Below are 52,092 nucleotides of genomic sequence, written 5' to 3'. Positions count from 1 at the left end.
AAGCCTCCCTTCAATGCATGGCTTAGAGATTTACTCATCCCAGTGTTAAATGCTGTTTGGGGTCAAAAATCTGTTGGATTGGAGAGTGCCGTCATAATGACGTCCTTCACAAACCACTGAAAATCAGATCGAGCTAACGAACGTAAATAAAATTGCACACAGGCAAATCCGTGGGGTTTGTGGTGCCATGGGTCCATTGTAGTCATGTGTGCTGTTCTTGAGTGCTTGTGTAATTATGCCATTAACTAGCTGGCTGTTTTCAGAGGTTGGTGGCTGTCCATTTTAGCAGAAATAGTTACAGGTTTGGAACATACAGTCATACCAGAAAGTATCACCGCTGCAGTGAAAAATGAAATATATGAATTTTAATTATTATTAAAATGATTAATAGTTTGAATTAGTTTTTATTTTTTAGATTTTTAATTTTCATTTGAACTTTAGTTAAAGTTTTAGTAATAGTAATTTTGTGTTTTTGTCAAAGTGACTTTGCCATTTTTGTTGTTTCTTTTGTCTATATGTCTATATAGCTTTTATTAATTTTCACAGTATTTCACTGTTTTAGTCATTTTAGTTCATCAAGTGAAACTAAATGAAAATGAGAAATGTTTTCTATTCTACTTTATTTTAACTGATGTTTATTTAATTTTAATTCACAATAATAATAATAATAATAATAATAATAAAAAAATAATAATTCTTATTCTTAATTTTTAATGGTTTTAGTTAAACCCTGCTAGGCCCACACAGATTCTTCTAATGCATTTGCATATTTCACACTTGTATGTATATTCCCAATGAATATATATATATATATATATATATATATATAGTCATATAATTTTTTTAATTGCATATTTTTGTATGCATTCCAATATTTTTTCCCTGGAAAAAAGCAACAACAACATTAATTTAACATTACATTTAATTTCATCCATTTAGCAGACATTCTTTCGCACACTTCTGCTTTGTTTCTGCAAAATTAGTAAATGTAAATGCAAGCCTTTTGCATTTAAAAAAGTCCTCTTTCAGTTTCTGCAGAACATCTCCTCTTGGCTTCACAAAGCTTTGATTCATTCGCTTTTGAAAGACATGCTCCATGATATTTTGGCATATCCGCTTTAACTTGACCCTCTTTGTGAAAAAAAGTGTTTCACAAGTTCACATAATCTATAAGAGTAAACTCATTTGGCACAATGGAGAGGCTTTTTTCCCCCTCCAAATCTAACGAGGATTTGTAAAGGATAATGGATTGTGACTGTCACACATCAGTTGGCAGGATTAGATGAATGGCTTTGTCCAAACCTAAATTTGCAATGTCTTTCATGCTCTAAATGCAACTTAAATTTGCATTTAGAAGTAAAACTAAGGTAAAACCTATGTTTAGTCTCTTGAGCACTGTTTGGATGGGTTTTAATGTTCTAAATTACATTTGAAATACATATATTAACAGAAGAAGTGTTAAGTGGTCATTGTGAACAGTTTTTGGGACTGAAATCTTCATATTGATTTACTTGAACTTTTATTTTACCCCAAAATACCCCAAAGGTCTAAATTCATTAATAAAGATGTAACAGGCAGCCCAACAAGAAATTTAGCTTTAGTTATTTACACTTTGAAATAAATAATTACAAAGTAGCGGCAAGTGTCACATTGAATTAAACATGAAATGCTGAAGTAAAAAGAATGGAATGGTACTTTAGAGAAAAAGAAGTTGATTTGGATGTGAAAGACACATTTATTTAGCCTACCTTAACTAGTCTCATCCGAATTAGGCTTTGGTTTAACATCTAGGGTCACACTTGCTTATCCTCCCTCTGTACCCGCTTGCCTTATAAACCTATTTGGCCAATTAGTGACTCCATTGAATGGCGCTCATTCAGTGCTAGTGCAATCAGTGCTTTAGTAGCTCAATAAAAGCCCAGTTTAGCTTGATCAGGATTTGCTCCTACTGAGAGCAGAAGCTGAGGTCATCAAAAGCCCATTTCAACCATCATGCAGTGCCAGCATTCTCATCGCGCAAAATAAAGACAGCTGAGTCTTGCAATGCTCCGATGTTTCTTGTTAATGGCAACCTTTGTGCTCTATAGATGAATTACCCAGAGACAAATTGAGGATCAAGTGGATGGTCGGCGGAGTTGGTTAATGAATACTCGCTGGAAAACTATGGTGCTTTTCTAGTTTGTCGACATGCCAAAAATGTTGAAATGTCAGGTCAAGTCAAAATGTATTTGTAAGTTATTCATTCGTTGTGTGGTGATTTTGAGAATTTCAAACCTGTGAGGATTTGTTCAATTTGTGATAAATTGGTGTAGTGGCAAGCCTAATTATGATGTGTGATGTGTATTACTGACACAATTAAGTATGGGACAGAATCAAAGAGAGATATAATTTCACAATTGCAAGAAATAAAGTTAGAATTAGAAAGTCAAAATGTTTTTATATCACAATTCAGACTTTTTCTCACAATTGTGAGTTTGTATCTCACAGTTGGGACTTTTCTTCTCAGAATTGCAACTTTTTATATCACAATTAAGACTTTTTTTTCTCAGAATTGCTAGTTTATATCTCACAATTGCAAGTTAATAAGTCAGAATTGTGAGATAAAATGTTACACTTGTGAAAAGTCAGAACCTTTTTTATTTATATATTTTTTTCAATGTCTGGAACAAGCTTGGGATAATAATAATAATAATACTGGTATTATTATTAATTATAAATAATATTTTTTAAAAAACATAATTTGCGACTTTTTATCCCACAATTCTGATATTTTTGGACTTTTTCCTTGCAAATGGAAGTTAACATCCCACAATTAAGAAAATGTGCAATTTTGAATTGTGAGATAAAAGGCCACAAAGCAGTTTTTATTCTGTGGTGGGGGAAAAAATTCCACAGTTCAGTGAAGCATGTAAAGTTAAAAATCTTGACTATATTGCCCACCCCTAAGCAGTTTAACTGAAGAGTTAATTGAAAGTATAAACATAACACACTGTATATAGTACAAATGTCACACTTGCATATTGTAAGATGTGTATTGAGTGTCGTATCTCCATTAAAAAGGTTGCACCTTTCCTTGGTGGAGGTTGTTGTTTGTGGCTGACTGTGAGAGGAGGGTAGCTAATCACTTTCCCTTCTGCCTCTTCACCGGCCGGAGTGAAAGATCACAGCTCTAGTGGGCCGCCCGGCCCACTGGAGCCCGCAGCTCCTCCTCACCCTATTCTCTCGCTCCTGGGGAGGCTGGTTCAGGCCACTGAGCCATTGATCGGGTGAATGATGGCTTCATAAGGCAGCCTGTCGCGGGCGGGACGCTCGTGAAGGAATGTCATCCCACTCTCCCTTTAGGCAGGAGACAGATGCGGAGGCTTTTTCCCCTCTGAGCTGCTTTCCCATGATTCCCCGGGGAGAGCGATAGGACAGGTTCTGATGCTCCTATTGTGAGGCCTAGTGTTTGCTTCTGCGTGCTTATGATGCACAGGCGTGTGGAGCCATGTGTCGATTTCATCCTAGCTATAGATGATATTGGAGGGGAGGGGGGATGCCTTCTGTGATCAGGAATGACTATAATAACCAGTTTGCGGGATCCTTTTCTTTCTGCCCTCGGGGCTTTTGGGCTGACAGCACACACTGTTTTCCCTCTGGCTCTTCATTCAGGCCACGGCTCTCCAAGCACAGGCGTAGAAATCGGCTACATTTAATCAGACACGGTGTGGAGGATCAGGAGAGCTTTTCCTTCATTGATTTTCCACAGTTAAGGATCCACCACACTTGGTTACTGGGGTTGAAAGGATTCCTCAAATAATGGAGTAAATGAAACCACATGCTGTCTTTACAGGTTTTTTTACTTTTATTAATCCAAACAGCATAATTAAAGCAACTCAGACGTACATTTTATTGCTCAGCGGGATAGTGATCATAGCTCAAGAGACTTAATTGAGTTCTCAGTTATGTTACATTTTAAGAATTAAGATGTTCCTGCAAGAATTCCCAAAAAACTCCTGAGAATTCTAAAAAAGTTTCCAGATTCTAAAGATGAAAGCTTTGAGGAACATTTGATTTTAGGTTTGGTTGAAAGTTCATTTTAGTCTAGACAGTGAGGAAAAGTTGATACTTTAATATAACATAATATCAGATTAGTCTCAGATGTTTCTCCTAATTCCAAAAAAACACTCGATCTTAAAGATGAAACCATTTATGGCTAATTTGATTTCAGGTTTAGTTGTTGGCCATTTTAGTCTATTTAAAGAGGAAAAGTTTATTGCAATTGTTTGTTCATAGCTCATAGATTTAATGGAGTTCTCATTTATGTTAGATTTAAGTATCAACTTTGCCAGAGATGTTTCTCAAATATTGAATAAAAAATAGACACAAGTACAATGACAGTATTGAGCTATAAAATTAATGTGGATTTTAATTGTAATGGCAATCCTGAGCACAGTTGAGAAGTGTCTCTAGGGTTTCAGAAGACATCTCAACAATGTCTCAAACTGTGCTCAGATTCGCCAAAGTCTGCAATTAAAAGTCAAAGGTCTCTCAGATGATTTTGTTTACTTTTATTTCCCTTTTCAGGAGAAACATCTCAGGCAAAGCTGAAGTTTAAATCAGACAATTTCCAAAATAGTAGCTTTGGGAGTTCTCAGTTATCTTTCATTGATGTATCATCTTTTTCTCAGATGTTTCTCCAAAATTTCCTTTCAAAGCTCAGATGGCTTTGAAAGTCAGCCATTAAAATTCAAAGATCTCAGTGGGATCTCAAATATTTTTCATTAAAATCAAATAATCTGAGCTGCTGTCCACGTCATAATCTATACTTTTATTTTTATGTATTTATTTGTTTATTTACTTTTTCTCAGAAATCCATAATGTCTACTGTTTTTGAATTTATTTGTCTCCACAAAAGACTATAGTTTCAGAACTTTTCAGTTGTGTTTCATTTAGCCATCAGCTTTGAGATGTTTCTCTTAAAATTTCAGAAATACAGACCACTGTTGACATAATGTAACAACAAAAAGCTCTACCATTAATGTGGAACGTTGCTTTGAGAAGATTTTGCACATTTGAACACATTTTGAGGCATTGTTGAGATACATTTAATGTTACTGAAGCATTTTTCCCAAGTTAAAAAATGAGAAACAAGAGGTTTAATACATGCTTGTTTTGTCGTGTGTTAACTTTTCCTCCGATATTTCTCCTGAAATAAAAGAGGAAATAAAAATAGATGCAAATGAGACAATTTTTGAGCTACTGTAAGAGTATTAGAGGTAGATATGAACATAGAGATTGTATCTCAGATCATTTGGTCTTTGGTGAAGCTACACTCTCAGAAATAAATATACAAAAGCTGTCACTGGGGCGGTACCTTTTCAAAAGGTACAGGTTTGTACCTAAAGGGTCCATTTTGGTACCTTAAAGTATACATATTTGAACCTAATAGGTACAAAAGTGTACCTTTTGAAAAGGTACCGCCCCAGTGACAGCTTTTGTACCTTTATTTCTGAGACTGTAGAGAGATCATAATGACATTTGATTGTTCATTTGTAATCTAATCTGAAACTGTTTGAGATATATTCTCTAAAGGAAACACAAAAGTCTCCATTCTGAATCTTAATGCTGAGCAACTGAGATAAAAGAGATCCCATTTGACATTGTTCTTTCATACGTGTTTGTCTATTCGGCTGAATTTCAAGTAAAAGGGAAAAGTAACAAAGCAAGATAACCGCTTGACAAAGTGAGGCAGTATATCAAATGGCTCGACACTCACTCAACAGTCAGTTTGTTGTGGTGCGCATGAATGGAACTAAAGCTGTGCGCACACACTAGCAAGGCAAGAATTACTCAGAAGCAGTACAAGAAGCCTTTTCACTTAGGCTCAAACACTGATTACATTGTAATGGCGCAATCAAAGAGGAAAATGACAGAGGAGCTCCATAATACACCACTCATAATGGTCAGATGGTTCAGAAAGCAGTGTGCAAAGCTTTTAAGTTGCACTAGACTGTGGGCAGTTGAACAGGAGAGTGGGAATCGCACTTTTAAAACGCTCCCTTGATGTCACAGACTATTAGCCAGATATTATACGTAATTGTGTTCCGTGGATCACAGGAACAAGGGGTATACATGGGATAGTCATCCAGAAAGTGTGTGTGTGTGTGTGTGTGTGTGTGTGTGAGTGTGTGGGAGGCTTGCAAGAACAGGAGATTTCTTGTGTTGGAGAAAAAGAGCCTTGGACACTTCATCTTCTCTTCTGTGCGCTGCCAAAAAGGCCAGAGGTCAAATGTCAGGGTGAATGAAGAATTCCGAACTGCATGCCGACAGATCGGGTTTCAGGGCCGGGGGAGGGTAGGGAACAGCCCTAGAGCAATAGGTGCCAGTATATGTGTGAGCAACTTTTATTTAAAACATCTCCAAACTGCCCTTTAGCTCTGAGGCTTTATGAGGTTTCACTCAAAGTTGCACATATTTTCGCCAGACAAGAAAATTTTTGCCTCTGAACGCATGATTTCCCAATAACCACTGACCCCTGCGCTACGTGATGAACTCTGTTAAAACAACAGAAGTAATTAGTTTAAAAGTGTGTTTCAGTTTAGCATTTCATTGTGAGCTAAAATAAATTTTTGTTGTTGTATTTAGAAGTTCTTATGCACATTTTTGTGATATTTTATATTTTTCATTTTGAAAAAGAAAACCAAACTTTTTTATCATTCCATTCCATTCTGACATAATCAGTTACTCTGAGCAAACAATGTGATATTTCATTTCTTTTCTTTTTTTTTTTAATTAACAAAAAAGTTTGACACATGTAAATTAATTCTAGATTAATTGTTTTTTCTTTCTTTCTACTGTTTTAGTGGGTTAATTTTTACCTTTCTGCTTTTGAACATCAAACGGAGGCAAACAAAATCAATCTTGTAACTCACCCTGGCTTTTTGTTTGTTAGAAAGCTTAGTCTTGGGCTCTATAAAGGATAAACAGTTTCAGTCTTCTTTGCTAGTCTCTCTATTGTGAACTCTGTAAATGATCATCATCCAACATGTGCTCTGTGTCTCAGGAGTGACTCTCAAGTCAGAATACGAGATTTTAGAGTAAGAGATTTCAGCATTTCAAATCATACATATTTTGCTGCACATTTATTTGCCATTTATTTCATGTATGTTTTTCACCTGAAGTTGCTTTGAAAAAAAAAAAGCAGTTGCTAAAGTAATTACTAAACAATAAACTTAAGTTTGTGTGACTTATATTAATATATATGATCAAATTAATAAATATATTCCAGTTGAACTATGTATTGCTAAATGTCTATTTATTGGTTTTATTAATAATTATTGGTTTTATTATTTTAATAATTATATACCTATATTAAAAATAAATAAATTTTAGTCTATTTATTTATGGATTACTATATTAATAAATCTTGCCAGACCACCTATTTATGACTATTTACCTGTTAATAATTATTTATTAATATTAATATTTTTTAATTTAAAATAATTTAATATTAAGTAATATTCCCAGAATAATACATTCATCATTCAGCATTTCATCATCTTTGACTGTTCTTAACCCCACTGCTGTGAGTCATTGCCCTGTATAATGTGTTTCTCAGCCCCTCTAGACAGTGTTATGTTATCATAAAGTGACATCGGCTCTATTCCAAATCTTCAGTGAGCTGCCTTGCTGTCTACGGGCTGTATACCTTCTAAGGCAGCATCCTAACTCAAGTGGAACCTCATAAGTGACTGTTTTGGAGTGCTCTACATCGGCAGCAACCCATGTGTAACTTAAAAAAAGTTAGATTTAGAATGTTTTTGTTTTGATTTTTACTTTGTCACTAGTATGTTGCTTAGCTCCAAAACATACAAAATAAGGTAAAATAGCCTGTTTCAAATAGCTTTATGATGCCTTAAAATGCTGCCTACATAGGGAGCTAACTAGGTTTTGGAACAGAGCCTTCCTCTCCACCCCTCAGAGCATTGCATCCTCCACTACAGTACAGCCTGCCAGAATGAATCACCCATAATGGGGCATTTTACAGTATCACATCTTTAACCTCTTTCATGGACCACCTGTTCTGCAAATGGCCGTGGATCATGAAGGACCCAAACAAGTTGTTGATGATTCAAACCACAGAGACTTGGCTTGACACCCAGCCCTAGGGGGACTTTGAGTTCCATCCCATCCGAGTCCAGATCTTGGACTAATGGGGCAGTTTGTGGAGTGGAAAAGCTTTGATGCTGGCCTTTTTAACAACGTGTCCTTTCTATGATTGGGGTGAGAATTGGCCAGCAGGGTTCCAGGAGGAAAATGTAAACCACGGATTAGCTGGACTAATGACCCCTTGCCTGTCGTTGATGTTAATTAGCGTTAATTGGGGCCCCTGCACAGTTTTAGAGGGTTTCGGAAAGAGAAGAGGGGCCGACCTGCGCACGGTGGAGCTTTCAATGCTGCCCCTTTCGCTTCTAACACCAGAGCAGAAGCACTTGTGCACTGATGGCGTCTCTCTGTTTGCTCTTCACTCATTGTCAGAGCCGATTTGTTTTCGCCACAATGATTCCCATTCACTTGGCTTGATCTTCACAGTTATTCAAGGCATCAGCTTTTTTGGTGGTGGTCGTGAGCTTTGATGCCCCCACCTCTTTCTATCCCAAATCTGAGCTAAGGCTTTTGAATTTGCATACTCAATCCTCAACAGATTAGGCGGTACCAAACAGTTGTTTTGGCTTGGTCCGCCACGCTGCCATGCCTCACGCACCCGTACGGGGTTTCTTAGTGTGAAATGGGGCCCCCATTTGGTGGAGTTTTTGGGAAGGGGGCTAGCTAACACCTGGTATCACTTTATTTACCCTTGTCCGTCTCAGGTCTTGAAAGCTCAGGAACAGCGGGGCCATCGGGGCGGCCCCCGTGGACGTCAGGACTGCCTTTGAAGGGGGGAAATGATGCCCCACATTGGAGCCTCGCCGATGACTTTACCAGTACCGTGACCTTCGTGACCTCATATCCCCCTCCCCACAGCTGCTGGCCCCCATTGGCCTCCGCTGGACTGCAGTGGTGGAGTGAACAGAGAGCATTGGATGGGGGAAGAACGGCGAAAGGTCAACCGGTGGTCAGAAGGTTTTTATTGGGATTGGGAGGCAGAGGGAGAGGGAGAGAGAATGTGTTAAAGACCACCGTCTGAGATTTTAACTGCAGGGAATTTGGCCTCCCTTCTACGTGAAATCCAGGCCGCTTGGACACCGTGTCTGATGCAAGCGCAGATTCTTCATGCACCTTTTGCCTTTAGGAAGAATCTGGGCTTGCAGCTGTAAGTTTGTTGGGAATCGAACCCATGACCTTGGCACTGCTAGTACTGTGTTGAACTACAGTACATTTACATTTATGCATCAGGCAGACACATTTAAACAAATAAGGAACTTACATTGCATTCAAGGTATACATTTAATGCATTCCTTGGGAACAGAACCCATGACTTTGGCTTTGCTACCGCCATGCTTTGAGCTACAGGAATGCTAAATGTAAATGCAAAGTTCTTGAATGATCAGCTATACTGAAGATGAACCACACCTCTAAATATCTTCCATAATTTATATTTATGCATTTAGCAGATGGCTTTATCCAAACTGACTTACAACAGAGAAAGTATAAGCAGCTTGGGACAGAGCCAACAATATTTGCAGTGTACAGTGCCACATATATTAGACCGCTAGATTAGGAAACAAGAAGAAAAGCAAGGAACATTCAGTGTGAAGCAACATTAAGTGGTCATAGACATAATGGGCTGTTGTCATATCTTGAATATTTGTTTACCATGTTACAGAATTTTCTTTGTGTCAGGATGCAACCAGACGTTCAAGGTTTAAGAAACCTAATGAAAACTTCAAGAACTGTCAAATGAAAATCCATACTGATTGACCAAAAATGCAAATAATATGAAGACGTGTTCCAGTCGTAGTCCTATGAGACTATGACTATAATAAGCTTGACCATAACTTGACTCTTAATCTGCTCCAAAGATCAGCAGTATAATTTTTCACGATTCTGCACGTTCCCACTTATTTCCTGTTTTTGGCCTCTTTATCTGCTGCTGGACACAAAAATGACACGAACAAAAACGCTCCGCTGAAGATGTATTGATGGTACGTGTCAGCACTGTTCCACCCAGAGCAGATCCCAGCCCTCCATGGGTGGGTAATGTGTGCTTTCCAGGCAGCCGCCATGTCGGAGAAAAACAGTGAGAAAACACAAGGTTATCTGCAGATGTGACCCTCTATGTCACGCTCTCTCCGCTAGAGCTGCAGAACAGAGTCACAAGGACTTTCCCTCCAGCGGGCCTGCTTGAGTAATTTATTGCTCCATCGCATGACTGAAGTCCGGGGGTAAAAATGGCCATAAACATCACATTATGGCAGAAAGGCTGGTGGGGGTGTTTAGCAAATCTGTTACAGCCCAGTATTCTGCCTTGTTAAGCTCATTGGTCACAGTCTTCCAGTCTGATAATTTATAATCAAATATATTTCTCCGGTGACGTGTTATACTTGAACGCCACGTTTTGTGTTTCAGCAAGTGGCAAAGTCCATTTCCCTGTTTGAAAGATCAACACACAGTGCAATGAAGGTAGAAAACTACATTTGGCTGTATTTCCCACCATGCATATTGTCATTTCCCTCTGCAGGTGATGGATGCAATTAATACATTTCTCTAGACTTTACAGAGGAGACCGGATGTCACACTTTTACTCTGTCAGTATTTTTCATGCTTAAGTCTTAGCAGCCATTTAAAAAAATTCCACCATTACATTTCATTTAACACATAGCGGGGCATGTTGTCACAATATATAGTCAGAATGTGAACCTGCACTGTAAAAAGTGATAAGTTGACTTAACTTAAAAAAATTTAGGAAATCCGTTGCCTTAAAATGATTAAGTAAATAATAATTTAAAAAAAAAAAGTTGTGACCTTGACAATTCACTTAACTTATTTTTTTTTATTATTATTTACTTAATCATTTTAAGGCAACGGGTTTCCTGCTAATGGGCAGCAAAATTTAACCAGTAAAACTAAAATTCTGGAACACAAAACAATTCATAAAGCAGCAAAACTGGAAAATGTACACAAAAACAATGGTTACTATAAAAAAAAAACTGAATTATAAACGAAAAAAAATTATAGCATTTATTAATCTTGGTTAATGTTAATTTATAAATATATTTTTGTTCATTTTTAGTTCATGTTAGTTCATAATGTATCAACTAATATTAATGTTGCCACTTGTAATGTTAAAATGTTTTAGTAAATGTAAAATATTAAACAAGATAACAACAAAAGCATTCTTCATTCAAAGTTATTAGAAATAATATAAAAATTGCATAAAGTATAAAATTGCAACATATAAAACACTTGACAACTTGCCCCAGCTTATGAACACATTAAAAATACCCATTCCTTGAGAAGACTGTTTAACCTTTTGAGTTCAAATTTGTCTGTGTATTATTGTCTTGTCTTGTTTAGGCCAACAGCTATTACACAAGTTCGATGATCTATTTGAAATGTTATTTTGAAGGACAGAATTCACTAAAATGGTTGTATTTAAGATGGTTTTGAACTAGATGTTATATATCTACTATTGTTGATACATATAAAACTCCTGTTAAAGAAACCAACATAGTTACTGAAATGGAGCATTTATGACAATGTTCCTATATGACAACTAGCCCCGGTCTTCCCCACACCATCTACACACACATTCTTTTATATCTTCATTATCTCTCGGTTCTCTTTTGGCTGCTTTTTCCTTCTCTATAGGCATCTTTTTATGGAACTGACATTCCTGTCTAAAACAGAAGCTCTTGTTTAAGGAGTCACCCTCCTAACCAATCCCTTTTTTTCATCTTCCTAGGTTTGAAGCCCAGGAGCAAAGGTCAAGACCCCCTCCAGCTTCAGAGGCATGTCAGGTCATGCTAGCCACATACTCTTGCTCTCCCCGTTTAGCCCAGAAACTCCTAATAAGAAATGTGTGCGTAGACATGTGCCTGTTTTGGTGTTGCTTGAATGAATTTTGTGATAGTTGGAACCTGTTTTAGCTGACATAGAAATGAAGAACTGTAAGAATTTTGTTCTCAAGGCCTTCTCGAATGGAAATCTGATGTGGTATCTCAATGGAAAACTAACTCAAATTCTTCAGTTTAAAACCTGGAGGTTATTTTTCTCCGTGGTATGACTTACTAGAAGTTGGTTGCTGCAGTACAATGCAGAACGTTGTGGGCTGAGCTTCAGGCGGGTGTCCAGGTCATGAGGGTCATCAGTGCATTTACCCGTATTTTGACTGAATCAGCACATGGCAAGAGCTTCATATTGCTACCAATGTGAAAAATGAGACTTGGATGCATAAACAGGAAAAAAAAAATTAGGGAGAAATGCAAGACTCCTCAGAATAGATAAACAAATAACCAAATAAATCTAGAGGACATTGGGGTGAGGGCAGGCAACCCCATAGAGGTCAGTACAGGAACAGATAAATCTCAGTTAAAGACGCCATGCTTCAGAACGTCTAACCTCTTAATCAAGTCTAATCGGACAGAGGAAAGAGCACACTGTCCGAACAAACCACAATCTGAAGCACAAATGTAACGACACTCATCCAAAATGTAAATCTGTCCTAATATTATAAACAAGTGTTTTTATAGACAATACTGTCATTATATATATATATATATATATATATATATACAGTGCTGACTGAAAGTTTGTGAACCCCTTGCAGAATCTGTGAAAATGTGAGTAATTTTAACAAAATAAGAGAGATCATACAAAATGCATGTTATTTTTTATTTAGTACTATCCTGAGTAAGATGTTTTACATAAAAGATGATTACATTTAGTCCACAAGACAAAAAATAGCTGAAATTATTAAAATAACCCCATTCAAAAGTTTGGGAACCCTTGGTTTTTAATACTGTGTGTGGTAACCTGGATGATCCACGACTGTTTTTTGTTTTGTGATGATTGTTCATGAGTCCCTTGTTTGTTCTGAACAGTTAAACTGAGCACTGTTCTTCAGAAAAATCCTCCATGTCCTGCAGATTCTTCAGTTTTCCAGCATCTTTTGCATATTTGAACCCTTTCCAGCAGTGACTGTATGATTTTGAGATCCATCTTTTCATACTGAGCACAACTGAAGGACTCAAACACAACTATTAAAAAAAGGTTCAAACATTCACTGATGCTCCAGAAGGAAACACGATGAATTAAGAGCCAGGATAAAGATGTCCAAATTTTCCTTATTTTGTAGAAATATAATTTGTTTCCATTTAGTACTGCCCTTCAGAAGCAACAGAAGATACTTGCATGTTTCCCGGAAGACAAATTAAGTACAATTTACCTTGATCTTCAAATTCAAAAGGTTTTCAACCCCCGGTGACCCTGCCCAAAACACAATAGAAAATGTAATGGTTTTAATGGAAACTATAATGGTGTCTACTGTTATGTGATGGATTCTATTGGTGGGATGTTAAATCCTATTGGAAAAATGCCCAAAACACACTACAAAAAGGAATTTTGTAATGGTTTTACTGGACAAAGCTAATGGTTTATAATGGTATTTTAATGGAAACCATTAGACTTTCTGTTATGGTTTCTCTTGGGCTTCTATTGTTTTTTTTAGCAGGGGAGTCAATGTTTGAACCTTTTTTTAATAGTTGTGTTTGAGTCCCTCAGTTGTGCTCAGTGTGAAAAGATGGATCTCAAAATCATACAGTCACTGCTGGAAAGGGTTCAAATATGCAAAAGATGCTGGAAAACGGAAGAATCTGCAGGACATGGAGGATTTTTCTGAAGAACAGTGCTCAGTTTAACTGTTCAGAACAAACAAGGGACTCATGAACAATCATCAAAAAACAGTCGTGGATCATCCAGGTTACCACACACAGTATTAAAAACCAAGGGTTCCCAAACTTTTGAATGGGGTTATTTGAATAATTTCAGCTAATTTTTTTTTTGTGTGTGTTGTGGAAAAAAAAATAACTCTAATCGCTCTTATTTTGTTCAAATTACTCACATTTTCACAGATTCTGCAAGGGGTTCACAAACTTTCAAGCAGCACTGTATATATGATATATAAAAGCCATGTTATATATGGCTTTATTATATTTCTTCATGGTTGATCATTCCAAGTTTAAACAAGGTAGAAATCATTTAACGCTGTTCTGAGCTGATGCTTTTTGTACTTTTTTTAGAATATATGTGTGTATATCAGTGTTGAGCACTTTACTTTAAAAAAGTAATTAGTTATAGTTACTAGTTACTTCTCACAAATAGTAACTGAGTTAGTAACTGAGTTACATCATTATAAAAGTAACTAATTACCAGGGAAAGTAACTATTGCGTTACTTTAAAAAAAAAATGTCAAACGTCAAATAACTTTGGATGCCCCGAATATTAAATATGTTAAATTAATGAAATGGACACTAAAAATAATAAATTATTATTATAAAACATTGTACATTAATCTACACTATTTATCTACTGACACTTAGTATCAGTCAGTCAAGCATTATAATATAATATTATGATAATTTAATATTATATGATGATAGAACTTTAGTAATTAGAATAACCAAGTATGAATGGATATTTGTCATCAATATAAAACGCACTAAGGATTAATGAGCTGCTGGGTTCATGAATATTAATCACGTTGTCTGTGTTCGCTCGAATTGATTTGCTGAAATCAAAACAGTGATGATAATAGGTGAGCGCCGGCCAATGAGATTGTCGTTTGCGCATACGTTCCGCCCACTACCGGAGAAACCGGCAGTTCTTAAAAGCTGAAGAATTCCAAAGGAACTCCGTTATTTTGACAGGAAAATACAACAAAGAATATCGTTTACATGTAGCGCGTCAATTCTGCATGTTATGAAAGACTCTCTTTCTCTTTATCTTTCTTTGCGTGCGTGTATGTGAGAGAAAGCGACGTCGATTTGTGCGCCTTCACACTAGAGTTTATGGTACGTCAAATACAGCTACACTGCGCATCCATTCAGATGAACTGAAAAATTAAATTCTAATAATATAATATAAAGCCACATTTTATTGTCAGTAACGGTAACGGCGTTGTAACGGGGGAAACAGTAATTCGTTTGATTATTCGTTACTGAAAAAAATAACGCCGTTAGTAACGCCGTTTATTTATAACGCCGTTATTCCCATCACTGGTGTATATGTATGTATATATTTGTATAATGTGTGTGTGTGTGTGTGTGTGTGTGTGTGAAACCATCATATTAGCTTGAGATTCAAATAATTTCATTTTAATATTTTGGCTGACCATTTCTACATTTTAAGTTTAAAAACTTTCAAAACAATTTCTTCTTTATTCTGAGCTTTTAATTGATCTGTGAATAGGTGAAAAAATGAAAACTGATCATTCAGCACTCTAACTTTAACTTTGTCCTTTCAAACAGACCCTGGGCATTCAGAAAGCGGACGTTCTAGCCATATTTTGCTTCACACTCAGGTTACCTAAGTGATTGTTTACGGGTACATTTTTGGACTGGCTTGTCTTTCACGTCAGAAACGGGGCACTGAATCATGGGTCACAAACTGTCAAAGCTTCCATAAATTAACCTGCAAACCGGTGGCCTTTGCATTTCCTAGGCCATGCTATGTGGTCATGTTTACTCCCTGACCTCAATCTGGGAGTCACTGTGCCAGTTGCTGCAGTCATCAGTCACCTCATACTAGGCATGAGCTCCCTGTGCATTTATCATGACAATCAATCAGAGCCAGAGATGCATCTGACATATGGATGTTTGTACTGGACTGGTGATGATCATACAATTTGATATAGCTCCACCTTTTAAACATAGCAGATTCAGCAATGCTTAAATTGATTTTTCCATTATTTACTTTCCCACATGTTGTTCCAAGCCTGTATGTTGTTTTTTATTCCCATTCAGATTCAAGTTCTGATGACGGATCACATTGTTTGTAACTCTTGGTCTCTTTCCTATTTTATGACCACAGAAGACACAAGTTGACCAGCGCACAAGTTGTATGGACTACATTTATGTTGTTTTTTTGTCTTTTTAAGCTTGACAGGCTATAAACTGTCCTTATATGGAAAAGATCTGTGTGACGATCCTTCAAAAATCCTCCTTTTGTGTTTCACGGAAAAAATAACAGCATACGGGTTTTGGAACAACATGAGGGTGAGTAAATAATGTGCGATTTTTCAAGTGAATGATATTAAAAAGCTAAATTCATTTCATTTGGACATTTTAAATGCCATCACTGTATAAAATTACACATAATCACCAAATAACGCCCTTTGTCTCTATGCCACAGAATGATCTAATAGCCAGTCAAAAGGCTAATTGGAGGACAGGTAGGGTTACATGTGACAACAATTAAGCTAAGCTAAAGGCCAACTTTATGGCCTCTAGCGCTAGAAGTGTCGTGCTAAACAGGGATAACAATAACATCAAGTTCTTTTCTTTGCATGCTGCCTAATTGGGGACCATATGTTTTGTGAGTATGTAAATAATTTATTTTCTTTCATTTCCATTTATTTACTATATGCTTCATATTTAAACATGTTTTAACTCATTGTAAATAATGCTGGCAGTGTTATGATTGTTTTATTGCTATGGTTTTGCTAAGGCATCAACACAAAGATGAGTGTTTACTTTGCATGTAACGTCGGACAGAGAGGGAGGCATAACTGTTTAAACTGGTTTAATGGAATACTGCACTTACTCACAGAGGGAAATTTCCAACTGAGACGGAGATGGGAAAATATTAATGCATCGCTATGGAACTGAGGTGCTCTTAAACTGTTTTAAAAGAAATAATAAAAATAAAAAAATCTCTTTGAACAAAACCATCACATTTAGAGCTTGTTGCATAATGATTACTTTTAACAATTAAGTTACGAGTTAATTTTCTTATCCTAATTTATTTTCCATTTTCACAGTATTAGGGAATTTTTTAATGTAACAAATGTAGTTTCATAAAATCTCCATGATATTGCAAAAGTTTTTTTTTTACCTTCTCTGTCTGAAATCAGTTGGAGACGTTACAAAAAACGAGCAGGGCTTAAAAATGTTGTATTTTGGCAAATGTATACAGCTTAATTTTCATTAACCTGTCAAAAATTAGATAAATTAATTCTGTAATTAAGTCCACATTTACTACATGAATATGCACAATCAAATTATTTTTTAACACAATCCCCAATAAATTCTTATTAAAGTAACTCTGTGTCATTTAGAACAGTTGCCAATTTTAATTTGCATATAAACAAGATTTTAAATAGTTGTGACATCAGTTAGTTAGTTCAGTGCCTTTAACTTCTACGCTTCTTCACAGCTTTTAGGTGTAATGGTAAGCCCAGTGCTTGTCACTGTAATTTGTGGCCTTTTGTGCATTAACAGCTTCCCAATATGCTCATTACAGACTAAACTAACAGAAGTGAAGACTCCTGCGAGGAGTCTTTGTCAAATGGTGTAAACTCTAACACCTCCACAACGCACTAATAAAAATATGCATGCAGATCCCTTCATTTTCTTTTTCTCTCATTATAATTAAGTAGACGTCACCACATTTAGTTTTGTTTATTTATTTATTTTCTTCTGAAATAATTAAGTGTACAAAACAAACATGTTTATGTATTGGATTTTATGACAAAATTGAATGCAAACATTTTGAATGTATTCTTACTGAAATGTAACATAAATTTTATCTTTTTTTTCTGCTTGTATTTTGAGAATGAACTGATCTGATGAGTAAATATGTCAACAAAAAAAAAGTTTTTAATGTGCAGTAGTTTTCTTTTTAATAAAAACTGTCCATATGTAGCATTGACTCATTTGTTCTAAAACAGAACGTTATGAAATAAAGTGTTAAAACAGAATAATTCACATTTTCCACTTATAGTAGGCTACTCCAGTCTCTGGTAATGATAATAAAAAATAATCAGTGTTCATGTCTCTTCTCAAGATCTCTTGAGATTCTCTCTGCTTGAGATTGTTAAACAATTCACATTAATTGTGCAAGAGCAGCGCCTTTGTCCAATTGGACAAAGACTTTTTTTCTATCTCCTCTACTGACCAGTTGAGAAGCTCAGCGTATACAAGCCCCGCCCCTTCTGAAGGCGTCATTTACTAATATGGTCACTATATCCTTATATGCAGTGTGGTGGGCGGAGCTCCGGTAACCACGGCTGTTTAGTGTCACTTTCACCGAATTCTTAACTACGGTTCTCAGAGATGAATCAGACAGCTGGCGAGTGAAACACGCTGAATCTCCTCTTGTAAACAGAACCTACAAGTTTTGACGGATTATTTAGCGACTTTCCTGGTACAAAGAACTGTCATACGGAAAGAATTGTTAGCGTTTATTCATTCTTATTTTATTTACATGTTTTGTTTTTTTTCGCAATAATATTTCGCGTGCGCTCTTGTTTGGACGAAGATTACGATTTGGTACCATATCAGTATGATGATCGGAAAGCGCTCTTTGTTTTGTCTTTTCCTTTAAATAGCTAATAATACCTACGATCGCGACAGCAAAACTTCACAAGTGGGATTTCGAGAAGATCGTGAAGTTTCAAACGGATGGTCTTCTCCTGTTCGCTCGGACATTATCGCGCAAAATTGACAGTATCCGGAGCTTCCCAAGATGAACATGCATTCGGGATTTTTCTCACAGTAATTATGCCACCTTCTTGTTTACTTTGTAAATATTCCGATACCTCCTCTGAGTAGATAAGTAAAGTTTTGTCGTAGGAAGATCTCGGAGGTGAGATCTCCTCAAGCGTCCTTCAGGATCGTTTGAACTCTCCTCCCCGCTGGAAACGAGTCGCATTGTATCGGTCGTTACCACAGAAAGTGTTGCGGGATAGCATGGCAATGGTAGTAAATCAGTGGCAAGAGAACATTTCGGCTGATCCCGGCTCCCAGCTGCAAATGTGCAGTCAGGAGCCCGGCGGGACACCGGGAACTCCCTCTGGTTCAACCCCGGGCAACGACGCGCTCTCCGGGGACAAAATTCCCAACGTGGACTGCATGGTGTGCGGGGACAAGTCCAGCGGCAAACACTACGGCCAGTTTACCTGCGAGGGCTGCAAGAGCTTCTTCAAGCGCTCGGTCAGACGGAACCTGAGTTACACCTGCCGGGGGAACCGCGACTGTCCCATCGACCAGCACCATCGGAACCAGTGCCAGTACTGCCGGCTGAAGAAGTGCTTGAAGGTCGGAATGAGGAGAGAGGGTAAGACCTGACAGTGCTTAACTGCTGCATGCAGTTCTGAAAAACCTGTAGTAGGATAAACCTGAACAGAAATGTTCAAAAAAATGATTCAAATAATATAGATGAAGCTAGGGAACATTATTTAAAAAACAAACAAACAAAAACAAACCATTGGCCTACTTAATAAGTACAAGCTTACTTCTAATAAAAATAATTTTGGTTGCATAAGGTTCTTGAGTTGCTTGGCTATATAGATCTTCGAAGATTAAAAAAAGTTATTGTTGTGATATTTGGATCATTAGTTTGTTCTCTACCAGTAGATGAGTTTCCAAAAAAACATCACTATGAAATTTGGGTTCTAAATGGAACTTTTATTGTAACCATATTTTCCACAAAACATTTAGTTGCTACAATTATTGTAACAAGTGTAAAATAATATAGACTACACATCAATAAGGGATCTCTTTCAAACAGAATACTATGTTGATGTCTAAGGTGATCTAAAGTCTAAAGTTTTCACCTAGAACCGTAAAGGTGTTTGAGGGCAAAGTTCCTCAAACATGTCTTTATTCTATTGTTCTTTGTAAAGCATATGTACCTTTAGGAGCGCTTTTGAGAACCCAGAACCATGCGCTAATGTGGAGAACCTACAATGGAACATCGAAAACTTTTGCTCAAAGAACTCTCTTTATCTCTAAAGAACCCAATGTCAACAACAAAAACAAAAAGTTCTTCATAAGAATGATAAACATAACCATTAATGAATGTTTGTTTCATGAGTAGTGATGGAAAGATTTGTTTTTTCTTCAGCCTCTGTTTAAATGCTCATTGCAACAGCGATTTATTTTAATAATGTACCTATTTAATAATTATTTTATTTAAAATATAATTTCGAATTTGAATAATCTCAGCTATTTGCTTTTTAATTGTCCAAATAACATTCAACAGCAATATGACTTTTTTTTTTTTTTTTTAACAAATGAAACAAGACATTCCCTTCTTTGCAGATTAACATGAGACTTCTGGAGTTTAAATACTAATTTGTTGGCATAAGCATTTTGCAAAGTTGTCCTCAAAAATGGTCCATTTCAATTATTAGGGTTCTTTTTTTAATTCTGTGGTGGTGGATAAGTTGTTGTCCTCTGCAGTTAATAGTGAAAGCTCTGCCAAGTTCCTCATTCAATTGGGTTATGAAAATGACTGCAGGGAAAATTCATTTAGTCATGTTTTCAAACTGAAAGAACCCAAGAAAACCTCTTCATTCTCTAGTCTGTTGACCTTTGATGAGCTTCATGTTGGAAGTTTAAATGACAAATATGGGTCTATAATATTCTGTAGCCACTTGACATTCCTTTTAGTGGCCTGTTGAATTAGAAAATATCAACATCTAGTTTTCCAATGCATAGTGGAGACCGGGGCTAGTTGTCACTAAGGAACTTGTCCTAAGAATTATTATTCAAAAAACATTTTTTTATAGAATTTATTAATTATATTTTGACTAATCTTGTTTTGTCTCTCATAATTGATTTAGTGTTAACGTTTTTAAAGAAAAGCCTATGGCAGGCGGTTCCATTGTGACTTACCCCATATACCCCATATGAATTTATTTGAAACTAAAATGTAAAAGCATTGAAATCATGTGGAATGACAGCCTTTATGTTTTGCACTTTTCAGATGCCTCAACGGTTTAGATAAAACAAGACATTGGTTTGCTTTACCTGTCTACATGCATTCATTTAAATCAATAATATGCATTTTTTCCTTCACTCAGGTGGAATGCATTTGTTCAGACAAAATAGATATAGACAGGAACACATGCAGCCTCACTTCTTTTTTCATTCATAAAGGATGTCTTCTCTGAATTATGCAATTCAGTCACTTGCAAAGAGAAGCACCTTGTACTGAGCTTTTACAGATAATCTGCAGTCATAACACAGTTTGAACCAAACAAACAAAACACTTGGCTCATATATAGTCCTTGTGGATGAGGTTTAAGTTATTCACATATACATATGAACGATAGTGAACAGTGTCTTGTAGCACTAAAGATTCCTTCCAAGGTTCAAATTGAGACAGTTTTTGACAAGTACATAGATAAATTAATAAACTACATACATATTATGATATATTCATAGAATGTGATACAGTTTCTGCTTGAGTGTCATGTCTGGGGTCCTCAACACTGTATAGACTTTTACATAAAATATCCAGAAGGGCTTCTTCTGGCAGCGCATGCATGGATTCATATGAGTGTATGAGTGCAAAATAAATCAGATTCTGTGCACCTGGTTATTACAGGTTGATTGTCATGTTCATGTAATCCTTGAGTGTTACATATAAATGGATTTGGCTTTAAGATACTCTAAGAAATCTTCCTGTGCTACCTGGTTAAAGGAAGATGGAAATATTAATGTATAGAGAATTGGTAATTAACAGTTATTAAGTATTAAGAATAAAGTTGTGTTTGAGGAGATGCAAGAATGAAGGACGAATTGCAACAGGAGTGAGATGCTTATATATCCGTTGATTGACAGGATTAGTTGAACAAGCTGAATTTATGTTTAGAATCAGATATCAGAGATAATGCCTTTGATATAGGTCATTGGTAGACTTGAAATGCGTGAACTTTTGCATGGCTTGCTTGTTACGGATGAGGTCAAACGTGTTTCTCTCTAAGGTTCTTTGTTTTCTGCAGCGCTCAGAAATCCCACTCTCTCCTCCTACGAGTTCATCACGTGTGCTTGGTAATGAATGAGGGCATCACGCTGCCGGTTACACAGATGCATGTATACGCATATACTTTTTAGTGCAGATTTCAGACAGAATTGATAATGTGACCTTCTTGATTAAAAATAGATGGTCTTACAGCCTGATTCCACATGAGAACCTTCTGGGGATGTTCTGTGGAAGCTTCAAAGAAGCCAGATGTGCGTCAATTTTGATGCAACTCAACACAAAGTGAAATATCTGTCATTATTTACTTATCCTCAGGTTTTTACAAACCCATATGCTGTCTTTTTTTCTGGGAGAACTTTTTTGAATATTCTTCATTCATAAATAATGAAGAATTAATTTGGTTTGGAATCTACACATAAAGGTTCCAAAAGAGTGTTTTCGCAGCAATGCCAAAGAAAAACCAGGTAACACTTTATTTTAAGGTGTCCTTGTTACACGTTACATGTATTTACTATTATAATAATAATTACATGCATAATTACATGCAAGTAACCCTAAGCCTAACCCTAACCATATAGTAAGTACATGTAGTTAATTAATATTACTCAGTACTTAAATGTATAATTACACTGTAACAAGGACACCTTAAAATAAAATGTAGCCAAAAATCATTTTAGGTTCTCCAAAGAACCTTTCAGTGAACAATTAGTCTATTTTTGTTGTGAAGAACATTTTAATAATCTAAACTAAAGAATATTTTGCCACTATAAAGGTTCCTATTAAAGCTTCTATGGATGTTAAAGATTCTTCATGGAATCATCAATGCCAATAAAGAACCTATTTAAGAGTGCAAATGTAAGAGACAGATTGATCTGAAGGATTCAGCTAGTGCGTTCATGTCTTGACTCACAGAGATGATCGTCCTCCTAGCGCCCCTCTTCTTCGATTGCTCTACCTGTTTTTACACCTTACGGCTGCTCTTGACATGACTGACATTCCAGCCTGACAAAGGGCGCCTCTGATTGAAAGAAAGCAGTGTGATTGCCTTGTCAGTTCCACAGGCTTCTGCAAGTACGTGCATTTGCTGGAATGTTCCAATGCGCAAGGTCGTGACCTTTGTCAGAACTAGAAAACGACCAGTGTGGACTGAATGAGGTCTGACATTCACATGCAGAAGTGCTGGCATACAACATCTCATAGAATGAGGGACTTGAGCCATATATAGAGACCAGAATAAATAGAGAGATTTGGGGGTGGAAACTTTTGGCTTGAGCCAGTAAGCAGCAGTAAGTAAATTACTTGAAATAAAATAAATGTTAGTATTAGATAAATAAAAAAAAAACAATATTAAACTTATTTTATTTCAGCTAGTTGCCTAAGGAAACATTTCAAAATTTTAATTTAGTTTAAATTGTACTAATAAAAACTATAAATATATATATATATATATATATATATATATATATATATAATAAAATAAAAATAAAAACTAATAAAAATGGTAACCCTCTATGGTACAGAGTTGCCATATGGCAACAATTAATTTCTACTTATTTCCTTGTTATTCGGAATAAAATACAATCTGAACATTTCTTCTTAAGTGGGATTTTTTTTTGCATCATCTTTGATTAGTAAATTACATATTTTTATTCACAAATCAACATTGTCTAACATAGTTTTACTGTAAATTGAGAAAATTTCAATGTTGCCACATGGCAACACTGTACCCCTACGGAAAAATAGGTATGGCAACACGGTACCACAGTGGAATTGAAGTAATGTATTTCCCCATTGGGATTTTTTATAGATAGTAACATCAATAATATGATTGCAATTATTTATTTATTTATTTGAAGTGTTTATGGCAGTATAGTTGTATTTATGTATGAATAAGAAAATTATTTATTATTTTCAGAAAATGAATACAGCAATATTAAATGGAAAGTGCAACAGGAAGTGTGCAGAGTTTCGCTCTTCCATGTGATGACAGTGAGGATGAGTTAGCCTTCAGTGACCGTACACTGCAAAAAATTTTTTTTAAATTTACCGTAAAAAATACAGTAGCAACATTTTAGGTTATAACTTAAAATTACATTTAAATACCGTAATTTCAATAACTGATATAATGTTAGTATACCAACCTATTGAAGTACTGAAATCTGTTTTGTACCTACAAAACTGATAAGAAAAAACTTAGAAGAAACAGTTATTTCAACAACAAAAAAACCCATCAAATTTGAAGTGTAACGCACCCCTCTGAAGTTATTCACTGAAAATTATATGTTCTTTTTCACTTCCAACAATGGTTTACTACCGTAGAATTACATGTAATGTCCAATACAGTTTTTCACCGTATAGGGGAACTTACCGTTAACAATTTAGCAGGTTTTTACTGTAGCGTTTTACAGTCTTTTAATTCACGGTCACTTTTTACAGTGTAACAATGAGTGTGTGTGTGTGTGTGTGTGTGTGTATATATGTGTCCGTATGTGTATGGCAGATTTTGATAGAAATTAAGATTGGATGCATCAATATTTAAAAGAAATGTGCATTTCAATTGAAAAGAAAATCATAATTTAATAGAAAAACTACATTTTGGACATTTTCCATTGTGGTACACTGTTGCTATATGGCAACGTTTTCCTAAATACCCCCCCAAAATTTTTTTCAAAAATCTCTTTGGATTTGTATAATTGAAGCTATTTTATGTAATAAAAACTTATTTAAAAAATATATATATTTCATGGTTCAAACATAATGCGTACCAAAGAGGGTTAAAGGTTAAATATAACTAACTAAAATAATTTTTTTTTTTAAATTTAAACAAATTCAAAGTAATAATAAGAACTACTAATACTTCAATAATAATGATAATAATAATAATATATAATAAATATACACTATTTATTGTATATGTTGTATCTTAATACATACAGGCTATATCTCAGTTATACTAAAATAACACTTGTAATCCATGAAGATTTTTATAAACGATTTCATGCAGAATGGCCCAAGATGTGAAAATGTCACATTAGGACTATATGTTGGCAGCATGTGTGCAGATGCAGTAAACAGCGCATGTCCACCATGTGCTGCTTCTGCCGAGCGTCTCTGGAAACGTGCTGAAACTGTGACTTCATCCCATGACCTATAAGTCAGTCACTTCCCATGTGCAGGGTGACATATAGGTCAATGGAAAGTAAACATTAATAATAGACAGGATCATAGCAAAGTCCAAATGTGATGGCTCTCTGTGGGGTTTGGGTAAATATCACTCTGCCACCTGGTCGATTGGCTAATCCTGCTGTTCAACCCGTTTAAACAGGTGACCTCTGGCAGAGGTGACTCTTCCTTCTGATTTGCTGTGTAATGTAAAGCCTTAAGATTCTTCAAACACAGTTGTGTTCTAAACTCTGAGACCCCTAGATATTTTATTCTATGAAGGGATTTTGAAGTTTTAGAAATCTGAAAAACTGAAAAAAAAAGTGGTGTAAAGCATTTTTTCACTATATCTAACTAAAAAACAGGGGCATAACAATTATTAAGACATTGCTTTTACTTTACAGTTATGCTGATAATCATGTAGTTATTGTTAACTGAAACTATAAAAAAACTAAAAATGTATTTAAATAAATCCTCTAAATAAAAATAAATATAAATATTAGATGAAAAACTTAAAATTACAAAAATAATATTAGAAATAGAAATATTGCCATGGCAAGTTGAAGTACTAAAATTACTAAAACTAAAAATGAAATAAATTGAAGCCAAATATAACTATTTATAGCTAAATATAAAATATAAAAAAAAAAAAAAAAAAAAAACACACCAGAAAAACTAACACTTAAACCTAAAATGAAAATTATTTCAAACCATCAATCAATACTGTATAAATAATATTAAAATAACACTGCTGGTGGTAAAAGAAAAATGATAAACCAAAAAATGGTAAAATAATGCATTTCTACAATTGGTTTCACTGTTCATGTCTTAACCTGTGAAATGTGAAAGCATGCACTTCTATATTACTTGTTCAAGTGTGAATTGCTCCTAATTCAAAATAATTCAGTCAGTATGGTTTAATGAATTTGTGCACCTGAGTGATTAAATGTTTGTGCAGAAACACCCAATGTCACACGTTTTTGCTCAGCAAATATTGTGCACCTGTCCCCACCCTTTATGTCTTATGGTATGCCAGAGCTCCATCACAACCAGTTTCAGCAGAGAACGACAAACAGTGAAAACACACGAGGAACAGGAAAGTCCAGCTACCGTAACTTTTGACCTCTGAGTGTGAGTCAAGTGTTAATCCTCTGACACACGTGAAGCACATTCACTTATTGATTTATCAGAGCTTCATAAGAATGCAGTTCAACTTCGGCTCTGAAGAATGTATGCTGTTAGAGTGCTTGAGTTTGCTCATTTTTTGCAGTTTTCCATCCTGGTTTTCTGTTCTGCTTTATGCAGAGAGAGCAATAATGTGAGAAAAAGGTCCAGAAAAAAAAATTATAAAAACAGCAAAGACTTTACATTATTATAAAAAATTCAGTTTCAAATAAATGATGTTCTTCTGAAATGTTCCCCGTTTCCACTAAAAAATAATAAGCAGCAAAAAATAATAACAAGAAATGTTTCTTGAGAAGCAAATCAGCATATTAGAAAGATTTCTGAAGGATCATGTGACACTGAAGACTGGTGTAATGATGCTGAAAATTCATCTTTGCATCACAGGGAAAAAGAATGTTTTTTAAATATATTAACATAAAAAACAGTTATTTTAAATCATAATAATATTTCACAATATTCCTGTTTTTATGTATTTTTGATCAAATAAATGCAGCCTAGGTGAGCAAAAGAGACTCCTTTCAAAAAATTGTACCGAGCGTATTTATTTAAAATAACTGTACTATTGTTTGTTCACAAATGACATTTATAAAACATTTTTCACTAGTTAACTGTATAAAACAAAGAATAGGAAAAGCTTCAGTTGTAAATTATACACATTGCTGAAGCATTTATTATGTAGCTGCAGTTTCCAAAACAAAAGTTTCTGAATCCTCACCATTCTGTTTCTCCCTTCCTAAAGGAAACTATGATTGTATTTCACATCATAATGAGAGTCCTGTGGACTTTTTCCTTCCTTTTAATGTTTATTGTGAGTCCTGATATTGTGTGATTTCCTAGCTAGAGGTTACTGAGTGGCTCTATTGTTGGTCATTGTGGGCGTTTGTACCACCGGATGACCTAACCTGATTGGTGGGCTGATGCTGACAATCTCAAATATCGGTCAATTAATCGGCCTGGATCTGCCTACATCTGTAATATCTGAGCACCTTGTTCCTCGTTTAGTCATTCTTTCAACCTTAACTCCCCCTTACCATTCATCTGATTCAGGGTTTGCATGTGCCGATGGCTAAATATGTTTTATTCAAATGATTAAAATAAAACGATAATGACACTTTCAGGTCCTGGTCTGCCATTTATGAGGAACAACTGAGATAGAGTTGACACTTCCACGAAACTCTATTATGTCTGTGAAACCTCTGAGCAATAACACTTTCCTCTGGGTTTTTGTCACTCTCTCTTACACACACAGAGTCTCTTTTTCATTCTGTGCTCATTTCATGCTCCCTCTGGTTTATAGTAAATGGAGTTATTGGCCAGACAGCAGGATAGTTAAACAGGTGTTTCCCAAATGGGCACTGAGCTACATCGTTACAGGAATGGCCTCTGTTTTGCCCTTCGCCTCTGGCTGAACCATTTGTTTGAAGAAGTGTGAAAAACACCATTTCGCCCATAGTGTTCACTCACTCATTACTCACTGATGGATAGCAGAGGGGTCGGCATCTCTCTGATGGGTTTCACAGATGCTATGACTGCAGTTGCTTAGACATTAGAAAGCAGAAGGGCACTTGATCTATTGTGGCGGATGAATTTGGTTGTTTTTGCAAGTAAACACATCAATATCCTCTTCTAATGGTTCTTTGCATTTTATTTTCTCCTCGTCAGCTGTGCAAAGGGGTCGTATGTCCAACTCGCAGTCCAGCCCAGGACAGTACCTGAGCAACGGGAGTGACCCATACAACGGGCAGCCGTATCTCTCAGGCTTCATCTCTCTGCTCCTACGGGCTGAGCCGTACCCCACGTCCCGCTATGGAGCCCAGTGCATGCAGTCCAACAACCTAATGGGCATTGAGAATATCTGTGAATTGGCCGCCCGTTTGCTCTTCAGCGCTGTGGAGTGGGCGAAGAACATCCCTTTCTTTCCTGACTTGCAGCTCATGGACCAGGTAAATCAAGTTAATTTTTACTTAATACATTTTTTTGTATTAAACTTTTTATTTTGTGTGTGTATATATATATATATATATATATATATATATATATATATATATAAATAAATGAATAAATGTATTTTATTTTAGAAACTTTTACTTATATATATATATATATATTTTTTTTTTTTTTTTTTTCAAATATTTTTATTTTATTTTATTTATTGAATTGATAACAAAAGTGGTAAGAGAAAACATTTTTCTTGGGAGTAACATGCACTGTCTGGAACATCTATTAAGAAACTAAATTAAAGCAATAAATCATTATTGTGATTTTACAATGGATGAGGGATAATTTCCTGAAACCCACTTGACCAAGATAAAATGACTGTAATACACAGCTGTGAGTAGTATATTGCTAACAATGACAGCAATATAATAAAATACATCGATGTTTTTTGTTTCATTAAATAATATATAATTGGATTAAATTTATGTAAATTTTCTGCTACATATTTTATTATTCTTTAGGACTTTAAACAAGAAACACGTTTCTATTCACATTTTATATTTTAAGGTTTATTTTTTCAGTATTTTTCATATTTAAAAAAAAAAAACATCTGTTGCAATATCTCCTTTTTTGTGTAGGTGGCGCTCTTACGTATGTCGTGGAGTGAGCTGTTCGTTCTAAATGCTGCTCAGTGCTCTATGCCGCTGCATGTAGCGCCCCTGCTGGCCGCTGCTGGTCTACATGCCTCCCCCATGTCAGCCGAAAGAGTGGTGGCCTTCATGGACCACATACGTGTCTTCCAAGAGCAGGTGGAGAAACTGAAAGCCCTGCAGGTAGACACGGCCGAATACTCCTGTTTGAAGTCCATCGTACTCTTCACCTCTGGTAAGAACTAACCTAATGGCTACTTTGTTTGATTAGTATTTACTGTATGATTCCATTTTAGAAACACATTTTCCACCCCAATAATACCATTTAAAAAAACACCTGGACCTGTTTAGGTCTAGTTGTCAGTAGACCTGACTATTTTGTGAGGTTTCCAATCGTGTTTGTTACTAACTAAGCTAAATAAATAGAAAGGGTACCAGATTACATAACGTACGTTACAGTACAAATAACGTGTTACACCCAAAACATTCACGACTGGCAGGATTTCCCATGCCGCTGCCAAATGCTTTTGGTACAGAGCTTCAGACTCAGAGATGTCTTGCCCACTGGTTTAGATGATTTCTGATTCCCTGCTCTACCTGTCAAAAACCCTTTTCCAGACCAGACCTGCACTTTTCCAAATGGATGGCTGAACCCACCGCTCTCGATTCGTTTTTTTTATCACTCAATCCTTCACGCTTCCATCTATTATTGAAACCAGGCAAGCAGCCCCCCGCCCAACCTCAACTTTCACCAACATGACTGAATTATGCATGCTGAGTTGCAGCAAGAGGGATTCGCTTCAGTCTGGCCGTGACCTACATAACCTCTGTAGCCTTGGGCATCAATGTGATCCATCCTGCAATTCCAGCCAAAGCCCCCCTCCACCCCCTGCCGGGATCCGCCGGCATGAGCTAACAGGGACAGACAAACTCTTGTGGCCCATAGCCTCAGCCCAAACCTCCTATCACCTCACATCACCCGACAGGCCTCTAATGTCAGCCAGTCACCCCGATTGCCCGACGCGGTGCGGTGGCAGCTCCCAGCGCGTGTTCACACTGTGAAACACAAAGAGAGAGGGGGATGCCTTTGCCGTGCAACGCCAGTGTGAGGGGGACTGGCGCAGAAGCACGCAAAGCTTGTCACCGCTGACATTACGCCAGGGACTGACGCATCAGTGCCCCCCTTACAAAACGCTGCCTACCGTAACTATACATGTCTTTATCTGGACTCATGGGACAGAAGTGGCGGTTGTGTCCTGCTCAGCGGGTATCCTCGCCCTCATAGAAATATGAAGCAATTAATCTTTTGTTATCAGAACTGAAGCTCAGCAGGATTAAGTGTACGCGTACACCAGTGATAAGTAGCGTGATAGAGAGAATGGCGAATGGGATCTTGCCTTAAAATCTGCATTTTTACACACTATTATTTCAGATGTGTCTTTTCAGTAAGAACCCACAATCCAGTTTAAGTCAGGAGTTAATAGATGGATGGATGGACGGATGGATGGATGGATGGATGGACGGATGGATAGAGAGATAGATAGATGGTAGTTCGTAGATAGATAGATGGATGGATGGATGGATGGATAGATGGGTTGATAAATACTGTAGTACAGTATTTCTTAATTTTCCCATCTGTTTTTATTTACTTCTTCAGATGCCATGGGTCTGTCTGATGTGGCCCATGTGGAGAGCATCCAGGAAAAGTCCCAGTGCGCTCTTGAGGAGTACGTGCGGAACCAATACCCCAATCAACCCAACCGATTCGGCCGCCTGTTGTTACGGCTACCCTCCCTGCGCATCGTTTCTTCTCCTGTTATCGAACAGCTGTTCTTCGTGCGACTGGTAGGCAAAACGCCCATTGAGACCCTGCTGCGGGACATGCTGCTTTCCGGCTCCAGCTACAACTGGCCTTACATGCCCGTCCAGAGAGACCGGCCCATCTCACTCCATTACAACGAGAACGGGCCCTGATCCCACCCCCATAATCCATATCACACCCCCGCTGCCATGGGGTCATGGCCGATACAGGGAATCTGTCAGCAAGCCACGCCCCTTTCTGCCACATCATCACCTGCTCACTTACCTGAAGCACCAGCCGTTTGTTCCGTCAAGGGGAATGGACCACAGCACTCATATAGACACCAAACTGTTTCCTACAGAGGTTTTCTATGAACGAGGACTGAACGAGAACGTCCATTCCTGATTTTGACTCAACCAGAAGCCATTAAAGCTGATGCCAAAACTTTATTAGAACAGCTATTAGATGGACCTCGAAAACCACTTGTATTAATGGGAGAGTCAAGATTTTGTCTGTTTGGTTGGGGGTTTGTATTTCACCCCAAATACAACCAAGAGAAGGACTCATTGGAGGACTCATTGGAGAGAAAGCCATTGCCAAAGTAGGACAGGCAACTGAACTCTCGGGAGCATTTTGTGGAACTGATGACTGAGGTGAAATTTTGTTTGTCTTGTTGATTTTTGCGTTTAGGTCTCTGTTGAGGTGAGAAGACTTGAAAGAGGCACTTGAAACCAGCCAGATAACCCTCACTTTCCGTGCTTTTCTCAGCTGCATCCAAATAATCAGCACATCTAGACAGAATGTTGCCGTGTCAAGCACAACATGCGTCTTGTTAAATACAGGAATTTATCTCCTGTAGCTTCAAGAAAAACACTAGGGTAAAATAGGGTATTCTGGGACATTTGGGAATGTCGGGAAAGCTCCGATGTGTCCAAGCCAACAAAGTCTATGCTAACTGTACCATGTATGTTTGATTATGTAAAGTGTTGAGGTGGCAGTCAAACATGCAAAAATGACCCAGATTATCCCAATTCACCCGACAAACTCGAGACCTCAATTATGCCAATAGTCTGCCTTTGATGACCAGGTATATTGTGTAGCATACTGTAGGTTTCATCAAGTATTTTTGTTACTTTCTTGCTCGTTTGAATATGTTTAAACCCCATTGTCACATTTTTTAACATGGCACTACAGCTTTTAAGGCAGCATTTGGATATAAAAGCCATTGGACCTTTGAAAGCAGGACCTGTTGTATTAGTTCACAGAATATTTCTATCAAAATATGTTTTCTGTATTTTAGGTTTGAAGAAATTAAATAATGAAATAAAAGTCTGTCATTCACAGAACTGCTGCTGTTGTTTTTTACTTTTTTTTTTTTGTTTTGTTCCTGTTTCTCATTTCATTCTCATATTATTATGGTTTGGGCCACTCCTTAATAGTTTTTAATCCTGTTGTGCATAAAAAATGGATCTGAACCCGAAATGTTGATGTGTATGGATGACTGAAACAGGTTTTCCTCAGGTACTTATCTCCATGGCAAAAAGCGTTCTAGGTCAATTTTTCCAGGTCAGTGTTCCCAATACCATGATTAATGGTTAAGGACCATTGTACAATGATATTTGGTTGTATTTGGATTGGATTTGCACTAAACACGTCAATTTAAATCAATTGACTTTATCACATGACTTCTTGTCACCTTAAAGCATTACTCTGTGTTTGTCATTCTTATGAGTGGATTTTTCCAAAATGCTAATATATTTCCTTAATTGACTTAGTTTGTTACTTAATGGCAGTTTCCTCCACTTTAGACAGTAGGGCTTTAAAGGGATAGTTCACCCCAAAATTAAAATTCTGTCATTAATTACCCTCATGTCTTTCCAAACCTGTAAGACCTTTGTTCATCTTCAGAACAAATTAAGATATTTTTGATGAAATCTGAGAGCTTTCTGACCCTGCAGAGACAGCAACGCAACTACCATGTTCAAGGCCCTGAAAGGTAGTAAAGACATCCTTAAAATAGTCCATGTGACATCAGCGGTTCACCTGTAATTTTATGAAGCTACAAGAATACTTTTTGTGCACAAAGAAAACAAGTCTTCATGTCTTTGACGCGCATTCATAACAGTACCATAATGCATGCGAGTGCATTCCTCTGCTTGTAAACAAGGCGCAGTGCATTCAGGTTCCACATCATGCACCACACACGTGCGTCAGTGGCGAGCGGTGACTTTTTTAACCGGGTATGCTGAGTGCTAAGATTAAAACCCAACAAACAACAATTTAATTGCAAACAACAATAAAATCACAGAAGGACTTTAACTGTAAGCGACACAAGTATACGGAAAACAAAGGTGTTTCCTATTTTTTCCTGATGTTTGTTATTATTTCAAATTTTGTATACATTTTTATAAACTTTTTTTGATTTATTTACTACTTAGGCATGTTGACATAACGCCATCAACATTGTCTATGATCAGATATGTTTTTAGTGGACTTTCAAATAATCACAGATTCTAGCCTACGTCTTGGAATGTATGACCCAAATTAGAATTTTCACCGGATATTGTCATCTGAACAAGTAACAAGTCTGCCACTTTTGTTCTGACCAACTGAGGATAAAACCATTACAATAAATTGCACTACCAATGGTGATTTAATCTAATTATCACTTAGCTCATATCACATCAAACCATGCAAATTATTATTACGTGTATGTAGTGTGTATTAGCGTTACATGTAGATTTCAATTTAGGTAGTCTAATTTCTAATTGTCATACCATTTGAATTTCATATAAAGAAATAATTTTAATCCAAAAAGCAAATTATTCTTCTTTCAAACTGGTACTCAGTCTGATATAGCAGACCATCTCTCAGTTTATCTCCGGCTCCGCAGCGGCCAGTCCAATCAACGAACAGAGGGCGGGCTGAGAGCCGTGACGTAGACGCTAAGCGCCAAATTTAAGATTGTAGTTTAGGTTTAGTTTAGGGAAATATAAAACGACAGCGGACATGGAGACACGGGATGCTATTCGCTCTGTTGTGGAGAATATTCCCGGCATTTGCCAACTGAAGCCCGAACAAGAAGAGTGTTTGGTTCACATTTTGAATGGAGGTGATGTTGTGGCCCTACTCCTGACAGGTTTTGGGAAAAGTTTAATTTATCAACTGTTACCGATCGTCAGCGAGAAACTGGGGAGGCCAAAGTCCGGCAAGGCGATAATTGTGATTGTGTGTGTGATGTGATTACTTCACATAATCTGCAAAAGTCGTTCACAGCCATCTTCACTGCGGTATTTCGCTCGATGGTTTTGTTTTCGCCGCATACCTGTGTTTACAGCGGAAGTTCGAGGCGGCTGAGCCGGCGAATAACATACGTCATAACCAACCGTTATGTGATTGGCTTACGGATACACCAATGATTTTAAACTTCAGACAAGCGCCCGCCCACGAGAAAGTAAACGCTTATCAATTATGCCCTTCCAGACTCTGTCTACGAAGCAAAGCGAAGTAGCAGAGTTTGGTATTACCAGGCTACAGTTGAACATAAGGCAGATATAAAATATTAAAAGCTATTATTTAGTTGCAGATCCCTTGCGCACAATCACAGCAGTGAGTCTGTGACCCATAGACATCACCAGACTCTTGGTCTCATCCTTTGAAATACTTTTTCCAGTCTTTAATGCAGCCAATTCCAATTGTTGCTTGTTTTGGGGAGTTTCTGCCTTTACTCTCTTCAGCTGGAGAAATTCATGTTCAATCGGATTTAAATCTGGAGATTGACTTGGGCAATCTAAGACTTTCCATTTCTTTGCCCTTATAAATTACTTGACTGAACTGGCAGGGTGTTTTGGATCATTGTCCTGATGCAATATGAAGCACTTCCCAATGAATCTCGTGGCATTTTCTTGAATATTGGTAGGCAAGATGGTTTTGTACCCTTCCATATTCATTCTGCTACTGTCATCATACCTTAAGTCATCAGTAAAGTTGAGAGGGTCTGTTCCAGAGACGGCCATGCATGCCCATGCCATGACACCACCTCCACCATGCTTTACAGATGAGGCTGTATGCTTGGGATCATTGCAGTTCCCTTTTTTTCTCCACATTTTTGCTTTCCCATCACTTCGATAAAGGTTCATCTTTGTCTCATCGGTCCATAAACATAGTTCCAAAACTCTTCTGGCTCACCTTTGTGCTTTTTTGCAAACTCTAATCTTGCCTTTCTATTTTTGGAGCTGGTCAGAGGTTTGTATCTTGCTGTGTAGCATCTGTAATTCTGTGTCAAAGTCTCCTGAGGACAGTAGATTGTCAAAGCATCACCCCAGCTTTCTGGTGATTTTACAGACACGTCTTTTAGAGTTCATTTTTACAGCTTTTATGATTTGTCTGTCATCAACTACTGTTGTTTTCTCAGCCGATCAGGTCGTTGTTGGTTGATGGTGGTCTCCAAACTCTTGATTTCTCCATGTCCTTTGTTTTTGCTAGAGCTCTAATTGACTTCCTCTTTTATTTTAGCATCCAAATTGCTTTCTTTTCTCTCAAAGTCAGCTCCCTCATCTTCATCCTGGTTTGTGTGTCATCATCGAATGCAAGATTCAGAATGCAGAAGCAATGGATATAACCGATACGACACATTCCCTGCTTTTAATATCTGAAGAATTAATGCAACAGGACACAGCTGATCACTTAGAAAGACCTGTGAGGCAACTGTTCCAATACTTATGCTCACATCAGATAGAGGGATGCAACTCTAAAAGTGCTGAACTTCTTAGCTGGTAAAACATCTATGTGTTGAATCACCCAATAATAAACTGTGACATTCTGTATTTTTGTCTCATATTCATCTTTTAATCATATTTGTAAATGTCTTGACTCCACAGCCAACAGAGCAATTTTGTCTTTACTGTTCCAATACTGTTGGAGGGCACTGTATTTCATAAACATAATCCTTTCTGGATTACAATCCGCCATCAAAATGATAATTATTCCAGCTGCTGTGAGAAAAGGCTATAAACGATCCGCCACCTGCAGCATCCTCACATGTGATAGCCTATTAGCTGGGACACCTTCTTTATGTTTACAGATGTGACGTAATGACACGGTGGCATGCTCAAATTTCCCGCAAATTCCTACCAGTATCACTCAAATTAAAAGACATTATTATAAGCTAACTGTTGTGAATCGGGCTAAAGTAAAGCGATAGTTTTGAACACTGGCTGATTATGTACTTGCTCAATTATTGATTTAGGATTTTTTGGAGATTTTTTGTAAGATTTATTTTTGGCGTTTTTGCCTTTTATTGATAGGATAGTAGTGAGACAGGAAGCGAAGTGGGAGAGAGAGGGGGGATGGGATCGGGAAAGGTCCGCGAGCTGGGACTCTCGAAACGCAATGGTGCTACATGTCGATGTGCTGCCCACGAGGCTATCGGCGCTGGCGATTTCAGATCATTTTTAACCGAAAAAAAGTTACGGACTGCAGCTTTTATTTGTGTTCTGAAGATAAACGAAGATCTTAAGGGTTTGGAACGACATGAGGGTGAGTAATTAATAACAGAATTTCATTTTTTGGGTAAACTATCCCTTTAACGTATTGATTGTCTCATTCCATTGCCTAGTTCCCAATGATGTGAAAATCAGTGTATCAATACAATGAATTCAGGCACTATCAAGAGCCTTGATCTACTACACACTGGGACACTGGTGACTTTTTTACCATTGGTGAAAATTTCATTTTCCGTAAGTGAATATTGTGAGCAGCTGTGCCTTTCTTTCTGGTGCATTATGGGAAGTTCTAGGGAGTGACTGAGGAATAGCCATTGTGATCTTTAAAGATCACTGAATACCTTGACCAATATGGTTTAAAACATAGTAATTTATTTATACATTTTAAAACATCTAAGTAATTAATTGTAAGATGATGGAACATACATTTAACCTTTTTTTTCATTCTTTTGGAAAATTCACTAATGCATAATGTTCAGACCTCTGTTGGCAGGGGTATAAGTCATACTTGTGGCCTTGTGGTCTCCAGACCCCTTCCAGCAATAGAGCGGCTAGTATGAAAATTACTTGTACCTTCATTTCAGACCTGTCACTCCAGTTCAACAGTGACCTCTTCACCTCAGCAACATGCAATATTACCTAACTGTGAATATAAAATATATTTGGAGCAGCATGTGCCCCGTGGGTAAGTTAAATATCAGTTTGAATGTAGATGCCTATTGGTTTTTATCATCTCATACATATTTCAAGCATCTATAAGGATGTTTTTTGTATTTTACATCTTCAGTTCGATAAAAATTCAGCTTCAGTTTTACCATTGATTAGAGTAGACTCTGACGTGTTTTAATAGTCATTGTGGCTTGTGGTTAAAATGACAAATCTGGTGTCAGGCCCCATAAATCATTCAAACGTGACCGTGATTGTTCCAAACTCTACTATAGCAAACAAATGGAGTGTTGTTGAGCAGTGCTTGAGTCACACACACGTTTAACCTCTAACTGATGCGACAATCTCATTTTTTAACAAGAGGCCTGGATGAACTATAGCAATGCACGTTTCAGATGTTAGGAATGAAGTCGCCCGCAGCTATAGCGCTTAAACTTGAACATTGGCCACAAGGGCAAGCGGTCTGTCTCTGGGAGGGTCGGCCAGTCAGATCAATAGTTGAGACGTCAAACTGAATTGAGGTCAGTCTTTGTGCATATGAGGTCTCTCATTTTTGGCTCTCTGTCAGGAAGCCAGCTGCTGAAGCAGAGCTCCTGCCCTGCAGCGGTTTGAGGGAACGCACAAAGCCGTACTGGAGAAGTTTGGGACGATTGCTTATTGGGGGCGATGAAATCAAACCCCCATTTATTTAGGTGTTTTTCATTTGAAAATTAAATCCATTTCGTTTTCCAAACCAAAAATCCAGAGCAATCACGATCTCATAAAACTAATGACCGTGACTAAAAGAAATTCCTCCAGCACAGTCACTGGGCCCGAAACATCCGCAGCATTTTAACAAAGTCTTCCTGTAGCTGTTATAAATCCTTAAAGAGGGCCTGACGAGGATATGTGGCAATGGCATCAATATTGATGTGGGAGAAAGTCCCTCCAAAACCCAGTTAAGCTGCGGGGCATCAATATTGATGGTGTTGCGTTGCCAAATGCCCCAGGGCAACTCTCAAATAGTGATTACCAAAACGCAAGAGTTTGATTATAACGCTCCCAGAATAGAGATCTTCAGTTTAATGATTTGTAAATCTCCCTCCGAATTGTACTCTTTAGATTCTCAAATGGAGATTCAAGGTCGGTCTGTATGTTTCTCATTCTCCTATTTGTGTAATCTGTGAATGATTCGAAACAATAATCGCCTATATTCTAATTTTATTAGCTTCTGAGAACTAGATATCTCTTAAAGGAACCATTCACACAAAATTGCACATTAGCATTTAGAAGCAAGACACAAAGCAATGGCTTGACATCATGTTTCTCACAAATGCTTTTGAATGGATCCAGACGACTAAATGTACAGTGCTTTTATGTTCATTTTATGTTGTTTTTTTTGCTTTCATTGTATAGGACAGAGCATGCTGGACAATCTGCTAAATTTTGTGTTCCACCAAAGAAAAGTTATACAGGCTTGGAACGACATGAGAGTGAGTAAAGCCCTCTAAAATAGATTCTACTGAAGTAGTCTGCAGGTTGGAGTAAGTCATTTATTTATGTTTAATATTTAATTTTATGTATGTATTTATTTATTTATTTTAAAGAAATGACTACTTTTATTCAGCAAGGATGCATTAAATTAATCAAAAGTGACACTCAGAGAGACATTTATAATGTTACAAAAGATTATTTCTATTTCAAATATGCTGTTCTTTTGAACTTTTTTTAAATTTAAGAATACTAAAAAATGTATTATGGTTTATATAAAAGTATTAAGAAGCACACTCATAACCAACACTGATAATAATAATAATAATAATAATAAATGTTTCTTGAGCAGCAAATCAGTATATTAGAATGATTACTAAAGGATCACGTAGCACTGAAGACTGGAATAATGGTGTTGATAATTCAGCTTTGCATTGCAGGAATAAATTACATTTGAAAATAAATTCAAATAGAAAACGATATTTAGTATTTTTAATGCATTTGTAGTCTTCTATGTAACCGAGTTCCAAAGGTTTCTCGAAAGGCACAGTTTCTGCTCGCCATTAGCTCAGCTGTTTATTTGTGTTCACGAGGGCTCTGTGAGTCACATACTGAACTGATGCCCAGTGACACACATTGCATTAAAAGTTCACTGATTCTAGACAATTCTATAAGAGTGGACAGAGCGATTAAAGCGTCCTGGATTCACAGGATTTTTCTTGGCTACATGTTTGCGGGTGAATTTCCCAGGGGGTTTCTTCTTCCTGTTTCATTATGATTTCCATACTCCACATTAATGATATCATACTCTTGCTGTTGCCGACCCCTCTGCTGGAGCATAGATATGATTACAGTGATGCAGTTTCTGGGTCAGTAAGTTAAATATTTCAGATGGTTTATTTTTAGGCACGTCTGTTTCCACTTTGTGCATGCTCTCCCCCGTTTTGCTTCCCCTCAGTCTCTCTCTCCCCCCTCCTTTCTGGCTGTCTTGGCTTTGGGCAGCATTTGACCTAGAAAGTCATCATCACATGGCCTTAAGGCCTGTCAATGTTACCCAGAATCGGTGTGTGCCATTAGCAGAAAGTGCTGTGCATGGTGAGGTTATAAGCATTTTCATCTTGTTACATTATAGTGGGGTCCAAAAGTCCATTTGTGCATTAATATGCTTGTTTTTCTTTTTAATTTAATACTGTTTAGAATTGCATATCATATTATTAACATAAGAGTTTAAATAAAGAAGTTGAAGTAAAAAATTAACGAATTTCATAATTCATTAGCATTTTGACGTGTCCCCTTTTTGCTTTATATAGCAGCACTCAAGCTGACATGAACAAAACCTGATGATCCATGTACAAAGAGAATTCACTTTGCCACACATTAATTTATTTTTAATTAGTAACCTAAAACAGTGCATAAAATTATATTAAAATTACATTTTAAAAGATTATTTAAAATATGCATTTAAAAATTAAATAAATTCGAAATAATTTTTAAACAAATACTAATTTACTACTATGCATTTAATTTATAAATTTTTTAAAGAAATTATTACTTTTATTCAGCAATTATGCATTAAATTAATCAAAAGTGACAGTAAAAATATTTATAATGTAACAAAAGATTTCTATTTCAAATAATTTATTACTATTAGTAATACTTAAATTTATATTTATAAATACTAATACTAGTAAACTATTATTAAATTTTATTTGAAATAGATTATTATTGAATAAATATTAATTTCTTATTTACGTCAAAATGTTTCTTTTTTTCATTTATTAAAAAATATGGTCTAAATTCTTATTCAATTTATATTTAGCACTTAATCCAAATAATATATATATATATATATATACACTATTTAGTACTATTCAGTATTACTTGTAACACTAATTAAAATAAATGCTAATACTAGTTTCTTTGTAAAAAAAAAAAAAAATATATATATATATATATATATATATATATATATATATATATATATATATATATATATATATCAAATAAATCATCTAAATTATTACTCAAAGCTGCAGTCCGTAACTTCTGGCACTCTAGCGCAGTGGTTTTCAAAACTGTCCTGGAGGCACCCCTGCCCTGCACATTTTGTATGTCTCCCTTATTAGACACACCCAAATCAGGCCTGCGTCCCAATGTGCATACTATCCATCCTAAATTCTATGTGATATTAGTAATTTTCAATACTATTTAGGGCTGATAGGGTGGATAGTTTGCACATTGGGACGCAGGGCAGGTCTTGCAGTCTCTACTAATGAGCTGATGATTTGAATCACGTGTGTTAGATGAAGGAGACATGCAAAACGTGCAGAGCAGGGGTGCCTGCAGGACAGGTTTGAAAACCAGTGCTCTAGCGGTTAATAAACAGAACTGCCTGCATCTTGCGGAAGAACATTGTACCCGGAGCTACTTCTCTCTGTTTACGTCAATGACGAATCACGCAAGTACCGGGCTACTCCGCATCAGTACCTGCCCAAACCAGTCGAAAATAGTCAGAATATAAACACTTATTATAAGTATACAGTAGTGACAAGCCAAAAACACGATTTGGAAAATGGATTCATGGTGTACTTGCTTATTATATAAATTTAGTAAATTTTGAACAAAAAAAAAAAGTTACTGCAGTTTTAATTTTATATTAATTTATAAAATAATTATTAATTTCTTATTTATGGTGTCAAAATGTTTTTTGTTTTTTTTTAATTCATACAAAAACTATGATGTAAATTATTATCCAATTTTATTTTTACAATTATACTCTAAAATGATATTATTAAATAAATAAATATTAATTTCTTATTTATTTTGTGTCGAAATGTTTCTTTTTTTAAATGTATATGAAAAAATATTGTCTAAATTATAATTAAATTTTCTATTAAATAAATTATCTTAGTTGGCGTCAATAGCCTTGTGGTTAGTGCGCAACTGTACTCTCAGTGACCCGAGTTCGATTCACGTCCGATCCCGCTCCTCTCTCTCCACCAAATGCTTTCCTGTCCATTAAAGCCATAAAAGCCCATAAATATAACTTTAAAACAATAATATTATTATATAATATAAATGTTTTAAATAATAAATTATCTAAAAATATGTTATTAAATAAATATTAATTTCTTATTTATTTTTGTCAAAATGTTATTTATTTCAAAATTCTTACAACTTTTTTATTTCAAGGTTTAAATTGGGTTTTGAATCCCAGATTTTCAGTTTTCAGATTTTCATGTTTATAACTGACAGTCATTTGAGTTTTGCATGCACAGATGTATACGCCTGTACATCACTAACAAACTCTATGTACCCTTTGCAGAGCTGCACATTGATTCCTGATCTCTGTGTGAACTCCACTGTCATTACACCAGCAGCGATGGATCTACTACATTAGATCACAGTCATATTCTATCGAGTTGTTCGGTACAGTAAGGACAGGGTAATTGTTGCAGAGATGACATGCCATTGAACTGTTAACAGAAAGGGAACGAGTTGAGATGAGATACAGCACTCAATGCTCATGGCCTTTAGGCAAATTTCCTATCGTGTTGACAACATCTGCCACTATATGCTATGTTTGTCTGAGCAGTTAGTATCTGCATGTTTTGATCAATTAATGTTTGCTTAACTGATTTTCAAAGCAATAGTTCACCCCAGACAGGGGGATTGGAGGATAACATGCTTGAAAAAGGACAAAAAAGTGCATATGGCTATTTTCAGTCAGCTACAACACAGAGAATGTTGATGACTATTTTGATGTACCAATGCACCTTTTTTGAATCTGACATAAACAAAAATAAGATCAGACATGCTTGGTTGTATAACGACTTATCTGTTCCTCAGTTGGGACTTTGTTATGACTTTGAAAACCCCTTGAAAATCCTTTACCTAATTTGGTGTTCCTGGTTTTTTAAAAATTGCTTGTCAATTTTTCATTATGTTATGTTATCAACAAATTTTGGTTTCAATCTTTTTGTCAACTTGTTCTCTTTCAATTAACACAGGTTTTGTATTTCTGTATTTTTGTATTTCTGTATCATTGGTCTGAGCTTAAGCACCTCAGGCTTTGAGTGAAAAAAACAAAAAAAACATTTGTGCATACTTTTGGCAATATTTACTCAAAAACTGAGGTGCATGAGGTCAGATAAATGAGGCCTATGATGATCAATCAAAGAAATACAAAACCTGTGCTAATTAAACAAGTTAATAAAACATGTAATCCAAAATTTGGTACAATAGCATTTATTTATAGAAATTTATAAGCAATATTTGTAGGCCAGTCATTTTTGACTTGGAACGCCACAAAAAAAAAAAAAAAAGTACAAAAATTATACTTTTTTTTCTTTAGAAATTTTTTAAGTTTTAATATCAAATTTGAAATTGTTTAGCCATTTTTTTATTTTCTTTTTGGAGGTTGATGATAATGGTCACCATGAACTCTCATAAATATTCTTTAAAATGTCTCCTTTCATCATCCATGTGGAAAAAAATAATTGCATATGTGTTTGAAAAGACACAAATGACATCAAAAATAAAAATTCTAAATACTGATATATATTAGTTTATTTTGAAATATTTGTGGGTCAAAGTATAATGACCTCACATGACACTGTCTCTTGATAACCAGCTCTTAAATACGTATTTGATTTGGTGCATTTCACATGATTGTAGCATTCAGTTCCACACCGGAAAGAATTGAGGGGCCCGTCTGCTCATCATAAATTACACATGCACTGAATTCATTAGTCTGTGTACTGTTTTGTCTTGTGCCCTCAGCATTTTTCGTTCTCAGACATGCAGCGATTCCAAGCCGGTGCCACAGAGGTTGATTGTGTCTCTGCCAGCCCGTCACAGAAGCCCCATCCAACTTCTCACCTGCAGCATTCTGCTCTGTGGATCTCACTCAAGTGTAATTGGGAACTCACATTCTGGGACCAGCTCTGCCATTGTTCCCCTGCTCGGATGCATTGACCCGGATGTGTGAGGTCGCAGTCATGTTAATTGGCGCGGGGTGTTGCAGCTGCATGATTCGCGGTGTTTTTCCACGAGTCTGTGTGTGTGGAAATTGCTCATTGGAGTGAATAAATCTGTTTCCAGAGGACAGAGGAACACTATTAGAAACAAACACATGCTGATTTAACACATTTAGGAGTATTTATGAGCAATTACACTTTGATAGCGCCATCAGTTCTATGTATGTTGTCTAAAAGCTTTCTCCGTCTTCATCTCGGAGAGTAAAGCACAAACCTCCGGGCCGTTCGAGGGCTCCCCCACCTGTCCATCTGTCATTAGTCTCTGTGGATCCGCAGTCAGCCGGCTCTGTTCCGGACAGGAATAGTACAGCTGTCCCGGCGGACTCTGGTCTGTCCCGCAGCACCTGTTCTGACCTCGGGGACAGTTGTCTCTCCATTTGTTTTTTTTTTTTGCCATGGCAAGGTGTCCTTGGCACTGGGTTGCCCTGCTATACAGTAAGAACATAATGATTTATGAGTTATCAAAGCTTTTTATGGCCAGTGTGATATTGCTTTCTCCAATGGCTTTCAAAAAACTATTTAAATATTCACTTTCATCAACATAAAATGGCATTCTAACCCATTATTTCCATAATGTTATGCATTTCTCTTTTACAGGAAATTCTACATCTACATGTGCAATTCTACAGAAACTGCATATCAGTGCCCTGGCAACCAGTACACTGCATAGCAACACCCTAGTGGTGGGTTTTGCACAGACAATCACCACTTGTTTTTAGTTAGTACAATTTAGTACAATGTCGTGTTGTAGTGCAGGTGATGTTTGCTATAAAGCACCTTATTTATGTGTCACTACTGTAACCACCAGCCATTTTAAAAGTTTCATATTTCTAACTGTGCAGTTATGTATTATATCCATAGTCCTGAAAACATCCTGAGAGAAAGCCTGGAAAAGTCATATAAAATTAATAAAATCTTAAAAGCTCATATGAGTGGCTTAAATAATCTTTAAAAAAAAAAAAAGAGAGAGAAAAGAATGGACAGCAGTTATTTTTCTATTTTTAAATATATATTTTTTCCCAGTACAAATTACTTTCAATAAAATGGTTTTAAAATCCTTTATCCAGTTATCACAAATGACCACAAAATGGATTTGTCCAAAAAAACAAAAAACAAAACAAAAAAAAAAACAATAATTTCAGTTGAATTTTAATGATTCTGTTTATTTATTCAATAAAAATACACTACTATTCAAAAGTATAGGGTTAGTAAGAGTTCTTTTTTAAAAAAAAATAAGCGAACACTTTTATTCTTCAAGAATGAATTAATTTGATCAAAAGTGACAATAAAGACTTTTATTGTTTTACAAAATAAATAAATAAATAACTTTCTGTTCATCAAAAAATCCTGAAAAAAATTTATAACTGCTTCCATAAAAATATGTTTCATCACTGATAATAACAAGAAATTATGTAATGAGTAATGATGCTGAAAATTCAGCTTTGCGTCAGGAATAAATACATTTTAAAATATATTCAAATACAAAAGTTATTTTAAATTGCAGCAATATTTCATGTTTTTAATGTATTGTTAATCAAATAAATGCAGCCTTGGTGACCATAATTGACTTATTTAAAAAAGATTAGAATATTTTGCCTAGCAGCATCCTTCCCTGGCACCCCCGTTGGGGTGTGACATGGGCTGGGGATTTAAGTTCTGATATGTCATAGCCACGGTGGGATCGGAGGCACCCCCCAATTATTAAACATTTATTAATTTATAATCCAATATTAATATTATTAATATTATTATTTATACTTGCCCTCTTCGTTGTACTCCACCCCTCCCCAATTTTGATGAAATCATTATTTTTATTATTATTATCATTATGGTTAACATTATTATAGTTATTATTGTTGCTAATAACATTTGTTGTCTCTATTATTATTATTATTATTAGTCTTTATTTATTTCTATTTATATATTTTTTTTTTTTTTTTTTTATTACTCTACTTATATCTGTTATCAATCTATTATGATGCTATCTCAGTTGTATGCTTCCATCCCCAACCCTAGATACAATGACACACACGCAGGCACGCACGCACGCACGCATGCACACACACATGCTCACAGACATATGAATGTAAATACAGGAGTTAATCAGAACGGACTCGTAATGTTGGCCATCAGTATGTTTGTTTGTCCAAGTGGTTCTACATTTTGGCACATGCAAATATTGTCACCTTCTAAACTCAGTGTTTTTTTTGTTTTTTTTTCTCTTTTTCTTATATGTTAGGTATATTATGTATTTGGTACATGTAAACATTGTCACATTCTTTACTTGCATAATAAAAAAATAAATAAAAAAATTGACTGGTAGTGAATTGGATATATATTTAAGTCACTATGTTGATATTCAGTAACTCAGTATTTATACAGTCAAAATAAGTACATTTTCAAATCTTATTTTGAATAAGACAAAGGTCAAATCAGTTATCAGGTTATGTAACGCCAGTGCTTTCCATGTCTAGCACGCTGCCAGTACTCTTGTAGTCCAGTATGTACAGTACATCTCCTATAGGTCTCTGTTCACCCCTGCTTGACACCCTCCAGCTCACATTTGCCCCACTTCACAACACAATGCTGTTGTTAATGGGACTCTTACCAGTAATTCAGCTTCTACCTCGGAAAGTCGAGTTTGCGCTGCCTAGCGTTGTTAGTCCCTCCCTTGTGACATTTGCAACAGAATGCCAAACAGAGACAGGAATGGTATGTTCGACACTGACCCGTCCATGACCCCTACCTCATCTTGCAATCACCCCGCTGGGCGTATCGTGTTGGGACGGTTGCGTATGTTGCTGGTGTGCGTGTTCACTATTGCATAGTGTTGCAGATTTAAAGCATGAACTCTCAATAGCAAAAAAATGGCTATTGCTGATTTTCAGCTCTGCCGTTTTGCGTATGGCTGCGGCGAAGGTGTGAGAAAGCAAAAAATGTGTGCACGCAGGGGTGAATAGTGTGAGATGTGTGTATTAAGTGCTGGTGTGTTGGTCCCAGGGTTGGCCGCCCCTGTTTGTAGCTCCCAGTGAGATCTGTGACCGACGCTCCTCAAGTTGAAGGTTCATCCTCAGTTCAGAGGAAGGTTCACCCAGCGGTCAACAGGCTATTCTGCTACCAGGGCACTCTCGCTCCTTCTCACTCCATCTCTCCCTCCCTCTCTGGCCTTTTCTCCTTATTTTCTGGCTGCAAGCAATCAGGCAACACTAACTACTGTATGTATTAAACACCGAGGCTGGGTTGTTTTCACCTTCATCGTTAAAATACCAGTAACTCGGCTGCAGGTGCTTTTTCTGCTTGAGCTCAATGTTCGTCTTCACTGAGGTATGGTTTTTGGCTGTTTACTGTATCATTTAAGTGGTCCTTGCAGGCAGACAGATCTTTTGAACATACTGGCCTGGCATTGCTGTGCAATTTTACAGTCCCTTTGTCTCTCATCAAAATGCAATGACCTATTTCAAGGCTTAATTTACAAACAATGAACTGATGCGTTTAAGCATGTCAGCTGCAGCCCCATTCTTTCATGTGATGAAAAGGGTGAATAAAACCCTTGATGCCATAAATAAAGTAGAAAATCACATTTCAATCCTAGACTGCATGAACTTGAGTAGTGCATTATGAAAAATGAAAAAAAAAAAGATGAAAGATTAAAAAATAAAAATAAATAAATAATAAACGCATTTATTAAAAATCACATTTTATTTTAATAAATTGTATTTCGTTTTATAATATTACATATATAACAATAATTACATTATATATAAAACTTCTATAAATATATAATTTTTGTATATTTATTTAATATTTATATATTTTTAATTCATTTAATCATAATTCTAGTTATGCATTTAACCTTGTGGTCAATATGTAAATTATATAAAATATATAATAGTAAGTATTATTAATATTATTTTAAAAATTGTCCATACAAATGATCCCAACATTTCTCTAAATATTTTATGTCAAGCAAAAGGAAGAAAGTCATACGGAACTGAAATGACATGAGGGTAAATCAATTTTGACAATATTTCCATAAACTCTGTCTTTACTAGTGAATGCAATGAAGTACCATATAATCCTATTCTATCATAAAAGAGATTCTATCATGAGATGGTGGTGATACAATGTTAACAAGGCCATGACTGCTGACACAGGTAGAAGCTTCTGTCTCAAACAAGTGTGACCCAGCAACCAGAAGCTTATCAGGATCACAGTCTTACTGTGATCACAGTGGCCTTTAGCACAGCACTTAACCTCCGCTGCTGGAGAGAAGAGTCTCTGCTCTGCAGATCGCTCTGAATGCAAACTATCTGCTGAATGACAACTGACAAGCAAAAACTGATCAACAAAGGACAGAAATGTGTGTTTAATTTTCTGCAGTCAAGAAGGGCTGTTTCATCGTTTGTTTGGACAGCTTCTCATATTGCTCATATATTAATTTAAAAACAGGTTGCATGACTGTAAGTAAGGTCATTTTAATACAGTGGGTTACTGACATTTCTTTTAAAAACAACTTTAATTACATATAAATGAACGAATGAATTAACAAATGATTGAATGAATGAATAAATAGCAAATTTACTTTTTTCATTTAATTGTTTAAATATGCAAATTCTATAGAATTTTTTTTTTGCATTTAATCATAATTAATAGTTAGTTCAGCTTTGAACTATTAACTTACTATAACACTAAAAGACTATCACTACAAGCACATGGCATATTAAACCATGAAAAAACACAATTCAATTAATCAGTATTACACTTTTTGAGTGTTTGACTACCATATCATAAATACTAATTGCATGCACACATTTTTCAATGCATTCAGTAACTTTACCTGAGCTTATCAGTGATGCAACAATGACGAAAATTCCAAAATAAAGAGGAAAAATCAGACATGAGTATCATAAAAGTGGCTCAAATTGGACGCAGAGAAATCTTAGTAGTGTTTTTTTCTGTTTTCACTCATGCAAGAAAGATCCAATCGTTGCCAAAAAAACAAAACTGGTTGACAGTGTAAATGTGACCCGTGTATGAACGTTAATACTTCAGGTTGACTGTAATGCATCAACAATGTCTTATTTGAATAGCAGGCTGTGCTGCTGGCTCTCCGCCTGATCATCTTTGTGTATTGCTGAGTTTCATTTCGTGCGAGAGATCGAAGCTCTTCTTTATGGCTTGAGTGCGACCTTTGTCAACCCCTGTGAATTAGCTAGAAGCGTATCAGCTGCGCCGGGCTTTTTCTCGACCGTCCTATTAGCTGAGTAAAGCAAAGCGGGGGTCACCTTTAAGTAACCTTATCTTGTAATTGGGTTCAAGGTTAAGTGACCTGGGAGCAGAGAGGTCCAGGGTTAAGGTTGGGGTGACGGGGAGGGAGGCAGCATTTAATCACATATGGGGGAAGAAATCAAGGAGCAGGATTCAACTGTCTGGGTCAGACCCGATCTGACTGTGGGGGTGAAGGGAAGATGTCGAGCAGCCCATATTCAAGCCAAGGTCCTCGAAGCTTTTAACCTTAGCGCAAATCGATACGGGCAGCGACGGGCTAATATTTATCTTACAGATGGGAGTATTAAAAGAGGGCTTTGCCAGAGCTTCCTTCGGCGGACCGGTAGCATCCCGAAGCTCCTCTAATTGAAATGTATGCGGGAAAACGGGCGATGAATGAAAAACAGCCCTGACAGCTTTTCGCTCCAGCGACTGCCCCACATTAGCTGCCCGCGAGGAGATGAATGACCAGCGGCGCGGGTTCAGCCGGAGCGACCCGTAGACCCGTCCACTGCCAAGGGCAAGGAAATTGGCCAGATTAAAGAGCTTGTAAATAACGAGTCATAAACATCTGCCTTATAAGCTTGTCCGTCCACGTAGGTCTCCATCTAGTGATGGAGTTTTTCATCTGCCCATCAAGCTCTTGCATATATTCTTGGATAAGCTGTGCATACAGTATACTGTGTTACAGTATATGTTTTTCCTCATCCTTTGCTTTAAAATGACTAGTATTTATAGCATATTTTTAATGATATTTTCATACTGATTTTGTTGCCGATATGGAATTATGCTATTTTGAATATTGGAGTCTTCTAAATGTGATTTGAGTGTTTTATTAATATTTTTTTTATAGGATCTTTGGTTTAAACCTCATTAGTAAAACTCTGATTCATCTCCATGAATGCTATTTTAATTTTGACAAAAATACTGCTTTTTATGGTTATGTATTGTTATATTGGTACTACTACTAATAATATAATAATATTTCTAATAAAAGTTTGAATAATTGTTTGAACTGTGCCAGCTTGATGAATTTTCAGATGTATATTAATAATATAATGTAATCTAATATTTATAATAAAAGTTTGAATAATGTAATATAATATTTATAATAAAAGTTTGAATAATATAATAATATTTTTAAATAAAAGTTTGAATATTTTAGTGAATTTTAAGTAAACTGTTCGTTTGATTTCTTAGCAATTTTGTGTCTTAACATCAAATTATTTAATGCATATAGCATTATATACCTAGTACTAATTGGTATATATAAATAAATGAACTCCTGTGACCAGGATTATTACAGTCAACTAAACCTAAAATCATAAAAACATTTACATTAAGATAAGATAAGATAAAATATAAAAAACCATAAACTTTATTTTAGCTAGTTGCTATCAGTTTGTCACTTTCATTTAGTTTACAGGCTACTAACGTACTAAAATAACTGAAATTAAAAAAAAGTATATAGACATTTAAAAAAAAAATACAAATTACAAAAACATACAACAAAATTAATACAAATATCAAAATGAAAAAGGAATTATGAAAATAAAAACTAATTCAAAACATAAAAACTATAATAATATATCAATGATATAAAATAACAATGGCTTAATTATTTTCAGTATTTTAAACATTGTAATATTTTAGTTTTTGCATTATACATTTAAAGCAATAATGGTTTGGTCTAAATTACTTCTACTGATTTAAAAAAAAAAAAAGCACAATGAACGTGTTTGTTGCACCTGCTGGTACTTCAGATGTGGCTCTGATGAAAGATGTGCTTACTTTGTGTATATATATATATATATATATATACATATATGTGGATAGCTGTCATATAGCTGTTGCAAGGCATGCAAAACTGAACGCCAGCTAAGAGCTTTAAGAAAACACTTATTGATTTTATTGAAATTCACACTATTCTAAAGACACATTGCCTATGCGACAGCAGTCCTACGTTAATGCACATCTGCAATGCATGTTTACTATGAAGCAAAGTTATTGATTGTTGTGTTTAACACACATTTCATTGTAAACTCAATTACAGGCCCTATAATCCCATAAACTGTTTAATAATTCAGAGATGCTGTTATGTTTGTGCAAATGCAATACTTTCAATTATTCTGTCCTCCGACAATTTGCTTTAAACACCCTCTCTCTTCTTTTTCCCCTTCAATTTATTGGCTGCCATCTCTGACCCGAAGAGTGACCCCTATCTTAAACACATTTCAATGCAGCCAACAAAATTAATCTGACAGATAAATCACAGTCTTACAAATAGCGGGGAAGACAAGGTCAAAGTCACAAAGGGAATATAAAATTAAGCTAGAATCAGTGTAGCATTATAAAATCTACTCCATCTGAAAATATCTGAAGGTTAAAAAAAATGAAGATACAGATATTCTGGACTGGTAGTACCGGTTTGCCGTCTGCTGTCCCTGCTCTGTTAATAGGCTAGGTCATTTTAAACAGCTAGTACTGCTAGCAGCTGATTTGATTTGTATGACAAGTCAAGCAATCGGGCATATTTTCAATGACCTTTGAACCCCAAGTTTTCCAGTTGACTGCGTGGAGATGCCACCTTCACTTGACCCCTCACCCTACACAGTCATTTCATGCTCATGTGAGAAAACAGGGCCCACACAGCACGTCTAAAAGAGCCTGTGTTTATCTATAAACCTCCTTCTATTCTTTAATACTTTTAGCATACACTGTTAAAAAACTTATTTTCAAAGGTTTATAAAACAACGATCATTAGAGTATATTTTACAAGAAAATATGTAGTACCTGCCATTTCTTTGTAATTATTTGTGAAATTTACAAGCAATTTCTCAGTGAAATATTTTCCTAGGCAAATGTTTTTTTTTTTTTTCGTGTATGACTGGATTTTAACAATAACTGCACCAACCTATTTAGTTTTTATTATTATTTTAATTTTAATTTAATTTTAATTTATTTTCATTTCAGTTTTAGTTTTTGTTTTAGTACATCAAGTTAATAAATTAAATAAGAAATGTAGCTTAGAAAGTTTTTAATATTTAAATTTATTTCAGTTAATGTTTTTCAAGCAATGAAAATGTTTTTAATTTTAGTTTCAGGTTTATGTTTAGTTGACTATAACAACTCCAGCGTAATCAAGAAGCAAAGTGATATAATATAATAAAATATAATATATTACATTTTAGAATAAAGTTTGAATAATTTTATGAATTTTAAGGACATTTTGTTACATTTCTTTGATTTTCAGCAATTTTGCATATAACAGCATTATATTTGAAAGTCAGTCGACTAGGCTACTAAATGGTTTATAGGCTATATAAATAAATATGCTTTAATAATTTTCAAAATATTTACGAATTTTAGTTTTTGTACTAAATGGTAGTTTGGTCAAATTTATTAGTTTTTTTTCTTTTTCTTTTTTTAATCAGTGTACATATTTGTTGCACCAAATATCTAGGAAAATCCTACACTTTTTTGTATGCAAAAGATAA

The 52,092-nt window shown here is 36.0% G+C and overlaps 1 protein-coding gene across 2 annotated transcripts; it reads left to right on the top strand.

The window, feature by feature from the left end:
- The first annotated feature begins 15,910 nt into the window (after positions 1–15,910).
- Positions 15,911–31,994, top strand: nr2f5 (nuclear receptor subfamily 2, group F, member 5). 2 transcript variants are annotated; one of them, XM_058747662.1, is made up of 6 exons: positions 15,911–16,196; positions 16,333–16,372; positions 16,613–19,257; positions 27,922–28,202; positions 28,836–29,082; positions 30,505–31,994. In XM_058747662.1, exons 3-6 carry the CDS (start codon positions 18,891–18,893, stop codon positions 30,819–30,821), a joined length of 1,212 nt encoding a protein of 403 aa, XP_058603645.1. In that variant the 5' UTR covers positions 15,911–16,196; positions 16,333–16,372; positions 16,613–18,890; the 3' UTR covers positions 30,822–31,994. The 2 variants fall into 2 exon arrangements, with proteins under 2 accessions (XP_058603645.1, XP_058603644.1); XM_058747661.1 differs by having other exon boundaries at positions 15,911–19,257.
- The last annotated feature ends 20,098 nt before the right edge of the window (positions 31,995–52,092 follow it).

Source organism: Onychostoma macrolepis, chromosome 16 (assembly GCF_012432095.1).
Source record: "Onychostoma macrolepis isolate SWU-2019 chromosome 16, ASM1243209v1, whole genome shotgun sequence".
Taxonomy (NCBI): Eukaryota; Metazoa; Chordata; class Actinopteri; order Cypriniformes; family Cyprinidae; genus Onychostoma; species Onychostoma macrolepis.
The sequence above is the reverse complement of the archived record's forward strand: the minus strand, read 5'-3'. Positions and strand labels throughout refer to the sequence as shown.

Coding starts and splice junctions, on each gene's coding strand:
- nr2f5 (XM_058747662.1), top strand. CDS start 18,891: ATGGCAATGGTAGTAAATCAGTGGCAAGAGAACATTTCGGCTGATCCC. Junction 28,203..28,835: donor ACTTGCAGCTCATGGACCAG/GTAAATCAAGTT, acceptor TTTTTTGTGTAG/GTGGCGCTCTTACGTATGTC. Junction 29,083..30,504: donor CATCGTACTCTTCACCTCTG/GTAAGAACTAAC, acceptor TTACTTCTTCAG/ATGCCATGGGTCTGTCTGAT.